This window comes from Oryzias latipes, chromosome 8, assembly GCF_002234675.1.
Source record: "Oryzias latipes chromosome 8, ASM223467v1".
In the NCBI taxonomy this organism is placed as follows: domain Eukaryota; kingdom Metazoa; phylum Chordata; class Actinopteri; order Beloniformes; family Adrianichthyidae; genus Oryzias; species Oryzias latipes.
Genome location: NC_019866.2, coordinates 23,271,447 through 23,333,984, shown reverse-complemented (window position 1 = coordinate 23,333,984; position 62,538 = coordinate 23,271,447). Strand labels below are relative to the sequence as shown.

The 62,538-nt window shown below is 41.9% G+C and overlaps 5 protein-coding genes across 7 annotated transcripts; 1 reads left to right on the top strand and 4 right to left on the bottom strand.

Annotated features, from left to right (window-relative positions):
• Window positions 1–2,356: 2,356 nt before the first annotated feature.
• Window positions 2,357–3,492, bottom strand: LOC101171335 (ferritin, middle subunit). The gene is made up of 4 exons (XM_004071861.4): window positions 3,232–3,492; window positions 2,940–3,086; window positions 2,722–2,847; window positions 2,357–2,650 (listed from the first exon to the last, which is right to left on the bottom strand). The coding sequence occupies exons 1-4, from the start codon at window positions 3,331–3,333 to the stop codon at window positions 2,495–2,497; spliced, it is 531 nt and encodes a 176-aa protein (XP_004071909.1). The 5' UTR covers window positions 3,334–3,492; the 3' UTR covers window positions 2,357–2,494.
• A 4,382-nt stretch (window positions 3,493–7,874) lies between these two features.
• LOC101170845 (ferritin, middle subunit) lies at window positions 7,875–9,167 on the bottom strand. The gene is made up of 4 exons (XM_004071859.3): window positions 8,875–9,167; window positions 8,483–8,629; window positions 8,265–8,390; window positions 7,875–8,190 (listed from the first exon to the last, which is right to left on the bottom strand). Exons 1-4 carry the CDS (start codon window positions 8,974–8,976, stop codon window positions 8,035–8,037), a joined length of 531 nt encoding a protein of 176 aa, XP_004071907.1. The 5' UTR covers window positions 8,977–9,167; the 3' UTR covers window positions 7,875–8,034.
• Window positions 9,168–12,327: 3,160 nt separating this feature from the next.
• On the bottom strand, window positions 12,328–29,442 carry aldh16a1 (aldehyde dehydrogenase 16 family member A1). Its single transcript, XM_020705532.2, has 17 exons — window positions 29,142–29,442; window positions 27,281–27,380; window positions 27,075–27,201; window positions 26,841–26,998; window positions 26,692–26,769; window positions 26,429–26,616; window positions 26,199–26,357; window positions 25,961–26,119; window positions 24,264–24,420; window positions 22,807–22,882; window positions 22,436–22,541; window positions 20,811–20,932; window positions 20,553–20,726; window positions 18,231–18,435; window positions 17,937–18,122; window positions 13,334–13,459; window positions 12,328–13,203 (listed from the first exon to the last, which is right to left on the bottom strand). Exons 1-17 carry the CDS (start codon window positions 29,229–29,231, stop codon window positions 13,033–13,035), a joined length of 2,382 nt encoding a protein of 793 aa, XP_020561191.2. The 5' UTR covers window positions 29,232–29,442; the 3' UTR covers window positions 12,328–13,032.
• Window positions 29,443–32,502: 3,060 nt separating this feature from the next.
• LOC101165809 (histone acetyltransferase KAT7) lies at window positions 32,503–56,903 on the top strand. Of its 3 annotated transcripts, none has more exons than XM_023957777.1 (15): window positions 32,503–32,772; window positions 35,129–35,273; window positions 36,383–36,589; window positions 38,390–38,668; window positions 38,745–38,827; window positions 40,865–40,951; window positions 42,717–42,815; window positions 42,886–42,975; window positions 43,618–43,809; window positions 47,663–47,752; window positions 48,606–48,746; window positions 48,828–48,921; window positions 48,998–49,144; window positions 52,893–52,999; window positions 53,076–56,903. In XM_023957777.1, the coding sequence occupies exons 1-15, from the start codon at window positions 32,716–32,718 to the stop codon at window positions 53,172–53,174; spliced, it is 1,917 nt and encodes a 638-aa protein (XP_023813545.1). In that variant the 5' UTR covers window positions 32,503–32,715; the 3' UTR covers window positions 53,175–56,903. The 3 variants fall into 3 exon arrangements, with proteins under 3 accessions (XP_023813545.1, XP_023813543.1, XP_023813546.1); XM_023957775.1 differs by having other exon boundaries at window positions 42,886–42,996; XM_023957778.1 differs by having other exon boundaries at window positions 32,504–32,730; window positions 42,886–42,996.
• Window positions 56,904–60,026: 3,123 nt separating this feature from the next.
• Window positions 60,027–62,305, bottom strand: LOC110015528. The gene is made up of 5 exons (XM_020705530.2): window positions 62,042–62,305; window positions 60,800–60,896; window positions 60,634–60,666; window positions 60,480–60,548; window positions 60,027–60,404 (listed from the first exon to the last, which is right to left on the bottom strand). Exons 1-5 carry the CDS (start codon window positions 62,162–62,164, stop codon window positions 60,370–60,372), a joined length of 357 nt encoding a protein of 118 aa, XP_020561189.1. The 5' UTR covers window positions 62,165–62,305; the 3' UTR covers window positions 60,027–60,369.
• Window positions 62,306–62,538: the final 233 nt, after the last annotated feature.

The following is a 62,538-nucleotide window of genomic DNA, read 5'->3' as shown; positions in this document are numbered from 1 at the left end:
TACACCCAAGAAAAAGCAACCATAAGTCTTATTTGGAGAATGTCAAAACCCTTCATCAGCACCTACAGGATAAGTACACCTACACATCTACAATGAAAATGGGTGAAAAGAACAAAATATGATTCAACAAAAAAGCTAGAGCAGTTGTAATGATCTAAGTGATGAAGAGGAGCTGTGAGTTGACACATAGAAGTCACATGTTAGCACTAGGGGCCCTTATATTCAGACAGATGTGGCCCCTAACAGCCATGAGACGCTCAGAAATCAACACTCACCTGTACCTGTTCCTGATACATGTGTACTGCAGTCATCTACACACACCATTGACAAAGCTGTTGCAAAAATGCGACATGAAGTCTTGAGACCAAACAATGCAGATGAGGTCACACTTTCTGGCATTGAATGTTGTAATTGGGATTCCAGAACCCAGTTTGGTGTTTGACACAACTGACAAAGAACTCACTCAAACCAATCATTCAGCAGAAAGAGCTGCTATGCCCTACTCGGCTGCTTCTGACGCTGACTCCGTGGGTTTACGGCGGTATGATAGAGAGACGTCCACCTCAAAACTTGACTTATGATGACCTTAAAAAGCCATTAACTTTGGCATCTAGTTCCTTCTTTCAGACATATTTGCCTTCCCAATGTCTCTTGCGTTTTAGAGGGGGAGGTTGTAACCTGTGGCCAGAATCTGTTTTTGCTGATGGTACTCAAACGCACCACACCCCTGCCAGTAGCCTTCCATTGAAGCAGAGAAAGAAAAAGTCGTTGCACGTTTTTTAAGACACCGAGCAGCACACTGTTTAGACCAGCATGATTCCGGAACAGATAGATATCAGATAAGTTGTTCATGAACATTTTGTTTTTCATGAACATCCTGGCTGTTTTTTGCAATGTTGGATCATCCACACAGACTGGATTCAGCCCAACTTTCCCAGAGAGAGCAGTTTGGATTTGGTTGTGATAATTCCCTTTATTATTTCTATTTTATTTTATTCTGGGATCTCAGAGACCTGGGTTTTATTCTGGTCAGGCCTGACACAAGACGAGGCAAAAAGAGAACTTATTTACAATACAATACCGACAGAGAGACGATTTTTATGTAAACACAAGTTGTCAAAATAAGTGTATTTATACCATGGTCCGGGCGAATACTCGATTCTGATTGGGTGCTGGGTGTCCGTTAAAACCTGATAACTGCACGGTGAAAAAAGAAGTTCCGGTCACCTAGCTTAAATGTTTTGTATCACTACGCCGGCTTCTTTAAAACAACCTTTTGCTTCATCATTTGGACAAAAACAAGGAGTAAGAGGAGAACTTTCTCTCTGAAATGGTGCTTTATTCAACACATCGGAAAGATCAGCATATATATATGGCTGAATCTTTTTTTTGTTTTTTGTTTTTCTCTTTTTTTTCCTCTTTTTTTTCCTTATATATGGCTGAATCTTGACTGCAGCGGTGGTGCGGCGTGACGCGGACTATTTGTTACGCGATGCGACGCATTTTGTTGGAAAAGCGAGCCAAATCGGAAAAAAAACAAGAATTAAGGACTAAAACTGGTTAATATGTATTGCATTTGTAAGTGACCATGGTATAAGCGGGTTAATGGCCTTTGAAGTGTGCGTTATTACTTTTAACGCACCGTCCTCCGCTTCATGTCGGACGGTTCAGGCTTCCATGGCGTGCGTTAAAAAGTAATAACGCACACTTCGTCTGCCATTAACCCTTACGTATTGTTCTTTGAATCAGAATATGAGAGTTGGTGCTCTTATTAAAATTGAAGGAGTTTTTCTCCTACAAATTTACATATTAAACCTAAAATCTTGGATTCCTTTACTGTAAGATCTGTACAGATGTAGACACCGCTGCTTCTTGCAAGTTAAAAGGCTTACACTGGCGCAACTAAAATGGCGAGCAATAGTAAAACTATTCAGTCGTTCAGTTTGAGCCAGCATTGCAGCTCGGAGAAGGAAAACAAAAACGTACGTGGATTGAGTTCTCTGTAAGCAGATGCATCAGAGTATAGTTGATCAGGAAGTTTGTGGTGAGACGATTTTAGATTTTATGTAATAAAGGAAATCTGTCATTAATACGTTTTAAACAGTTTTAAATACAGTTCCTGTTTTACCAAAGGCATGTTCCAGTACCTGCGTGTCAGCGTTCAGATGTAATTGTTTGGCATGCTGGTCTAAGAAAACAATTTCAGAAGCAAGCCCTCTGTCTGCAGCCATGGGGAGATGATTGAAGGTGTTCCACGTACCTTCAAATAATCGGAATAACAGCTTCAATGGTTACTTTAAGGGTTCCGGTTCAACAGGATTGTGTGGACTTAAAAAAAAATCAAACAGGACAAGAATTCAGATGTAGATATTTATTTAGGTTTATTCAGTTTAAATCAGAGTCACATGAGAATCAAACAGACTGAAGACATTTTTCAGCAGGCAGAGCAGGACGGTTTGAGGCCTGCATCTGGAAGGTTTCTCCAGTTCTTCCTTTAGCTTTTGCTGCCCAGGGTGTGCTTGTCAAACAGATACTCTGCCATCTTGTTGGTGTGAGCATCCATGCGGGTGAGGTTGGTGATGTGGTCACCAATCTTCTTGATGGATTCCACCTGTTCGTTCAGGTAGTGGGTCTCCAGGAAGTCACACATCTGGAAGCAAAAACAGAATATTTCATGAAAATGTCTAAAATGAAATGTTAGTGACTCCAAATGTAACCTACATGAGGGTCTTTGTGGTCGGACGCCACCTTGTGCAGGTCCAGCAGAGCCTGGTTGACGTTCTTCTCCAGCTGCAGGGCACACTGCATGGCTTCCAGCCCACTGCCCCACTCATTGCGATCAGGTTTCTGTTGGGACCGGATAGCAAAACACTGCCTTCATGTGGATGTAGGGTACTTTTTAAAGAACCCATTTATTTTTTCAGAGTCCGTTTTCAGACCTTGACGTCCTGCAGGAAGATGCGTCCTCCTCTCTTGTTCTGGAAGGACAGCAGTTTGTCCGCGTGCTCCTTCTCCTCGTGGCTGTTCTCCTTGAAGAAATGGGAGAACCCTGGAAGGGCCACATCGTCACGGTCGAAGTAGAAGGCCTGAGGGAGAGACGGGACACAACCAGACGTTGGACCATTCAGTCATTGATTTCTGACTAAAACACAGCTGCATAGTCACAAAGTAATAACCAATAACTAAACTGCCTGTAACTAGTAAACATTTTAAGACAGCTGGAAGTCTTACCATAGAGGTGTAGGTGTAAGAAGCAAACAGCTCCATGTTGACCATCCTGTTGATAGCGGCCTCACAGTCGCGGTGGTAGTTCTGGCGCACCTGGGACTCCATTTTAGCTGGTTGGTTTTTCTCGCTTTATTAACAAAAGGCGGTAGGAAAATAAAATGAAGTTTGGAATGTAAAACACAAGGAGTGATCGAGAAAGTGAAGTTCTGTTCAATCACTGTTGAAGCAAAAACTCCTTTCAGCTTTCTCCCCTAGTGTGAAGGAGGAGGAGAGCTGCTCCCTGTATTTATACGGAGCTCCGATGGTGTGGCTGACGTTACGGCTCTCTCACCTTATGACCAATCAGTGAGCTCAGATGTGAAGATGTTGAAACAGCAACCTCTGTGGCAGCAGCAGCCTCATCTCCAATTACCCTTTTTCCCCTTAGGTTAGAATGACGCAGGGATTTTTTTTAACACCTGGCCACCTTTGGGAGAAAATAATGTTGATGCACATTTGGTTTTTCCAAGAACCAGTTGACGGAGAGACAACATCTTACTGTTAAAAAAATGTTTGTGAGGTGAGTTAAAGCAGTGTGCGATCAGGTATGGTAGCTATATTTTCAATCTTTTTGACTTATCATACAAAATTATTTTTCATTCCTTTTTTTGCATTAATAAAGGTACATTTGATATTTGTTTGTATTAAAAACGTCTTTCCCTTTTTGTGGTTTTAGACTTTTGCTGCACAGGTTTGTGTTTTCCAGATGGTTTAGACAAGACATGATTTACAACAAATAGCATGATAAAACTTGTGTTTTCTCTGCCCCTCATGCTGCTCTTATCAGTCATCTTCGCAGCTTAAGGACGGACTGATTAAGGGGTTTTGAGTACAACAAAAATGACCCGTGTCAAATGTGGGTGAGAAGATTTGAGATTTGAAAGTGCTGGAGAAAGAAACACAACTCCAGAGAGCAGATTGTAAAATAAACTTTTCAAAAAAAGAAAAAACAGCAACATGTACAGTTTACTTAAGAGCAATTTTCTAAAAAAATAAATAAATAAATTGTATTTTAATCTAGAAAGTGAAATTTACTGTCAGAAAAATAAAAATTTTTGTTTACATTTTTTTTCCACTTTAGAGTTCCAGTAAAGAATATGTTTTAGTTTTGGCTCTACATTTTCTAAGAGGTTAACCTGATAAATATTTATTTGAATACTGTGAGTCCAATAAAGTTTTCTGACAATTTACATGCTATGGACTTAAACTCAGTCTAACATCTAAAAAATTTCAAAGTGTAAAATTAGACATTTTTTTTGGCCTTTGCACATGCAGTACATCAGAATTCATCTCTCATATCACGGTAAATGAAGAAAGGGCAAATAATAAAAAATAAAGTAAAATTAGACTACAAAAGTATAAAAGATACATATGAGTAAATATGAATATTGCATGAACGTTTCTTTAATCTCTGCAAAGACTCTTGATCTACGTTGCGGCTGCTGAAGCCGATAGTCCTGGTTAGAGATGCTCACAAAGAGGTTTGCGGTGCTTATAAATTATTCCTATTTTTTGGAGAAAGACAAAGAGAAGAGTGCCGGTGCAGTCTTTGTTCATGGACCTGTCTCAGACACCCCTCTCAGGTTTCTCATTTATTATTGCGTGATAGAATTTGTTCATTTCTTTAGTCTGATCCTCCAATCGGAATTTCCTCAAGACAAAAACCCAATCCAGTGTGACTGTTGTCACAGATTATTTTAGAAACTTTTTTTCACCTCAAGAATGACAGAAAAATGAAAGCCATGAGCAGCATTGTATGATGGGGGCCTGAAGGTGCTACCCGCCCTTGACCATCGACTTCTGCTTCTGGCATTTTGGCTGCTGCAATCGGTACTCCTGACAGGTGGCAGTTGTGGGGGGACACTCTTGCCCCCCACAACTGCCACCATTTTTACCTGCTGAATAACCACATTAGGACCTTCACTTTTTTCAAAATGACAGCTTTTCTGTTAGTTTTGTCTCCATAGCAACCATTTTATGCTTTGATCGCCTGGGGGAGACGATCAGGTCTAAGTCATTTTTAGAAGAATCTGCAAATGTAAACATCTTATTTTCCTTGGCAACACAGGTTATTTGTTAACCGCGCCCACAATTCCATTATAGTATTATTGCATGTTATATGGTTTTGTTTCAACTTGAGGCAAGGATCCGTGTTTTAAATTTTCACAATATTCCAGTAAAAAATATGCAAGCAGCAGAGTAAATCCACTTTTGCAAGCTCTGCATGCAAACAGCGTTCAAGATCTACAACTTTAAATTCCAACATTTTTTCCCAAGTAGGCCCACCATATTTTTCTGGAGCAGATGTTGCAGTTTTGCAGAGTTTGGCTGGGGGTATGATTTATATGTGATTATTTCATAAACATAAAGAGGATCACAGAGGTTGTTTCCCTCTAATAACCGCTATAATAACCACTAATAACCACTAATAACCACTATAGATGTGTGTTTCAGTTTTTTTTTTTTTTTTTTTTACTGGTCCTGTCCAGCAGCTGAGCAAACAGATGAGAGCTGTAGGCCTCTTGTGTTGGAGAGATTTTACTGTTATAACATGGGGTCATAAATCTTCTGACACACGAGGTTTATATTTAAATAAACCCCCTGTGGACTTGAGGCTAAACTTTATTTATATTAATAATTTTTGTTTATATTTTGTGTTGGATCAAACAGAATAAGGGAAGAAAGAAGAAGAGGGTGGGATGTTACAGATGGGGGATAAGGGTACAAATAGGGGAGATATAAGGGGGCTAAAGAGGTTGGAGAATTAATAGGAAGTAGGGGAGGGGGGTAGAATCACAGAGCAAGACGTTGCTGGAGGTTCATCATCATTACTGTCACGTGTAAATGTTAGTTCAAAAGGGCGGGGCCTTTCCACACACATTCAAATTTCACAAACATACCTGTGACCTCCAAATTTCTACACATACAAGAATGTGAACATGTACACAATAAAATTCAGTTCACACACACATACTTGTGCATACAAACTAAAACTAATGAATTAAAACTTCAACAGAAAACCCATAAACAATGATCCGTGTAAGAGTCTCACTGCTCATTTGAACAAGAAGGGAGGAGACTCATGTTGAGTTCATCAGAGGACAGAAACTCTACGAGAGCCGACTGAGATCGGCTGAGAGGGGCAGAGCTTTGTGGTGATGTTTAGAGCAGTAATCAGACGCCGTTTTTTTCAGCAGAGTTCTGGATGGGATTGTGGGAAGTCTGCAGATTTGGTTGTTGAAGTGTCCTTAGGCAAGACACTCAACCCGACATTGCTGCTGTGGTTACAGGTTGGTACTAGGGGTCTAACAATTAATCGACTTAACCAATGAATCAATTCGTATTCCTCCTGTCTGAGGCAAACTGATAATCAAATCGACCCAAACCACTATAAAATCCTTTTATGGTGAAATGAATCAAATGTTGTCGATTTTGGAAAATACCATTAATTAAGGTTCAGTAGGTTTATTTTACTATATGACCCAATGCCATCACAGCGGACAACACAGATGTGATGGAAGCAAAACATTATGTCTGTCTGGGTCAACATTACTACGGCAAACACTCTGGCCAATCAGGATGGAGCTTGTTGAAAGTCCACACCCCTACCACTTAAAGCAGGCGACACAAAAATCTGTCAAACGTTTTATGTGGCAGCCAGCAGGCAGTGCATACCTTTATTGATTGGTCAAAAAAGAAGATTGTCAAGAAGATGTTTAAAAAAAAAAAGCCAGCAGGTACTTCCTGTTTGGAACTCCTGAGGGGAGGGGCCACTCTGTCCAGTTCACATCTACAGTCAATGTTTGTCACACTGCTTCTCATCCATCCGCTCTGACTTACACTCAGATTGAGGGAACAGCTGTACTTCTGTTGACCTCCCAAAACAAACCAAAGGGTTCAGGGTCTTGCCCAAGGACACTTGAATGTGTCATTTCACAAAACCAGAAGTCAAACCACTAACATCTCAGCTCGGAGATGACTCGGGGGACTACATGAACCTGGTGCTGCTGACTCTTTCCATCCCAGAGGTGTCGGTTGAAAAGGCTGGCGTTTCCTGAATTCAGCAAGGTTTTTTGTAGGTCGGAGTCAGGCTACTGGTTTTTCAAAATTCCACTGGATTTTTCCACCTAAGCAGCAGTGGCATTTTTATCTCATGACAAATCTTTTCAAAGAACCATTAAAAAAAAAAATCTTGTAAAACCAGTTCCAAAAACTTGGGCGTATTTTCATTTCTGATCTCTTCAGCTGCCCAGGTTTTTTAAATTTCCTAGCTGCCCTGGTGGGGGAAATATTTTAGGTCAAGTTCTTTCAGTGTAAAGACCTTTACAGCTCATTTCATCCTCAAAACCATGACTCCAAATGAGCCAGTTGAAAATTTTCCTTGAGTAATTCTCAACTACATCCTCCAGATGGCCGAACTCGTCTCAAAGAGCTTTTCAGTTCATTTGTCTGCCACACAGGATGATTCAAGTAGAATGTAATCTAGGACCTGTAGCATTTTAACTTAGTTTCAGTTCTTAACAGTCCACTCAGAAAATTGTCAAGTAGACCAACTGGTTTAGAGGAAACTGCTTATAAAATTCAAGCTATAAGAACAATGACAAGAATCCAGCTCAAAATGTTTATTCAGGTTCAAAGACACTTCAGACAAACCCATCAAGATGGGCAAGAGTCACATGACAAAAGCCAACGGATTCAAGACATTTTTCAGCAGGTGGAGCAGGACGGTTTGAGGCCTGCATCTGGAAGGTTCCTCCAGTTGTTCCTTTAGCTTTGGCTGCCCAGGGTGTGCTTGTCAAACAGGTACTCTGCCATCTTGTTGGTGTGAGCATCCATGCGGGTGAGGTTGGTGATGTGGTCACCAATCTTCTTGATGGACTCTACCTGTTCGTTCAGGTAGTGGGTCTCCAGGAAGTCACACAGCTGAAAACAAAAAATATTTAGTAAAATACTTCAGATATACGTTTAAAGCGGTGGAAGGAGTCAAAATAACCTACATGAGGGTCTTTGTGGTCAGAGGCCACCTTGTGCAGGTCCAGCAGAGCCTGGTTGACGTTCTTCTCCAGCTGCAGGGCGCACTGCATGGCTTCCAGCCCACTGCCCCACTCATCACGCTCTGGTTTCTGTGGGAGCAGACATGATACCAACATGAGTCATTCAGAACTCCAAATGAAGAAACATTTAGTCTGTAGGAAACCAGAGTCCGTGTTCAGACCTTGACGTCCTGCAGGAAGATGCGTCCTCCTCTCTTGTTCTGGAAGGACAGCAGTTTGTCCGCGTGCTCCTTCTCCTCGTGGCTGTTCTCCTTGAAGAAATGGGAGAAACCTGGAAGGGCCACATCGTCACGGTCGAAGTAGAAGGCCTGAGGGAGAGACGGGACACAACCAGACGTCAGGATAAACCAGACAACCTTTTAATTTTACATTAAAAGTTCTTTCAAATAATTTAAAAGAACAGTTATGAACATGTAAACAAGGAAAAGCTAGCATAGCGTACCGAGCGCTTGTGAGCACGCGGGGCCTAACACAACTACTAGCGGTGCAGAAAACCGAATAAAAACCGCAAATACAATTAATTTAAAATTGTTTAATAGCCTTCAAGTCTTACCATAGAGGTGTAGGTGTAAGAAGCAAACAGCTCCATGTTGACCATCCTGTTGATGGCGGCCTCACAGTCGCGGTGGTAGTTCTGGCGCACCTGGGACTCCATCTTAGCTGGTTGGTTTTTCCTCGCTTTTATTAACAAAGGCGGTAGAAAAATAAACTTCCTTTAGGCAGCGTTCAAGTACAGCAGGGTTGAAGCAGCTGGAAGGCAAAATGTTCGAGATAGACGACGCGGAGGAAGTTCCGTTCAAACACTGTTGAAGCAAGAACTTCTTTGAGATTCTCCCCGAGTGTGAAGCGGAAGGAGAGCTGCTCGCTGTATTTATACCCTGAGCTGATCTCGTGACCAACATTACGTCATGTTTAAATCTTGACCAATCACCGAGCTCCAGAGAGAAACGACAAAGAAAACAACAGCTTTGACGCAAATAACTTTTTTTCCCCTTATGACTCAGCGATGTTTAAACTGTTGATACCACGTTACAATGACAAAGCATTTTTACTTAAACTATTTTGCGTTTAGTAACATTGTAACTTTGTGATTTAAAGCTAAAACATCTTTTAGTTTCTTTGTCTTTTCAATTTAAACCAGCTTTACAGTTTTCAACAAAAAAACAACTAAATGTTTAGTCAGTCAGATCTGTCAACTATGAACACTTTATGTCATTTTACTTTTTTAACTTACGCTGCAAAATCTGAATCTTAAGAAAATATAAAGATTCTTGTTCCATGAAAAAAATGTCTTATGATGATTATGTCTTATTATTGCAAGAAAATAATCCAATCAAGAAAGCTAGTAGTGTGATTACTTTGTTTTCTGATTTTTTTTCTTAAAATTACAATTCTGGCTAAGACCATTTTTCTCACCCCATTGGCTAAATAATATTCTTTTTGTCTTATTTCTAGTGGGCCTCTTTTTGCAGTGTGCCTGTAGCTGTTTAGATGCATTTAATTTTAAGCCACATGTATCAATTTTTGGATTATGATTACAATTCTTCTGGTCTTATATCGTGTTTTAATTCTGTTCTTTTTTTTTTTTTTTTACAAAAACAAAGGTACTTTTCTCGTGACATTAAGCCAAAAAGATCTAAAATGACTCCAAAATGTTAAAATATGGCAGCTTCAATGTTAAAAACAAAATGACTTGGCCTTTTTTTGTCATGCATTGTGTGTAGTTACCAGTAAAGGTTTATTAGCTTCCCAATAACCTTTTAGAAACCTTATTTTCTGTAAAAAGCATTGTTGTGTGCTTTTAAATGTCCTTCACAGCTTAACAGTTGTTGGTGTACACATACTGGGGCAAACAAAACCATATTTTACCCTGAAAGCTGATCTTTTGTTCTTAGGAACCTGATGTGTGATCAGCATTCTTTATGTGATTTTATCTTGATTGCGTGGCAAACATCCTCACATGCTTTTATGATGACAGACTGAAATGGAAAAAGCCGCTCCTTCTGCTGGTGTGAGGTGAAAACATGGGGTCTGTTTGAGGAAGTGATCCCTGAGGAGACACACAGCTCATGTCTGAATCATTTATACACCCGATTCCTCCCCCATGCAGGTCCAATTCCATGTAGTGATGCTCCTCGGTCCAACCGCTTCCAGGTATCGTCTCACTAGGGAGGGTTCACTGCAGTCCTCATCAAAACACATCAGGCTCAGCTTGAAAAACAGGCCCCGCTGTTAAAAAGGTTATGCGAAGCATCTCATTTGTCTGCGTCTGCTTCACTTCCTGTCCGTCTCCTTTTGCACACTTCTCCTTCCAAAAGGCTGCTCACAGAAGAGCAAAACAACAAACTGGAACCTAAGATTTTTCATTTGGTCACATCCCCACATTTGTTTATTTATTTTTGCTTTGTCATACATCACACGGTCACCTTTAAGCTTCAAATGGGTCTCCTGGGTCCCAGCATGACTCAGCGTTTCGTGCATGATTCTGCTCCTCTGTGGAGGAGCAGCAGGGAGGAGGCGTGTGACCGCAGAAATGTTTATCTCAGCAAAGTGCTGGCTGGAACCGGTTTGGACACAAAAAAAGGACACACAAATGAAGCTGAACCACAGAGTCTTTTGTAACGAGTAACCGTTTATTACATTTACAGACATTTTATGTCTCGCTGTATCGAGTAAATGATTCTCACAGTGACACAGCTTTGACACACCTTTAACTAACTCTGGTAAGGCTCTGGTTCCTGTCAAGTTTGTCTGCATGTTCATGTTCAGCTGCATCCCGGTATTTCCTAAAGTTAAACGGTGTTTATGTTTCAGGTGTGTTGACGTTTGTCTGAGCGGCGCTTCCAGCCACACCTAACAGTTTCCTACAGCTTGACCTTTTGTTGTCTTCTTGATCTAAAAAGTCACAGGTGTAGAACTGGCTGCACAGATGGAGGGTACAGTGTTAAATCATCTGATGTACGCTGATGACTTGGTCTTTAGCCCCAGATCAGCTGGACTCCAACAGCTACCTGTGTATTCAGAGTATGGTGAACAACATGATGTAAAATACAATGCATCAAAACGTGTTTAATAATTATCGGCCTTAAAAAAAGACAAAAATACGACATTTTCATACTTTAAACTGTCTGATAATATCTTAAGTGTCTGTCATAACAGGAAATAGGTAGGTGATGTGATCACCGACTGTTTCTCAGGTGATGATATGTATAGTCGGTGCTGAATGTTACATGTCCATGCTAATAAACGCTTAAGGAAATTTGGTTCTTGTTCTGTTGACGTGAGACATCTAGAGAACACTACACACCACTGTACACTGCACATCTTTGGTGAAACTATAAAAAAAAGTTAGCCTTCGGGGACTAAAAGTGGCTCACGATGATACTTTTAGACTTTTGCTAAAAACGCCCAGAGGGACCAGTGATTGTGATCCGTTCGTGTTGTCCCGCATCAGGAAACTGCAGGCTGTTTTAAGAAATACAATGTATAAATGTATGTCGCCTGAATGCTACTGTAAATATTTATTACTTACCAACATTGCATATAGTGCCAGACGATATACATGACAGCTGTGGAAACGTTGATATGACCGTTTACTGAAAGGATAACAATCCGTCTGTTCTTAGTTGTAGGTTTTGTACCATGGACTACAAGTTTATCTATCTATCTATCCATCTATCTATCTAATCTTTGATTGCAGCATCTCTAAGCTGGAGCAGTTTTCCAGCTGAAATATATCTGAGGAAAGCCGTCTGCTCAAATTCAAGATGGTTGTAATCAGATTACATAAAGCTATCTACAGTGTATTTTAATAGAAGCTTAGTGAACGACCTCACTAAATCTTTGGTTTCATCTACTGCACCAAAAATGCAACTGAAGGAACAGAAGGAGAACATTTCAGGCAAAACATTTACTGTTTTTTATGCCACTTTGAGTGAAACAAGAAACTCCGGTCAACTAAACGAATCTTTGAAAACAAGTGATAAACTCTGAGAATTTAAAAAAATGTGGTCCTTCATAAAGTGTTTTTATTCAGGCCCTTGTGATGGAGAAGTGCACAGAATCCGGAACCCGTTGATTAAAAATAAAATTCCCAAAGTGAAGGTAAAGCTTCCGGTTTTCAAGTCATGATAAATCATCAGCACAATAATAAGACATATTTCTGTGCTACAGATGTCAGAGTTTCAGTTGAGTTTATGCAAATCTTTTTTGTGGTCATTCACACAGTTCTACTGGACTAGTATATCTGTGCACAACAGATCAAAGAAAACACTGATAATCCAGATATCCATAACACCAGGACAAGTATTTTAGATTAAAAATGGATCAAAACAACTCAGTTCTGAGTGAACTGAACAGAAAATCTTAACACTGGAAGATTCAATGCATCAAGAGGCAAAAGGTAAACAAAAAGGAATGAATACTGAAAGAAAACCTAAAAATGGAAGCTTTCCATCTACAGTAAGTGGACTGCAGCACTTTAAACTGAATCTGTAAAAAGGTCAAAGTCATTTGGGTTTTCACAACTTCTTGTGTGGACAGAGAAGGCATCCCTGCTTTGTTTGCCATATATATATATAAATATATATATGGATAGAAAAATCACTTATTCTGTGGATTTTGTTCATCTTTCCTAAACGTTATCACGCTTCTTCGTCTACAGTTGCCGTCTTGTGGCTTCTTGACCTTTGACCTCTTTTCGACTGTCACATTATGCAGTGGGGATCCACACGCTCTTCCACTGGACGGCGTTCCTCCACAGGTCCTCCAAGAACGATGGACTGGCCTGAGTCCAGTCCACACCTTCGTCCTGGCCTTCCTGGCTCACCAGCCTCAGGGTTTTCAGGGGGCGGGTGCACGTGTACTGAAGGTACCGGCATCCCTGTGGCAGGAACGCAGACAGGAGTGACAATTAGAAACGAGAGAACGCTCTGGATTTGTCGAGAAGAGAACTCGATCCAGGAAGGCCTTTCCGGCTCTCTTTAATTATCCAGCAGGTGTCCTGTTCTCACCTCAGCGCTCCCCCAGTACCAGATAGACCTGATGACGCTGTGATTAGCAAGAGCCACCGTCAGCTGGTCTCGCCTTCCTGTCACGACGTTAACAAGCCCTGCTGGTAGGTCAGAGGACTGCAGTACCTGAGGGGACGAGCAGAGGCGTGTGTTTCTGATCAAAACTAACCTAACTAGAAGGAGCTGCATCTCCAGAAGAAAACGCAGAATAACGAGAATAAAACTTAAAGGTTAATAATTGAAAATAAAGAAATGATCAAAGTTGATCATAAAGTGAAAGCAGCACAATAACAAAAAAGATGTTTGTGAAAAATGCCAGCGCCGGGTATCGAACCAGCGAGTTTCTGCACCAAGGATTCCTCATGGATTTCAATGGAGGCAGAAATCCTGGAAATCCTGGAATATCTTGAAAAGTTCAGGGATTTGAAGGACCAAAAGTCATAGCTGGAAAAAGCTGAAAGAACTGAACATTTTGATAGTTATATGGTTAAAATAGCTGAAATATTGTAAGAGTTAAGCGCCGAAAAAATGGCAAAAGATGCTATAATCAGTGATGAAAGTCAGGCAAGGAAAAAATCCCTGAACTTTTCTTTGAGCGATATGGCGACGCAGAGAGAAATTTTTGAAAAATACATAGTCTTAGATGCATTCTGGTGCATTCTGGCAGCTCGTTATTCACTTCTTAATCAAGAAACTAAGACTAATGGGAGCATCATCATTTGTCATTCAAACCCCTAGTTTGACTCTCCATTAAGGACTTGCTGGTCCTAAAAAAGAATTTGGAAAATTGCTCAAAGTAACACAATCCTACAATCTACGCTTTTCCTTAAAGCTGCAAAACATACAATTGCTAAAATATAGTAACATCAAAGCCCCAAATGGCAAAAAGAACACCAGTAACTATGATATTCTATGAAAATACCTCAGTTATTTATACATTATTTCTGCTTTAGAAATGACTGATGTACAACATCCACTTGCACTGTTTTCTCAAACTATAATTACATCAAAATATGGGATCTGCTTTAAACTATAATTCTATAACATAATACATCAATTCTTTAACACCAATACTAAGTAATCTGGGAAATATCAAAACAAACATACAAATTAAGCTAAACATTGTAAACATTATTTTTTAAGGGAGTGCGGGTCCAAACCATCAAATACTTATAATTAATGTCAACTATACTGAACTAAATCATGGTAATTAGGAAATACAAATAAATTAGATAGATAAATGTATTCAAAATAAAAACTGAAACTCAAAACTAAAACTGAAATTATTTCTGGTTTTGAGATTATTTTACACAAAAAGTATTTGACCTACACTACCTTAAAAATCTTTTTTTTCCAGCCAAGACCACTTCAATTTGTTTTTTATCGTCTTCTCACAACTGAGGTCGTGACCACGCTCAATAATGACGATGCCTGCCATTATTTTAACACAAATTTGATCGCAAACTCTTCAGATGTGTTTGTGAAAGTTTAGCGTGGGTCCGCCAGTTTTGGTCTCTAGGGAAGCGAGTCACGCTGACCACGTGGTGCAGACAGAGCCAATCAGACCCGTCGACGCATCCGAAAGCAACTAAAACATCCCGTCATTGGTCAATTAGGCCGGGAAGACGAGAGATGGCCACGACCATAGAGGAAGCGATCCGCGGAGAAATACAGAAAATAAAGCTAAAATTCGCCGATTTCAGACCATTTTCTAATCCGGAAAGCGATTTGTCCGTAAAGATCAGGTCTTTATTTCCCGGAAAATACGTTCGGTTTGCTCAAAAACCCGGATTTCCGGGAATTCCCGGAAGACTTTCATCACTGTATAATAAACAAAAAGAAACAGGAAAACAATGGTTGAAGATTCACTCTGACGAAAATAGTTTTTAACATGTTCCTGTGGCATTTTTCTGATGAAGGAAAACAACAAGTAAAAATTGCATTTCTGAGTATTTCTTTATTAAAATCGTAAGAAAAGCAGAAGAAAAATTGGCGTTTGAAAAAAAAGCACATTTATAGTATAGTAAAAGCTCCTTGCTCCGCTCCATTCTGATCATCCACTTGCAGATAAATAGACGTACGTCTTTGTTTTCTTTAGCTCCACGGCTGCGTGGCTCCAATATTTATTGTTGCACCGCTAATGTTAGGTTGGGGCTGTAAGCTAGCAGGAGAGAATGTAAACAAAGAGCTCTCAACATTAGGGAGGGGAAGGGGGGGCTGGGCCTACTCTACACCTACAGTCCCGCCCACAACTCAGAGGTGACTTTCAAATGAATCCCTGCCGCTCTGCAGAAACTATCTCCTAGAAAACAACAAAGGTTTATTTTGATTTTGGCTAACAACGGCACAGTCATAATTAAAAGACCACTGGAAACACTTTGACTATAAATCAAAGATGACTTGAGTGGGGCTTTAAAACAAAGCAACAGGAAGATGTGGGACCACGGCAGCCTCACACATGCAAAGCAGTCACGGTTTCCTTCTGGCAGACTGTAAGCAGAAACTTTGCAGATGTGCTAGCTCTGGGTTAGCAAAGCGAACACTAGGAATGTCAGTGTTTCCATATTTACCAAGAACAGACCCGCAGAGTCCCGTCACTGACTGAAAACGTTCTCCAAATCAGACCATGGACTTTAAAATGTTGACCAATTTTTTTCACATAGCCAGTTGTACAAATCTGATGACTGAAGATGTCCAGCCTTTGTGGGCACATTGATCAGAGGGCCTGGTAACTGCAGCTGCGTTCGGTTCAACTGTGGGACCAACCAGAAAGTAGCCAATAGTGAAAACAGGCTGGCAGAGGTGCTCAAACTTTTGGAGTCACCAGAGACTGCTATGCAACACCCCATGGCCCTCAAGGCCCATAGGATTGGGTCAGACGCTCGTTGAGGTCTCCATCAACTGAAGCGGGTCTGACAAATGGTGTTCCAGGATGGATAACAAAAGATTCTGTATCAGACTTTGTTGGGTCCACTGAGTCTACAACCCTCCACCAATGAAGTCCCACATCAGTGACTACTGCCCTCACTCCACTGGTGATGAGGAGGTTTGAAAAGCTGGTTCATGCCTTCATGTGTTGAAGCACCAACAGAGGACACAGCCATGCAGGCTGACCTTCCACCTGGATCTCCCACAGAAACTCCAGAACCTGGGTTTCCCACAGTCCATCTGCAGCTTTCGTCAGCGCCAGCTAACCACAGGGCTGCGAGCTCCTGCCCTAACACTAACATTATTTCTAGGTATTCGGGCGCCAGTATTTATTGCTGGGGGGGGGGGGGTCACAATAGAGGGACGAGGTAGAGCAGCTCTTGGGGAACAACCTGCTGCTGCACTCCACAAATACAAAGGATCTAATCACGGACCACAGGAGGATAAAAATAGACATTTTCCATCAACAGGGACTGATGACAGAGAGCAGAAGATTGCAGGTTCTTGGGAATAGTCATATTTATTACTTTTTAGACTGTCACACCAGAACTACTGTTGCATTTTTATTTAGTTATGTTTAAATATTCCTATATCTACCTCATAGTACTTTCTTTTTATTATTAATCCTCTCTTGTCTAACTCCTTTAAACTTTTTTTTATATCTTTCTAGTTTGCACGGGAGCACAAGACACCGAAGCCAAATTCCTTGTACGTGCACTGTACTTGGCCAATAAAGGTGATTCTGATTTTTATTGTTTAAATTGGTTAAATGTCTATGGCTCTGAACTGATTAACACTAACATGTACATGTAGCATGTTTCAGTGACCATGAAAGCATGTTCTATTCCAGGGGTCGTCCACCATCGGCGTGCAGGGAGGAAGACAGCGGCACGCAGAGGTGTGACCAAAAAAAAACAACAAAACAAAAAGAAATCAGACTTAATAAAACTTTATGGTTTCCCAGAACATACATGACTTACCATGTCAGGCTTCATGAACAGGCGATTTAAATTAATGCGCACCGTAAGGGGAAAAAAAAGTTTGCCTCAGTGAAACGAGAACGTAATAATGAGTCGATGAGATGATAGGCGGGACGATATGAGCGAGTGTCTGTGGATGGAACGTGAACGTGAGTGGGAAAACCGCATCTGAGAACTGCACACGTTTATGAATAATGACGCTGTCCAACTGCTGAAAATGTACATTACTATGATTAGCAAACGGAAATAAAGAGGAAAAACATTTAGATTTAAACGCAATTAAAAAAAACGTAAATAAAATTACTCAGGCCCTGTCTCATAATGTAACAAAAGACGAAAAAAGCCAAAATTGGCTCTTTTTTTCCATGGTTGTGAAGTTCTTGCAATGGTATTTTGTTCTGACGTCTCTAATCCTAGTGCTGACATACCGAAAACGTAGTACTTTTTGGTTCAAAGTTGCAATAATATTTCAACTTTGGCCTATTTTTCTTGTGCAATATTGTTATGAAAGCACTTTTTCTAGTTAATGCCAAAATCTGTTTAATAAAGACCAGCTGTTTGTGAATTAAATAAAATTTTAGGTATATTGGAAATACCTTACCCTGCCCTGCCCCTGCCCCTGCCCTGCTCTGCCCCTGCCCTGCCCCTGCCCCTGCCCTGCCCTGCCCTGCCCTGGATAACAGTTGGCCGTTTACCTGAATGAAAGCTATGGTGGGCAGTGGATGCTTCTGGCTGGGAACCATGACGACAGCGTTTCCCGAGGCAATCGCTGCTCCAAGAAGCGTCACCATAGAGAGGAGGGGGCTTTCATCGGGCAGGACAACCCCAACAACCCCCAGGGCTTCTGGGAAGGAGAGGGCGGAGCCCGATTTTGGCATGGGCTGAAAAAGAGGACGGCGAGGGAAATAAGGACCCATGGAGAGGGAACACTGAGATGATTTTATGGTCCCACCTGACAGTCAGCTGAGACCACCTTCACGATTCCTCACCAGAGATCCTCCTTGCACTTTGTCACAGTAAGCCGCCCACAGAGCGAGCCTGGTGATGCTTAGCTCCACCTCCTTTTCAGCCTCGTCCATGGACACACCAGTCTGGGTGTGTAGTGATGTTGCGAGATCTTGCCTCTTTGCCTCCACGCCCTTCACCAGAGCGTGCAGCGACAGCGCACGTGCAGAAGGAGTCTTCTTCTGCCAGCTGGAGGGAGAGTGGAATGTTCAGACAAATGTTTTCCCTCCAGGCGTGAGGAATCCACCTGGATTTTGTTCAGGTTATGAAAGAACAGGTGAGTCAAAACTGACGCTCCACCCTCAGCTGAAGTGATGTGCAAACGTGGCGGTCTGACCCACAGCGATGTCTCACTGTGTGCAACCACCGCCTGACCGACCAGCTGTCAGAGGTCACCGTTACCAAACAGGAGAAATGCCCAAACACAGCAGGACCATCCAAAAACCATCTATAAGGATACAGATCTTTTAAACTGTCGGAAATTTGAACGGATGTTTAAAGCGTGTGGAACTCGAGTTCCACATGGCAAACAGGAAGAATTTTGTGTCGATTGGTAATTTCACACCTGACCCAACATAAATTACATTTGGAGTTCCCCAAGGCTCCCTCCTTAGGCTACTTCTATTCAACAACTACATGCTAAGAACAGCGTCATTGGTTACCATAGCGACGCATGGCTCTCCGTAAACACATCAGAGACAGGGGATTTGTTACTTTTGACACATTGTGGGGGGGGGGGGGGGGGAACTAAACAGTGTTTTTACAGGTCAATAAAAATTCAGAACTCTGCTGCTCGTGTTCTCATATGGACCAAAAAAGTAGAACCACATCAGTCTGGTTCTGAGGTCTTGACACGGTCTGCATGTCTGCCAGAGGAGAGACGTTAAAGTTCTGTTGCTGGTTTATAAACCTTTGAATGGTTTAGCACCAAAATACAAGACTGACCACCTGACCCAGTCTGTATCGGCCAAATGTCTGTGCTCATCTGGATCCGGTCTGCTGTCTGTTCCTAGAGTCAAACCAAACACGGAGAAGCTGCGTTCAGTTTCTATGCTCTACAGATCTGGAACAGACTTCCAGGAAGCTTCAGATGAGCAGAAACAGTTTATTTAAATCCAGGATAAAAAACCACCTGTTCTCCAGCTGCATTTGATTCAATCCAGTTTTTTTTAACTTTATTTTTATCATCACTCCTTTAATATTTCTGTCAAATGTTTCTAGTTTGGTGTAAAGACCTTTGAATTGTCTTTGTACACAAATAAAACACATAAAGCTGCTTTGCTACATGAGGGACCGTCCCAGGAACAGAACTTTATCAGGTCACATCAATAATTTACTGCGTAGCTGAGAAAGAACTCGGCATAACCCTCCCCTCTGAACAGGACTTTGGCACAAGATCCAAAAAAAAAACATTCGAAAACAACAGATATTTTCTAAGAAACTCCAAAGCCTGGGAAAAGCTAAAACGGTGTCACTTCTGAGTTGATTTATTTAGAAATGAGTGACATTTATAGGTTTAAACCTGAGAACCATCAGAGGATCGAAGGACTGTTTGTTCTGTTCTAAAGCTCTGAGAAGGACACGTTTCCATGGAAACCTCAGGTTGCTTCAGATGTCTTTAAACTTGGCCGTATTAAGGTTCATTTTAAGTTTTTTTTTGTTTTGTTTTTTTAAAGATAATTTTGAATTTTTTCATACAAACCGACGTGAGAAATACCAAATCAGTCGGGATTAAACGTTACCAAACCACTTATCTACAGTGATATGGTTGGACCGTCCAGGGTCAAAGGTTAGGCTGGTGTTTGCTGAGCTCAGCGCTCACCTGCCTGAGCACACCTGGTTCAGCTGATCCACCAACACTCAGAAAACAGTTAACAGGCAGCATGGAGGACCCACTCTGAGAAACAGAGCAGCAAAGACTTCAACACTTCTACAAATAAAATCCGACATTTGAAAGTGCAAATTCAGCTAAAAACAAACAGGGGCGTGGCTTTGAGGGAAAACCGCTGACACAAGAAAAAGGTGTTAATCTCGGCAACTTCTGTAGGACTTTTCTGGAAGACCGATGGCAGGACTCTTCATGTTAGCCTTTGAGGACATCGACCAGAAACGCAGAACAACTCAGAACAATTCAGACGTTTTTAGACGTTCAGATCTTCAGCACTGAAACTTTTAGGAAACTGTTTAAATTTAATTGGATCATATTTAGGTTTAAATGCAGATCATCTTTACAGAATAATGAATGTAGCAGCCCTGTCCTCAGAGCAGGATCACGGTAGATCGTCCTGCTGGGAGGTTTCTCTCACCCGGGCTGGACTTTGAGCGCTGCCTCCACGGCGTTTCGGACATCTTTCCGGCCTCCCTCTGGACAGAGCCCCAGCACGCCGCCGCCGCCCCCTGGTGATTGCACAGCAACACTGCAGCCAGACACTGATTTACAGGCTTTGCCCCCAACAAACTGCAGGTAGGACGGAGGAGAGCTAAGACAAACACAAAGCAGAGTCATTTCAACTTGTCCCTGGGCTGTTGTAGGATGAACAGACTGATTAGTAAGAAGCTTTTACCTGGCCGGGTCAGGAATGACTGCTGGTGACTCTTCTGTCCCAAACTTTGAGTAATCCAAGGGGACCGCGGATGAACGAATAGGAAGAGAGGAGACGGACGGACGCAGGAACTGGTACAGACCCTGACGGAAAAGACATGATGTGAATCAAACAGGATCCAGCAGAAAGCAGACGACTGTGTTTTCTACAGAGATCTTACTGTTGAAGTAAACAGAGTTTGAGTAGCTTAGGGCTGTGCAGGGCTGTATGTAGGGCTGAAACGATTCCTCGAGTTACTCGATTACAAAAATTCCTCGAGGCAAAAACTCTGCCTCGAAGCCTCGTTAAATTCCTATGACGCGCACTATACGCGCGGCGCAGGGATTTGATTGAGTCACACGGACCGTTTATTCACACGGACCTTTTAAATTTAGTTGGCGCGATGGCAGAGAATAGATCTATAAATTAACGGCAGAAATTGTCTTAAGTGTGGGATCATTACACACTTCATAAAGAAGAGAACAAGGTGCAGTGTCTCTACTGCAAAATAGAGCTGGCATACCACAACAGCACATCTTCCATGATTCAGCATCTGAACAGAAGACATCTGCGTGACCGCTGGAACCCCGACGCCTTAGGCGCGGGACCGGCGCGTGGCTCCGGCAGCGAGCGAGGGGCGGTGTCAGCCGCTCCGCGGCGACCAGCGCGGGCCGCATCGGCGGGCGGCGAGGGCCCCTAGCTGCGGTATTCAGGCGACCGGGCCTGCTTTGAATACTCTAATTTTTTCAAAGTAAACGCTTCGGACCCCGCGGGACACTCAGCTAAGAGCATGGAGGGGGCGCCGAGAGGCAGGGGCTGGGACAGGCGGTAGCTCGCCTGTCAGCGGACCGCGAGGCTTCTTTAAGCATTGCAAAAATAACAAAAGCATTATTTTTACACAAAATATAAACAATGATAATGATCAAATATGTTTTTCTGATTCTTTTATTTTTAATGGCCTTCCATTTTGGTGTTGTGCCACCCTTTCAAAGTCTTCTGCCCCCCATACAAAATGTTCTAGCTCCGCCACTTCTCAAGACCAACTTAAAAACACCAAAGTAACATTTGCATCAAAGCGGATCTTTAAAATCAAATGCTTGTTCATTTTACAACCACATCATTTTTGTTATGCATTATTTGTTTTGGTCGTTCAAAAACACACACAAGTCGTTTTATCCGATTACTCGCTTAATCGATCGATTAAGTGCTAGATTAATCGATTACAAAAAGAATCGATAGCTGCAGCCCTAGCTGTATGTTAGCGAGACAGCATGTAAACAAAGGGCTCTCAGCAACAGGAAGAGGAAGGGGGTCAACAGTCCCGCCCAAACTCAGACATGAGTTTATAACCAACGTGAGCTGTGCAGAAACTATGCCATGGAAAACGACACATGTTTTTGGATTTTGGCTAAAAACGGTAGACTCATAATTAAAAACCACTGGGAGAGTTTTGGAAGAGCTCAAAAGATGATGGGAGTGCGTCTTTAAAGACTCAAAAGCACATCTTCAGTCTCATTTCATGCATCTCCTCTGCTTTTCAACAACAGTTCAACTCTGAACGTGGGCTTAGCTCACGTCAGAGCTCCGATCCGTCCACCGCGGCTCACCTCCTGTCCTCCGTCTGTGCAGCTGCCGCCGTCTTTGTGAGCGCAGACGGGCAGACACGGATCCACCACCGAGTGGGAATTCACCCACACCGAGCCCACCGACAGACTGAGGAGGACAGCAAAGGTGTGAAGAGCGTGGCAGCTAACACACACACACTTCCCAGCTCCGCCCTGCAGGTTTCTGAGTCAGCCTCTTTCAGGCTCCTTGCAGAGCTGAATTATGGGAGCTGAGAACAACCTTTCAGACAACATCCAAGTAAAAAGCGAGAGCGAGAAACAGAAAAGAACGTTTATAAATTATGAAGCAGAAAAAGGGACAGTTGGACACAAAATGAAGAAAAGAGGGAAAGGAATCAGGGTTTAGCGTTTACTTCTTGGCGGTCTCCAGAGCCAGAGTCAGGTCTTCAGTCCAGATGGAAGCTGCCAGGCCGTGAGGACTGTGGTTCCCTAAACACCACAGAGGTCCACAGGTAAACCCACAGCCTGTTCTGCCTTTTCAATTTAAGCCAAACAGAAGTCAGGCTGCACGACTTTGGATCGCCGCCTTTAAAACTCAGCGTAAAACTGTACTTGGAAAGGGCCGATATCGTGCTAAATCAACTCTATAGAGTATTATCATGTCCCTTCCCCGACCCCAAAGTGGTATTTTGATCCATCCTTTGAGCACCAGCCCCTCCCAATCCATGAAAACATTGTGATGTCATAAAGTGAGTACCCGCCCCTTCCAGGAAGAGTCTGCGCGGCTAGCCCCGCCCCCAGGCTAACACACACACCCACTTTCTCCGTCGAGCTAGCGGTGATCAGCTAAACGCTTTCCTTTTTTAGGCCCAATATCTGAAAAGCTTCAAAGCATGATACAGGGCCCTTTAAAAAATGAATAATGACTCCAGGACATATACTGCCCCCTACAGGTCAATCATTAAATCGTTACAGTAGCTCAGTGTTTTTAAACTGTTTCTAAACAGTTTTTGAGCCCAAGTGTATTTTTCACTTGATTTAAAAAAGAAGAACACAAACCAAAAGTGTACTAAAAAAAACTCTTTATTCTGTATTCATTACTCAGAGTAAAACTTGGTTCTGGTTGGATGAACTCAGAGCTGATATCCAAGCAATGACCATCTTTCACTGGTTTAAAAACACTGCACTGGCTGGATGTGTACCGCCCTTTTGTTTGGGGTTCCTTCCCTTTTTTTGTTTCAATGTGTGGGAAAAGGAGGGGAAAATGCATACATTGTTCCGTATCACTTATTATTCAATATTGCTGCACTAAAATCCAATAAAAACTATTTTGAAAAAAACAAAAAAAAAACACAGCACTGGCTAAGAGGTTCAGATTTTTTGAACCACAAATAGATTTTTTGGGGAAAATTTACTCACAAATCCTAATATGTAAGTACATATACAGTAAAACTTTACAGGTTGAACCACAGTAAGGAAAAATAATGGGGGGGAAAAAGGAATTAAAAAACATCTTTTCAATCGATTTGTGCTTACACAAAAAGATAAAAGGAGAAATCTAGATGGAAAAAACTCAAACAAACTGAAGAGAAATAGACTTAAAAATGAAAAGAATGCTGTATAATTACTTTGAAATATACCACATATATGAAGAACTAAATACTAACCTTGAAATTTGGGGTAATTAACATGTTTAATATATTTTTACAGCATTTATTATTAGATTAAAAGTATCTACACTGATTTCTGAATCTGTCAAAACCGGCACACATTTCTGAGAAGCTGCAATTCTGCGGTTCTGTTTTATGTAACGTTTGGAGCAAAGTCCAGAGCGGCGGTGGCGGCGGTGGCGGCGGTGCGGCGTCCTTACCCACAGCTACTGCCTCTTTGTGACATCTGAAGGTCATGAGCGGCAGCAGAGGTCCAGGGGCCGGGCTGACTACACACGGCGAGGCGGGGGCCGCCCCGCACAGCACCGTGGGAGGATACAGAGGCCCCGACGGGGGGGCGGAGCACGACTGGATTAACTACAAAGAAACAACAAAAGAAGTCAATACAATCATTAAACGTTGCTGATTTGTATAAACAGAGTTTAAAGCAATAGGGGGGGTCCAAAGACAGTCAGATCTGGCAGGGTGAACGCTTGAGAGCCCGGTTTTCAACCGCAGTTCTATAATTTTCATTAACTGAACATCTTGGGGGAAATGGAGAACTATAACAATTTTTTACTTTTTTCTACTTAACATGAATGTTATTTTTCCAAATTGACCGGTGAGCTGCAGATCTGGATTATTAACCCCCCCAAATCCAACCTCTCAATGCTGAGTGCCAACCAGGGAGGCATTGGGTCCCATTTTTAGAGTCTTGGGTATGAGTCCTTGGCCTGGATTTGAACTCACGACCTTCCAGTCACAGGTTGGACACCCTACCACAAGGCCACTGAGCTGGTGCAACTACAGTAAAAGAATACAGGTCCAGGGTAGATTTAAGTTAATCATTGCCCACATGTGGGCATGTAGACGGTACATGAGAACTGGACTGAGTGGCCCCTCCTCCTGTTTGGCGTTCCCAACAGGAAGTACCTGCTGGTTCCAAGAAACCAGAACCCCATAGACTTCTATAGAGAAATAAACAGCAATTGCTCATCCATTCTATTGGTCAGAATAAGTAGATCTGATACCTTTTATTTACATGTTCTTGATTATATGAATATATAAAAAAAATCAGTAACACAAGTTATTCAAATTATAAACTAGCAGATCAGATGCCTCAGTAAAAGTAAGTGGTCTCACGTATGACGTTCGAAACGTTTGATTATCAGATTCTCCCGAGCTTTCATTGGTAGGGTTGTGGACTTCCAACAAGCTCCCTCCTGTTTGTCGAGAATGGTTGCCATAGAAACGGTGACACAGACCGATTCAGATCAATTACTGACGACGTCTGGCTCCAACACGGCGGCATCAGTATCATGAAAAAATGCAGAATGAACCGAGCTGGAAGTAAATCATTTCCCATTGATAGCGCCACACTCACTCACTCACTCCAGTTCCTTTATACAGTCCATGCTTGTGTCCAAATTCATTCCCTGCTCACCACATAGTGCACTATGTAGCGCGTTTGCCGTTCTGCAGTTCTGTGCGAATCTACAATTCCAAAATCGTATGCCCTAGAAATTTCCCAGAAGTCTCTGCCAAAAACCAGTGTGCATCAATGCTCACTAGATCGGTGAATTTAGACCACAATGCATTGCGTCTGAACAAGTTTTGCCCAAAAAATGCATTTAAATGTATTTTTTTTTTAAATAAAACATCAACGTTTTTATCTTCAGAAGACAGTGGACTCATAAATAATCATCATAAAACGCTCATATTAATTAGATTTTAACTTCGTGAAATTGATGACGTCATATCCACCGTTAAAAAGGTATTGATCATTGCTTTTTCAAATTCAGTGCACTACATAGTCCCACACTATATAGTTTTTTAGTAGTTAGGGGTTAGGGTGGGAATCCGGACAGCACCAATGCTTGGGCCGCACCTCGGACATGTCTAAAGGTTCCTGACTCACCGTCGCCCCCTGCTGTTGAGCTTCCTGCACTGCGGTGTCCACCAGGCTGCGGTCAGCCTCACTTTGAAGGGAAACGCACTTTAACCCGGCCAAGCGCAGCTTCAGACGATCCACAACGTTGTCGCACACGCTCTCCTGCACGCACAACACCCAGTGCACCTGAGGGAAGAGCGCAGAGAGGACTCTGGAGCAGACTGCAGCTGGAATCAGGCGAACATCCCATCCTTTGCTGCATCACCTCACTCTTCTTCTTAAAGGCTGCCTCTATCACTTCGTCCACAGCGCTGTTTATGTCCGCCGACTCAAAGATGATGAAGGGACACGTGGCCCCAACGCAGGGGGACACGGAGACGGGAACCCCCATCCCTGCTGAAGCCTGAACCAGCGCCAGCCCGTCCTGGAGCACAGAAACACCCGTTAGACTGTAAAGTCAGCTCCATTACCCCCCGGCTTTGAAATGTCACACACTGGCTTGCTGCCGCTGTAAGTGACGTAGCAGATGCTGGGATTCTGGGCCACGTTGACGCCGAGCGTGACGTCACTTCCTGTTAGAACGTTGAGAACCCCAGCAGGAAGTCCCGCCCCTGAGAAAAGCTGCGCCAAGAGGAGAGCTGGAGGGGCAACGCTCCGCCCAGGAACAACAATCACAGCGTTACCTGGAAATGAGAGAGAGCAGGAGTCTGTAACGCCGAAGGCGAAGGGAGCGGGGCATGTAGGCGCCTGGGACTCACCCATGGCGAGCGCTGGTACGACTTTCAGCATCAGAGAGTAGACAGAAGAGTCATCAGAGGTGACAACGGCCACCACACCTGGAAAAGACGACAACGAAGGTGTGTCAGAGCGCCGTAAACCACGGTAAAAAAAAACCACAAAGACTCACCAAGAGGCGTCCAGCCGGAGAGGAGCGTGTCCCGGAGCTGAGCCCAGCTGCTGTAGAACTGCAGGAGCCTGATCAGGGACGGAGGCGAGCACGCCATCGCACAGAGCTGGGACAGCTCCGACAAGCACTGACCGTGCAGCCCCAGGACGCCCACCAGCCTGACAGCAGAGGACAGGAAGGTCGTGAGACGAGCGGTCCACACGGAGCAGCTCCGTGGAACGGCGTTGGACAGACCTGAGCAGCACTTTGGCTCTCTGGTAGCAGCTCAGGAGGCTCCAGGACTTGAATGCGCTGACAGCAGAGGCGGCGCACTGGGAAACGTCGGCCTCTTCGGCACACAGCACGCCGCACACCTGACCGCCTGGTGGGTTTAGGAGGAGGAGTTTCCTATGGCCGCCAAAAAACCACTAACAGGTTTCTGTTCATCGGTCGGCGCTCACCTTTAGAGTCGAGAACGGAGAGGCTCCTCCTTTCTGCCAAATGAACAAACTTCCCATCAATGAAGAAGCCCAGAGAGCGGGAATGATGATCCAGCCAGGCCTGATCAGGAAGTACAGAGGACAAAAGCTTGTTGGGATCCCTCCTACTGTCTCATTCATCCAAAACATGAACTCAGAGGAGCTGTAATCTGTCCCAATATCTGTCCTCATCTAGGATTATGTTTCTCTGTAATCACACTCAAAACTAAGTCAGCCATTTAGTATTGAAATCGCAAAAGAACGACTCCATATGTTTATGATTATACAGAAAAAATTACATTTAAATACAATTAAACACAATTTTCAAATCAAACCAACCGATGCATTTTTTGTTTGTCACCGTAAAAAGATAACCTCAAATAAAAAAATAAGAAGAAAAAAACACTTAAAAGACCAACATTTTTTTAGTAATGGTCTCATGATGGAGGACTTACATAAAAAAAAAGAAACTTAAAATTGCATGTCTGAGTATTTCTTTACTCAAATCATGGTGAATCAGGAGCAGATGAAAAAAACAGCAACGGGGAGGGGAATGGGGGGGCGGGGTTGCTCCACACCAATGGACCCGCCCTCAAAATTTCTAATCAACTACTGCCGCTCTGCAGAAACTATGTCCTGGAAAGCGACACTAAAAAGATGATCAGATGATCAGAGTGGGCCTTTAATCAAAAGTTTGATGCATTTAACAATACTATAGTTTTACAGTCAGTTCATTTAATATTCATGTTAGAGATGTTATGGAATTACGTCTTTGAATTAGTTTGGTCACATTTACTGTATGTGATATGTTCATATTTCTGCTAACTCTTTAGAATGAAAGTGGCTTCCACATTCTGTATTAAATATGTTTTTGCAGTCGCATCTGAGTCAGCTGAATTAACCATGTTGATGTGTTGAATTCAAGACTATTATTATGAAGGAATGGTGCAACTTTAACTATTATTAGATATTCTACCAGGTGCAAACAAGACAGATCTAATTTTATTTTTTGGATCAAATTGTGTAACATAGAGCAGATGAACAGGCTGATAAGACTATAGAAAGGAGACATAAATCAAAACTCGAGCCCAAATTCATTGGTGGGCTGGATGCTGCCCCCTGCATTGGTGCTTTTTTGGTGGAATCTGTTAAAAATTTACAAGCAAGAAGAGCAAAGTGCAGAACTCAACATTTGCAGTGAAAAACTACAAGTAAAAAAAGACGAACCTGCAATCAGTTGTATTTATCTAACATGAATTTAATAGTAACTGATGAGACTTTATATGCTGGTCGTAATACAAACGACAGACTCATGGTTACAATTATTATATAAAAGTAATGTATAGATAACTATTTGTACAGATACATCTGTAAAAAGCATCAGCAGTGTATCTCAGAGGGATTTTCAAGGATTCCGTTTGGTTTAAAGGGTTTTCCTCACATTGTATAAATTTAAATTTGTGCACTTATTACTTACATGTGTGTACCCATAATGCATCATTCCATACCGATTTCAGGAAAGAAAGAAAAAACACACAAGTCTGCAATAAACGTTAAAACCTCATCTCTGCAACAATCCAAAGCTGTCAAAAAAGGTTCCAGTTCAAACCAATAACTAGAGTGACTTTATTTTACTATGTTGTAAAAAATAAAATAAAAGGACAATAAAAGGGTTCAAAGTTAAAAACTCAATAAATGTTTTAGAAAAACATGAAGTAACGTTAAGTTGAAACACATGCTCCACTCGTGGGTGACTGTCAGCTGAAACGTCGCGTGTTCAGGCGGGTCTAACTTAAGACTCCCGGGAGGAAAACGTACTTTAGCGGGTTGTTTGACACTTTACCTGTGCGGTGGCTGCGGAGGAAGGGGCAGCGGGTCCGCTCTCCATGCTTCGGAAAATGTTGAATACTGTCTCGGTGGTTGGACCGGCCATACTACAGAGGACTAGTCCGAGTGGAGCACGAGGCAACTCGCCGGTTTGAGGTGCTACTCAGATTTTTAAAAATGTCAACAATAAATAAAACTGTTGTCACGTTTGACATACAGATATTTTTTTTAGCAGGAGCACTCCTGAGATGTCACATGGACTACAAGATGCTAGCTTCCCTGCGCCAGATTCTAAGCTCCTCCCACCAACTTCCGGTCCGTCTCACACGCTTCATGCAGTGCGACACCATGGCGTTTGTCGATGCACCCAGCAGTTGGGTTAACACCCACTTAAATGACTTTTTATTTATGTTTATTATTAAATGACGTTTTTAATTCAGTGACTGACCACCGCAAGAAGGTTGATATTCTTCCGGTCGATAATTTAAACAGTAACACTTATTAATGTTAGGACACACGTTATAAATTTTTTTTTACCACAGTGTGAAACATTTCAGCCAATTTTGCTGAATAAACTAACTAACTAACTAGCTACCAAATATGATATACCTAATATATTATAATAAAATATAATTTTAACCTTGCTACTAATATGTACAAGCTTTTTTGGATAGAGTCCTACTGGATCTATGAAAAAATGTATCTTCTGGTTTGAAGTTATTCTCTTTAATTACACAAAGTTTTTATTTTTTATCACTGATATTTTGTATTTAACTTAAGATTTGGGCAGATCATATTCTAATTGGAGCATCGATTAAATTGCACCGGTTAATTATTTGAATGTAATTTTCTATCAGTAATTTCTTTTGGTTCATTTGAAAGACTTTATGAGTTTAAAAGAATGATGATCAGTTGTCACAGTTCATAACATGAAGTCTTTGAGTGTGTCGTATGAACAGGGAAGTGTTCATCTTCTGTTTTTGCTCTGTTTAGTTATGCTCAATCTTCCTTAGTTGCACCTAAAATTTTGTTTAACTTTATTTGTTTTGCCTTTTTGTAATATAATTTTGGAAAACTTCACCCATAACTGTTAAAATGTATCTATCCATCCTCCTCCGCCCATCTGGGACAGGGCCGCGTGGGCAGCAGTTGAAGCAAAGATGCCCCGACTTCCCTCTCCCCAGCCACTTCCTCCATCTCCCCAGGGGGGGACCCTTTAACCCTTGTGCTATCCTATGGGGTCAAGATGACCATTGACGTGTTCTCCCTACCATGACAAAGGTGGATAAAGGTGGAAAGGATTTCATGTAATCCATGGAAACCAGTGAAGATTGCAAATCATAGAAGAAAAAAGGTTCAGCGCACTGTCTAGTGGGTCTAGATGACCCAACTCCCAATGTTACAGTGTCTAGGATAACACAACGGTTAAAATTGGAACCAAAAGGCTGCAGAGAAACCCAAGATGCCCAAGCCCATGAAAGTCAGCGCCTTCTGTGTTTGTGGAAAACGCTAATGTGACATAGTGTTAGTATAAAACCTTCAACATAGAAAAAAATAAATAATAATAATATCAAACTTTTATTTCAGACTCAGGTGGTCCATAGGAAGAAAAGAGAATAAAATAAAACATAAGATACAAATACAGTATTTATAATAAAAAGTAAAAAGATATAACTTAAAAAGAGTATAATCGCTGTATCCAGTGTTTCCTTAGGGCAGAAGTGTAGCGGCATGAGCTTCTTTTGGGATCAGTCAGAGACATGATAATTGAGTTCTTAGATTTGTCCAGGCGTTCCATGAGGCTGTATGTAAGCTTACGCAGTAGAGCTTCACAGGTGGGGATGTGAGCGTCCACAAACAGCTGACTGGCTCTGTACCACCTGGGCACCTGTAGCAGAAGCCTAAAAGCATCATTATAGGCCACTAAGAATTTGTGGAATGTCCCACGTCCATAGTTCCACCAAAGAGGGGCCGTATACAGAGGAGTGCAGTAAGATCTGAACAGCGAACACTTCACTTGAAGAGAACATGCACTGAATTTTCTCATCAGCATATTTGCCTGAGCATAGAGTTTACAGTACTGTCTCTGAATGTCTCTATCAATATATCAATAATATATCAATAATAACCAGGGCCTAATTTTACGTGTTTGTCCTGGTGCCTAATGGTTTGAGCCTTGAGGAAGAACCAGAAAAAACTCACGATGTTAAAAAAATGGCTAAAACTAGATGGAAGTACACCTTATATAACTCAATGAGGCAGCGATGAGGTTAAATGTTCAATGATCCTATAAACTGCATAACAGAAATATCGTTGTTTTTGTTGGAATCTGTTGCTTTAATTCCTATTACCGGTACTTAAAAATGTCTTGTTTATTTCTTCAGTGTTCTTTACAAAGTTATTGGATTAAATCTATCAGTAGGACTTAAAGAATATTGAACAAGCTCAATGGTATTAAGAACTGGCCGAGCACCTTTTTTTTTCAAACCTTCCTGTGGAGAAAGTATATTTCTTCCACCTGTGGTCAGAGGGTCATGTCAGGGTTGCATTTTGTCAACTGCACTGTTAAACCTTTAATAAAATTTAAATTCAGGTGAATAGTTTTTGATACTCTAGTCTTAACTGATGACTTTGTGATCATATCTCCCTCTAGTGCCGCCCCTCATAAACTGCCGAGGATATCTTTAGGTCAATGACTTCCATCGTGTGGTTGGTTCTATTCAAACAAAGAAAGACTAAAGATAAAAGTCTTGAATTTCTTTAAATTTTTGGATTACTTGTTTGTTTGTTTGTTTGTTTGTTTGTTTGTTTGTTTGTTTGTTTGTTTGATCAGGGCTTCAACAATGTGCACAGGACTAAGAACATTTTAAGAGATGTAATGGTGAAACTCAAAGCCATGTTTTAAACGACATTTAATGCATATTAATGTATCATGTTAGATACAATATGTAGTTTTCTACATGCATACATCATTTAATATGTTTCTGTATATGTTATTATTTACAGAAATACACAAAGTGGATGCAAAAACAACTTCTCTACTGGCTTCTGTTAAAGCCATGTTTGTCACTTATACCTATGCTTTACTGACTCCTTGCTTATTTACATTCTCTGAAAATGTCATTTAAGGATCTTGGGAATTCTATAAAGTTGGATTCTTCCCGTGTTTTGGGGAAAATTTCTGAATCATTTTTTGTCCGTCTAAGCTATTTTGTAATTTTCCTACTTTTATTTAATTGTATTGTTTTCTTAACTTGTTTTGTGGGAATATTAAGTCTTAATTATTACAGTTTTTTTTCATTTATGTATTTTTATTTACCCCGGACACATTTTATGTTTTCTAAATTGAAGGGTGGGGAATGAATTAATGGACGGACACGTGCACCCGGAGCTATTTTGACAGCGTACCATCAAGAGGCAGCGGAGATCGCGCCGTGAGCACAGGGAAGTGCAGACATTTATACTTTCCATTGACCAGCGGAAAACCTTTCCAGCCGCGGCTTGTTGCTGAAATAAATGGAACCGTAAACGAAGCGGCCTCAGAGATCTGGATAATAAGCTGCCCTTACAGAGACGCCACATCGTTGAAAATGCCGCGGAGAAAGGTGGGACAGCATCACGTCATAGCTAATGTTAGCCGCGCAGAGGTAAAAATACACGCCTGTCGTGTTCAAGGGCTGGGGGGGCATCTAGCTTTGTGCATTTCAGTTTGCAGATGTTTAAATGATGGTCTGTGGGATTATAAATACTGAACGCTAGCTGGTGTGTTCTTTTTTAGCTTTTCGGGTATTTTTTTTTTCTTATGTGGAACTCAGTTCGATGCTGTTTCAATGCCCTGCTTTTTGAGATTTGACTGAAAAAGGGAGAATAAGGGGGAAGACTGGCAACCGTTGGGAAGCTGCGATAACGGTTGCTTGTCTTAAAACAAGGGAACAGGCTGTCTGGTCCAAAACAACGCTGTGATTGGTCAAAGTCAAACTCTGCTGTGCGCCTATTGGCTGGTTCCTGAGATCCCGCCTTTTTTTGAGTTTAATTGGCGGTATGCAAATGAAGCTCATCAGCTCATGTTTTGAGGCTGTCAGATGTGCACCTGAAGCGCTGCAGCGAGTCCGTTTGAAAAGAAATCACGCAAATTAAGACATTAAAAACCTTTTAATTATGCTGTTTATGTGTGTGTGTGTGTTGGGGGGGGGGGGGGGGGGGGTGACCAAAATGAGAAAATAAAAAGTTCTGTGGCAACTTTTTCTTTTTTTTAAACATACACCTCATTCTTCTTGTTTTCCAGAGGTTAGAATATTTTCTCAGTTGTCAATTTTATTAAAAACAGTAGCTGGGCTCTACTGCATAGTGTTGCCAAAAGTCTCACGATTTCCAATTTTGATTAAAAAAAACTATATATATATATATATATATATATATATATATATATATATATATATATATATATATATATATTTACTGTTCAATAAAATGATGAGTTTAAAGTGGGGGGACTTTTATTATGGATGGAGGGGGTCTTTTCTGTAAGTTACAAGAGAGACGTCATCATCATAATAAGCTGAAGATAACTTTTTTACATGTTTATATTGATGTAAATGTAATTTAAAAAATGTGTGAATGTGGATGTGAAGAAGTACCTTTAATAGTATTTTTTCTACTTCAAAAAAAATATTCATACAGTAAAACGGCTCATTTTCATTTGTTGCCTCGAGTCAACGCTGTGCGTTTCAGGTAACCCAGTGTATTAGCATGTGTGATCATAGTCGATGGTTTTTTAACTTCAAAATCTACTCACCGTCACAGGAAATTGACCTAAAACCCTTTTATGGAAGGAGACCTCTGGAACTTTTAGTGAGGGAGACTCGCTCAGAAAGTGATGACAGCGAAGTTTCATTAAAACGGGGAGGAAGTGGAGATTTATGAATCAGGTTTGAGGGACAGTTATGAGCTCAGGGTTCAGCCAGGGATCAGTTGGAACAGTAAATGTGTGTCCCTGCATGCATACTGGTCATATAGCCATTATTTCTCTCGAATACATTTTTCTTTTTTTTCTTTTTTAGCATAAAAAGCCATTTACACCTCTGTTTTACACGCCGGTTTCAACTGTGTCCTGAAATTCCACACCGCGTTAAGGTGATGAACCCTCAAGAAATTTCATAAATACAGGATTTTGGATATATTTGATTGTTTTGATGTTCTATGAAATATTAACATAATTTATTTGCTGTGTGTTTGGTCCCTAATGTTTGCTGTTTTGTAAAATTCAAGTACAAAACAATTGATGATTGTCTGGTTGAAGCAACAAACCAAAATCTGGTTGGGGGGAGTGATCAGTTTTAGGAGTGATATTATATTAGGGACCCAAAGCTGCCTAAAAATAGGGTGATTTACATTTTGCTCCCAAGATGAGAAGGTCATGCTATAGAGGGATATCCAAGGATTGATTTGAAAGCATCGCACCTGTACTCTGCTTTATTTATTAACAAATGTGTGCTAAACCCTTTTTTTTGTGGCATTAAATAATTTTTAGATGTGAAGGTTTTATTGTGAAGTTCTCACACAGGATGGGTCCATGGGGGCTTTTCTGAGGGGGGGGTGTTAGTGATTGGGTTTGATTTTATAGATCACACAGTTGTGACACGTTGCTGCTGAACTGGAAACAAAAAAAGAGTTAAAGTCAGAGAAAATCGCAGGGAAGGGAGCTAAATGATGCAGGATGAATCGCTTGTCACTTTTAAAAACACATTATTCATCTGTTAGAGTTGTGTTTTTAAGGCCTGTAGGAAGGCATTGCAGTTTAGCGAGACGTTATCATTTCATCATCATCACTGTTCTGTTTTTGTTAAAAATGTTTTTTCTTAACGGAAGTATTTTGAATTTGGGATGGAAAACAAAAATGAGATATTTAATCACGTCTAATCCTGTACTTGTGATCGATCTAGTTATTCTTTTGTTCACACCTGAAAGCAGCCGCGTCAAATGAAAGCTTCTCCCTTTTCCCAGAGAACGGCCGGGAGCAGCTCAGACGGGACCGAGGATTCCGATTTTTCCGCCGACCTTGAGCACGCCGATGCTTCCGATAACGGCCGGAGGCGGAGCAGCGCTCGCCTGACCCGCTCCTCCCTGCGCCTCAGCCAGAGCTCACAAGGTAGTTGTGCACTGATGCTCACAGTGGGACTCACTCATTCCAACTTTAACACTACTAAAAAAAGAACTGAGGAGCAGAAAATCAGGTAGTTGTTACATTTTTGTTGCAGAATAAAAAAAAACTAGAATAAAAAGAAAAATTGTAGATTTAATGAAAAATCCCCTTTTTGAGCTTTTAAATGTATTATCATGTTAATTCCAACCCAACGTGATATTTTTGATCAGTTTCAGACCTGTCAACTTGGCCTACATGGGTCTGACTCCTCCCCCATGAGCGTAAATATACCAGTTCTTTTACCAGCTAATTCAGAATTGACAAAGCCTCTTGGATAAGAGGTGTTACGTCTTCTAACTTTAAAACCAAGTCCAGATGACATCCCTTAAACCTTCTACCATGATGGAACCAACCTGATGAATGAGAGTCTTCATAAACAAACTATTTTTGAAATAAAAGGAAGTCTTAACCTCCATGTTTTGGTATTTTAATCTCTTCTTCACTTGCTTGTCTGGAAACTACAGAGACTTTCCAGACCCCCTCACTTTAGCCAGTCTATTGTATATGGGCAGCCATAAAGCATGAATGGACTGAGACAGCCAAACCTCCCCCCACGCCACACACACACACACACACACACACACCACCACCCCAGGTTTGACCCCCTTCTGCTGCCAGACAGGGATTTGCCGCTGAGGCAGGGAGGCAGCAGCGCTTCATTTTGCTTTTTGTTCCTGAGAGAAGTTTGCTCCGCCGTCAGACTTTAGTCTTATGCAAACGAAGCTGATTGCAGGTTCTGGTTTCCTGCTGGGGCCGGATCGGTTCTTGGTAAGTCCTGCAGCCCTTTGCAACAAGTAGGTCTAGTTTCTTCTCCGGCATCCTGCTCAACTCTGGTGTTTGGTTTTAAAACAGGTTTAAAGAAGCAATTTCCAAAGTAAAAGTACTTTTTTTTTGTAAGTGATCATGCTTCTTCTGGAAAAAATGTTGTGGCTTCAACCTTTAAGCAAAAGGTTTTTGCCAAAAGTTGTTTGTTTTAATTTTTATTCTTCAGACAGTAGACTTTGGTGGAACACATGCAGATTTATTTCTGATTGTCTCATCTTCTGTTTTTCTAGAAAACTGTAGACCAGCTCGCCGCCTGTCCTCTGCTGCGGCGGCTCGAGACGACGGCCCAGACGTGTCCGCAGACTCAGCAGCACCGGCCTCCGTCTTCTCCTCCGGCCGCAGGATCACGCGCAGCCAGCAGGGGGCGAGCAGCACCACGGCCAAAAAGTACCCGCTGCGACAAAGCCGCTCATCAGGCTCGGATACTGAAGCTAACGGTGAGACTGAAGCTGTGGTTCAGCGGCTGTCGTGTGTTCCTTCCCATCGCTGGGGCTGAATGTAGCTGTAAATGACGCCATCAGAGGGAAGAAAGACGCAGAAGAACTAGAAGAGTGAGAAATAAATCTGCAACATCACAGAAGATGCAGAAAAATCTTTGTAGAAAGTGGAAATGAGAGGCTGATGTCATGGAGCCCGTCTGTATCACAGAGTGTTCCTGTTCACTCAGACCTCACAAGCCTCAGGTGGATCCAGCTCCTGTGTGATGTCAGAGGAGTTCAGGAGAAACTTTCAGACTTTTTTTGCTATCCTTAAATGACAGTGAGTTTAAAAACGGCCAGTTTCAGGTCCTTTAAGATGTTTCTGTGAGTTATTAGAGGATTAAGAGAATGTTTTCACATTTTCTATAAAGTTAGTCATCTTTATCTTCTCATTTATGCGTCCTAGCTTAACATGGTGTGACTTAAAAACTGTAAAATGACTGTGACTGAAAGTGAAATTGATCATCAGTATGGATCTTTACATTCCAGTTGAACCGTGGTTCCTCTCAGTCTTTTTATGCAGGAATGTTGCACGCAACACACAAGCTATAGGAGGCAAACAGCTTTTATGTCCTGCAGATCAACAGGCTCTGGGGAAAAGTTGAAAAAAAAAGTGATTTTCTGGATATTTTTTTACTCATTTTGTCTCTCATAGTTACCTTTTATTAAAAAAAATACAGGCCTCTTTCATCTTTTTAAGTGGGTAAACTTGCGGCTCACTGAATACTTTTTGCCCCACTATAATACAAAGTATATAATTGTTGCTACCAGCACCAAAATCCCTGTGGTTCACGTCCAGTGAGTTCCGTTTCTCCCTTATGTCCCCTTTGTTCCATATGCCCCACATATCCTTTATGTTCCATATGTCTCGTATGTCTTATTTGTTCCGAATGTTTGATATATGTTGTATGTTTTGTATGTCCTATATGTTCCGGATGTAGGAAATGTCGGCATGCTTAGTCTGTCCAATGTGTTCCTGATGTCTCAATGTTCCGAATGTCCTGAATCTTCTGCATGTCTCTGTTGTTTTAACTGTCCTGTATATCCCCTATGTTTCACATGTTCTGTATGTCCCATATGTCTCCTATACCTTAATTGATCCGACTGTTTGGTTTGTTCCGTATGTTCCTTACATCCGTTGTGTCCCATATGTCTGTGATGTTCGATGTGTCCTGAATGATCCGGATGTTCCGTCTGTCATCCTTATGTTCAGCATGTATTGTTTCTTCCCTTATTTCTTAATTGTTCCCAGTGTTTAACATATTATCCCAAATGCTCCGTATATCCTGTATGTTCCTTATGTTCCATATGTGCCAGATGAGTGAATTGTTATGTAAATCTTACTCAATTTTTTCCCCTTCATGTCCCAAGAAAGATTTTGAAAAAGGTGTCTACCTGAAGAACAAAGTGAAGAAAGATTTCAAGTTTTTTATTGTTCAATCTATTAAGAACAGAATTTCTTTGTTTTTTCTTTTTTTTTCTTTTGCATGAACGGCTCAACATTAAAAACCAGAAACAGCACTTTCGCATGTTTATGACTTCTAAGTGGAATAAACCAGTTTGAAGGTCAAAGCGCCGGGATAAAATCCAACCTTTGGTTTGTCCGAGTTCCCTTTTCCGCTTCATCACCATTTTTCACTTGTGGATTGATCTGCTTCATCCGTTACCGTGACACTCAGGGGGCTAAAAGTCAATGACAGTCCATCAAAGGCTGGATTTTATGTTTACTTTTATCCTTTGCCTCATTTGACCACACAGACGGGAAGCACGGGGCGGACCGGGACGAGACTCCTCCCCGGACCCCGACAGGCAACGCCTCTTCTTCAGAGTCGGACCTCGAGGTCTCCAGCTCAAACAACGAGACGGTGACGTCCAACGACATCATCGTTTCTCAGGAGGAGGACGAGAGGCTGGCCAAAGAGCTGTCGCTGAAGGAGGCGGCTGCCCACGACCTCTCCCACCGCCCCAAACGACGCCGATTCCACGAAAGTTACAACTTCAACATGAAGTGTCCCACACCTGGATGCAACTCACTGGGTGAGCGCCCAAACGCGGATGCCCTGGTCTGAGGCTGACTGTGTACAAACATTTATTCCCTTTATTTCTGTCTCAGGACATCTGACAGGAAGACACGAGAGACACTTCTCCATTTCTGGATGCCCGCTCTACCACAACCTCTCTGCAGACGAATGCAAGGTAAAACACAGAAACGCTGCAGGGCATAGAATGTTAGGGAAGCAACAACAGACAGAAAGCAGAATGTGATCCTATTGGTCTAAAATAGCAAACAACAAAACATAAAATGCTAAACTTTGTCCTCCGGTCTGTAGTGGACTTGTTTCTCCATAATGTCCCTCGCCATATTTTGAAATAAAAGCAGAGACTGTCGGACATATTGGTGGAGCGATGAACATTTCATTTGACTTCAATAACCTTTATTTAACCAGAATGCTTGATACGAGAAATCTACTTTTCAAGGGAGTGCTGGCCCAGACAGCCGTACAAGCATTCAAAAACAACAACACGTTTCAAAAACCATTTAAAGCATTTATAAGTTACAGCTGTCATGTTCCAAGCATTTGAGCAAAAGGGGGGGGGGGTTTACACTCACTAACTGTAGAAACTATAGACAATGTGAGGCGTGACGTCACCCATAGACAATCAGGCCAAATCAGTCACTGTTGTTTTCTGATACTTGCGCCGCCATTTTGGAACCATTTTGAAAAAAAGTCACGTGTGAGCTCGTTGGAAGACCGTACCCCTTCAACCGAAATCAGGCCCAGGAGAAGCTGTCAATCAAACGCTCGCAGTGGGACCAGCGGTGGTCAGTTAACCACTTGAATAACTTGAGATAAAGACAAAAATATCCGTCCAAAAGCCGTCCATTGTGTCAGTCAATCCCCAAAGGGCAGACGCCCTGGTTCTGTCCAAACCATTGACTGTATAAGAGAACTGGACCGAGCGAGCGTGACGTCACCCATAGAAATATGACATTGCCATTTTTTTGCGATGTTGCCATGTTGGAACCAGATATTGTCAGTAAGCAGTGATTGGTCCGACTAGGTTTTCTATGGCAACCACTCGCCAATCAGGAGGGATCTTGTTGGAAGTCCACACCTCTACCAATAGAAAGCAGGCTTGGGAGAATCTGTCAATCAAACCCTTCAACCGTTCACTATGAAACTCCTTACTTATATTGAGGCATCTGATTGGTGAGTTTATAACTTGAACTACTTTGAGAATTATTAAGAAGACGATAAATAAATGTATCAGGTCCAGAATGATTCTTCTGACCAATAGAATGACTGAGTAACAGCTGGTTATTTCTCTTCACAAGTCTATGGGATTTTGGCTTTTTGGAGCCGGCGGGTACTTCCTGTTTGAGGGGTCACCCAGTCCAGTTCTCATATATAGTCAATGGTTCAAACCGTGGTCAATGGTCCCTGACCCTGGGACACACCCTGATCCAGAAACTGAGGGGCAAACAGGGGGTAGTTCCTTCACGATCTGCTAATCTAGCACAATAATCCTAAATCCAACAGCAGAAAAGTGACAGAAGTCTCCTGTCAGACCGGTTCTGTCGTGACGGCAAACGCCTGCAAACCTTCACAACAACCAAAAACTGACGAGAAGGATTTGATGGTTATTTCTGCCAGTATGACATGTTGTAAAAGACCATGTGTTGTTGTGTCTGGGGTTTCCTTAAATTGAAGTTCTGCTTATGACAAAAATCTTCATTTAAAAAATCTTTCATTTAAACTGATCATCATTGATACCAAATCAATCTTTTTTTCATTAAATCCATGAATCGAATGTGATTTTTATGTATTATTTCGGGCAAACTTGCAGCTTTCAGTACGTTTTTAATGTTAGAATTCATAAATGTAGGGAGGAAAGTTCCACCTTTGTTGAGTTTAAACCACAATTTCTATGAACCATGTTCTTATATTAAAAAAAGGATTTGAAAAGAAACGTAAACAATAAAAAGATTCTGCTTCTTTAGCAGTAATTGTTAAATGAGTGTAAAAACAGAGCAGGGAAGGAAGCTGCCTGCGGTTCCTATTGTTTCAGCCTTTTCCTCAGTCATCACGTTTCTGCTCGTCCCTCACGACTGTGTGAATGTGAACCAAATGGATTCTGTCAGGGTGCTAAGAGACGGAGGTGTTGCAGCCAGCGGGGGCTGCGGGGCTGGCTGGGAGTTGTTGACTGCAGACAGCGCTGATGTTTCTTCAGGGCAAAGCATCAACGCGCGACAAGCTGGCTGAGGAGAGGACGCTGTCGCACCGGCACGACGAGAACAGACACTCCACCAGAAACCAGGTGACGTCTGACGGGGGGAAAGCGCCGCGCCGCAGGACGCACACGCCGCACGCCGCCCTTCTGATTCCGTCTGTCAGCTGAGGAAAGCAGGTGAAGCCGGGGAAGCGGCCACCCTTCTGCAGCTTCACCTGCTCTCCTCAGAGTCACTCTGAAGCAGCAGTTTTGGAGTTTGGAGTTCATCAACATGTGGAAATGTTAAAGAGACGGTCAGAAATCTACGATTCTGGAGATTTGTGACGGCTCTGCTGGGATCCTGTGTGCAGCCCAGAGCATCAATTTGATCCGGAAGAGGAGACTTAACCTCCTGCAGCTCAAGTCTGAGGGTTTAGTTGTTATCGGGGTTTTAATCACTTCAGGTTTTCAAAATGACAAACATTTTATTTTAGCGTTCCAACTGCTTCAGGGTGGTATGATTGGAATCCCGGGTGCAAAAATGTCACTATTTCCTGTTTTTTTATTTGTATCAATGACCAATGAGATAAAATGATGAAGAAAAGACCGCAAATGATGGAAGTTTGTATCCCTTTGCTCCCTTTTCATGAGTTCTTTTTCTTTATTTTCTACTCTGAAAAACAGAGGTGGCCTGAAGCTAGGAACAGAAAACTAGTCTTATGTAGAAAATCCAAAATCACTAGAAAGTAGTAAAACCATCGGTTGGTTCAGAAAGTAACCGTCACTTCACAAGAAATCAAAATGTAGAAAAACAGAGACTTCCACACAAGCATTCAAAAAGAGGAAAAAAAGTCAACTGTTAGCTAGAATTTCCTCAAATTGAATGTTATACTGCCCAATAATACATATTTTTTGCTAGTTCTAAGCAAATGGTTTGTATTTTTGAGCTTTTATGAACCAAATTGTGATTCATTTTGATTACAGTGACAGAAAACTAGTGTAATAATGGGAAGTGACTCATTATAGAACAAAATGAGAGTATGATAAATCCTTGTAAAACTGGGTTGAGCACACTTTTAGACGGAAAAGTTGACAGAGGCGCTGGACAAAGAGCGTGGGCCGTTTTTTTTATTTTAAAGATACATTTAAATATCTTTAAACTGAGTTTTTATTTTTCATAACTGTGTTTAAATGAGAGAAATGTTGCATTCATGTGCTTTTGGAACGGTTGAAACGATTACCGTCCGACTCATTTTCTGCACCTAAAGAGCTTTGCAGTAAACCATCCATGGAGACGCACCAGAAAATAAACCACTGTTGAGGTTTTTCGATGTAATTCAGTCCAGTTTGGCCGCCTGTGGCCCCCCCCCAGACCACAGTCTGCCCACCCTGTCATGAAAATAAAAAACTAGCCCGTATTCTTTAAACTTAAATGTAAAATTTAGTTTCCAACATGATGACAATCAATGCCAGTCCAACTTGTCAACATTTAGTGAACTTTTAAAAGACGTCCTAAAAATTGAACCAAAAAGCTTCTTCAAAATATAAATAAAATGTCCCCATTTCAAAATGTTAATAATTCTCATAATCATTTCCTAAAACTAGGTTTTTCTAGTGTCAAGAGTTTGGAGCAAACGGATTTTGACTCTGATTTTGATAAGAGCGTCTTTATTTCTAGATTCTAGCTGTTATTGAGACAAAAGAATGTGTTGATTTAGAGAAAAGCTTGTAAAGGTGTAGAGCAAAGAGAGATTAAAACGGCTTCCAACCCGGTAAAATCTCTAGAATGTGTAAAATCATGGTCTGAAATCTGAGCTAGATTTGAAAGACGTGTTCCTGTTTGGACTAAATGACTGAAGCAACAATCTGTCAGGCGCCGAGCGATCGTCAGCTGCGCTACAAGGAGAAGGTGACGGACCTGAGGAGGAAGAGGGACTCCGGCCTGAATAAAGAGCAGAAGGACAAGTACATGGTGGGAAAAAGGATGGCAGAGGCCATGTGGATGTGAGCGACATGTTTCACTGGTGACGTTTTTCCCTCAGGAGCACCGGCAAAGCCACGGGACGAGCCGGGAGCCCCTGTTGGAGAACATCACCAGCGACTACGACCTGGAGCTGTTCAGGAAAGCGCAGGCACGTGCCTCGGACGACCTTGTAAGAGAGAAAATTCATCCTCATCTCCACCTCTTTTGCCCCTTATCTCTCTGTGTTATCCCCCCTTGTGCCTCTTTTTCTCTGTTTCAGTCTGCGGACGCTCCTCCACAGCCACAGGAGGCGTCTCAGACTCTGATTTTTGGCAGTTCTGACTCCCTCTGTGAACCAGAGTGAACTTACTCACAAACCTTAATCTGCATATTTTCAAGTCCTCTTTTATTTTCATTTTTATTTATTAGCAGATATTTATTTCTGCAGAGGTCAGATTACTTGTGTCATTTTTCCCCCACAGCTAAAATATTTAAACTCAACCAGAACAGCAAACGCTTTCACAGGTTTTTCCAAATGTGGCGAAGCAGCTGCTTTTTTGAATCAAAGAGTTCTGCTTTACATTGATTATTGATTTGTTAGAATATAATCTTATCAGCTTAAAGACAGTCTGTCAATCCGTCAAACTTCACTCATTTCATGTCCGTTTTTCTTTTCTGGGTTTTTCTTTTCTGTTCTGCAGCTGGTTTTTCCTCAGATCTTCAGAAATCTCTTTCCTGATTGGTTGTCCTGCTCTCCACCCCCCCTCCCCTCCCTCCCCGGCCTCCCCCCCTCCCCCTCATGGTCGTGCAGGAGAAGCTCCGTCTGGCGGGTCAGGTGTCGGAGGGCAGCAACATGATCAAAACCATCGTGTTCGGCCGCTACGAGCTGGACACCTGGTACCACTCCCCGTACCCGGAGGAGTACGCCCGCCTGGGGAGGCTGTACATGTGCGAGTTCTGCCTCAAGTACATGAAGAGTCAGACCATCCTGCGCAGACACATGGTGCGTTTCGAGCGTCCTCTGACACGTCTGCACCGGGAGAATGATTTAAGGAACATCCTGCAAATGGGTTCCTTCAGAGCTCACACATCCTCTCATCGAGGAAAATGACGTTATTTAGAAAATGGAGAAGAAGAATACCAGATTATGACTTCAGTGTAACACACATGCATTAATAAATAGACTTTAAAAGGACAAAAAAACTGCTTATGTATGGAGGAACACGTGAAACTAAGCATTGGATTAATGGCTCTTTGCAGGGAGCCGAATCTTCTGGATCAGTTCATTTTTAAAGTGCCGTTCAAAAGATATAATAATCACAGGGAGGATTGATGGGAGGAGATCTGGATCAGAATATTTGAAATTCAGATTTTCCACCAAATTGAGTTGAAGTTATTTCTGAAATATAGATTTTAGCTTCATTTGACATGTGTGGACAAGATGTTAGTCTGATCTGGATTCATCATGGGTACTTTGATTTATATTATTAATTATTATTAATTATTAATGTTATGTTATTAATACTAAACCAGGGTCTGCAACCTGTAAAAGAACCTTGGGTCCAGTTTTTACTAACAAAACTGAGTTAGAGAAGCAAAATCTCAATACAAAAATACACTTTTTGTGGCCATTTATTTACAACATGTAGCTTTACATGTTTACAATATTTCAACTATAGCAGTATTAAATTTTTCAATAGGCTATAAAACAATTTTGATTAATTTGAATCTGACTGCAGCACATTCACGTTCCGTTCAGAATTCAGAAGATTTTCCTGAAGCAGTGCATTTCCTTGCATTTATTATTATGCAGTTCTCTCTTTTAAGAACAGAAACCAGGCGCTGCTGTGCGGCAGAAGATAAGGACGTGTTTTTCAAACCTAATCTAATAATAAACACTTCTGACAATAGATTGAATCATCGTTATTTATCTGACGTCAGTGTTTTGGAGGATCGATAAAACACATAAGGCCTCTTCATTTGGTGTCATGTCAGGAGTGGTTAAAAAACAATTTTTTTTTTACTCTTATAAGATCACTTCATTGAAAAAACGAAGCCTAAATGACAAAATGGAACTAATAAACCCATAATTGATGCCCAATAAGAAACAAATCAGGCTACTTTATGGCCCCATGCAAAGAACGTCCGGTGAAACATTTTAACACAAGAACATTTTTAAAAAACCAAACAACTTCTCCTCATGATGAGAAGTCTTCCCATGAATGGGGCGTTCACATTCACGTGATGTTTGTTTCTGAAGTGAGAGGATGAGCTCGTTTTATTGTATAAAACTCATAGAACGGAGGAAAGAAAACGAAATAAAGAACAGTTCCTAGCCGACCACGAGTCGATTCCCATCATTCCCGTTCAAAAGATTCTATTTGTTCGCTAACATCACTTTACTACATGAAACACACATTGACTGTACATGAAAACTGGACTGAGTGACTCCTCCCCCCTCCACCAACCTACCTTGGAAAAATCCCATGAAATAAACAGCTGTTAGACGTTTTATTGGTCAGAAGAACCATCTTCTTGACAATCCTCATTTGTTTATATTTGGTACACGTTATAAACTGACCAATCAGGCGCCTGAATATAAGTCAGTGGTTTTAACGTAAACGTTTGAAATGTTTGATTGACAGATTTGGTGTAGCGTGCTTTCAGTGGTAGGGGTGTGGCCTTCCAACAAGCTCATTCCTGATTGGCGCTAGTGGTGGCCATAGAAGCAATGACTTAAACCGGCTCAGACCGGTCACTGCGTACTGACGATGTCTGGTTCTATCATCCACTTCACATTCAGTCAGTCCAGTTCTCATATACAGTCTATGGGAACACGGCATTTATTTTCCAAACCTAATGAAAACAGAAATCTTCTTTTTTTCCTTTACAATTTTTGGTATTTTCAGAAATGTAAAATTTGTAAACAAATTTTAAAAAAATCCATTTATTTACAATATTCGTGGCAGCAACTTGGATTTCACTGATGGTCGAAACGAACTGAGGTTTCACAATTTTGAATTAAGCACATATCCAATATCTTCAAGCACATGTTGACTCAATCTTTGACTTCATTAATTTATCATTTACTTAATATACACATTGATTTCTTCCTCCACATTCGTGCATTGGACCAATAATTTCTGACGTTTCCTGTACATCAACATGTCAATCAGACGTCACAGTTCCAAAGTTGAAGCCCTGTTGGTTCACCCACCTGCCAATCAAAAACTCACACCCCCGAGTATCCCAAAATGTGATTGCAACTAAAACGGCTGTTTTTTTTAAAAACCTTAACAATTCTTCATAAACCAAACTGTACTTGGTTTTATTTTTTTTAATGTAAAATCTGACGCATGGGACATTGCTCCCGCTCTGCACCCTCTAGTGGTCTGTGGAGGAACTGCAGCTTTGGTTTCTTCCTTGTGTCAAATTTGGAACAGAAAGGTCTGCCTTCTGAGCAAACATCTGTTTTATTGTTAGTCTCTTAGATTCATTACATTTTACCATCCTGACATGACGCTGTCATCAAGGTAAAAAAAAGAAAGACAAAAGTACAGTGACCTTGGGTGTTTTGAAAGGCGCTTTTAAATAAAATGTATTATTATTATTATAAAAGTTGAACAATTTATTCTAGCAGATAAAGTGAAAGTCCCATCAGTTGTTCTCCACATTTGACCCCTGCCATGGGGGAGCAGTGAACAATCTGGTGGTTTAAACCCCTCAACCTCGTAGTGCTGAGTGTCAAGCAGGGAGGAATTGGGCCCTATTTTTAGAGTTTTTGGTATAACCCAACCATGGATTTGAACCTGCAACCTCCCAGTCTGTGTGCAGCTATTATTCCGCTTCAGAACAAACTGAGTCAAACAAAGAAACGAAATGGATGGATACTGAACTACTCCTACTATTACCATTCGGACAAAAAGTTACTCGAGTAAATGTAACCCTGATGTTGCATCACCTCTGATTGCCATCTCTTCAAAACCTAAGGCAGAATTTTCAGAATCTTTGAAAAAAAAAGTGAGATTTCACTCGTCTGAAGACATAATGAGCGTTTTCACAGAGGTTAAAGCTCCTCCAATCGCCATAGAAACACAGATTTATGTAAAAAGTCATGCATAGGTTCATAAAACCTGCAATGTACAGCAAAGACCTTCTCTGATCTCCTTTTTGATCAAAGCGTTCCCAGTGGTCTTTTAATTACGAAATTACGCCAAAATAAAAAAACCTGTTGTTTTTAGGACGTAGTTTCTGCAGAGCGGCCCGCAAGCTTACGGCCCCCCACACCCCCAACCGCCCGACAAAAAGGCGGAGCAATATTTGCGCGTTCCAGCCGTACAGCAACGTCAAAGACGTTCGTGGATCTACTTAAGTGGATGCGTCAGAATGGGGCGGAGCAGGAAGACTGTGGCCCCGCCCAAAAGGACATTTTTTCATCTGCTCCTGATTCACAACGATTTGAAAAAATTCTATTTTGAGCCTAATTTTCTTCATGAACATGTTGACAGATGTTATCAGAGTGGCTCTTTAACGATGAAGATGATGTTTTTCAAAACACCAGGAAACAGAACTAAATCCCTTGATTTGCAATCAAACGTGCCGCTGTCCCTGCAAGCTTTTGTGATTGCATAAATATTAAACGCTGAATCTGTAGCATGACTCAGCAAATCATCAAATCATAATCGCTGAAGGATCTTCAACACATCACGTTTTGTCTGCAGGACCCGTTCTGTTACAGGTGGCCTTTCATTTAATGTCAATTTCTGCTCCTCCGATTCTTTTTTTTTTTGTTAAGTTTTGCTGTCTAGTGTGATTAGAAACGAGGCTTTGATTCTCCCTCTTGTTTGTGACGGAAGGCCAAATGTGTGTGGAAGCATCCGCCAGGAGATGAGATCTACAGGAAGACCAACATCTCTGTCTTCGAAGTGGATGGAAAGAAGAACAAGGTGAGTCCACCACGCGTCACTGACCAGAATAAGTCAAATCGGTGGACATCTGCAGTTCTCTAAAACCCCTCAGCTGTTGATTCTGGGGGGGATTTCAAAAACACGGCCTCCTTCCCATCCGGGGGTTTATTCCTTTTTGTCCTCATTTTGGCAGAAAATTTGAATAATTTAGTTCAGCTAAGTACAACACGGCCAGTAGGGCCACCCTGTCAGTCATGAGGCCACGCCCACATTTGAGTGCAATTTCAGTCTCAAATATAAAAAACTAATTTGGTAAATAAAACCGTTTTCCTGGACCTGAACACTTTTTTGTTTCAGAACTGAAGTGCTTCAGTGTGACCGTGGAACTGACTCCAGTTTTCTTTGTTTATCCCTTGTCCTATCTTGTGGGGTCTAGACGACCCCACTCCCAATGCACGTTAACATTGGGAGTGGCGTCATCTAGACCCACTAGACAGTGCGCTGAACCTTTTTTCTTCAATGATTTGTGATCTTCACTGGTGTCCATGAAATCTTTCCACCTCTATCCACCTTTGTCATGGTAGGGAGAACACGTCAATGTAAGGGTGGGGTCATCTGGACCCCACAAGACAGCACAAGGGTTATGAAAGAGGAGGTGGGAGTGCTGCTTCTCTAGTCACATAAATTAACCCACATTGTTAGTTTTCTGAAACCATTTAGACAAAATAGAGCCTCTTCGTGCATTTCTCATCATAAAATAAATACAAGATTTTGCATTTCTTGATATTTGGGAGGGAAAAGAACAGTCAGAAAACATGACTGGAGTCTTTTTTCCAACATTTGTGCTTCAATCTAAATGTTTCTGAACGTCTGAGCTGGCGACTTCTTTCAGATCTACTGTCAGAATCTGTGCCTGCTGGCCAAACTCTTTCTGGACCACAAGACTCTGTACTACGACGTCGAACCCTTCCTCTTTTACGTCATGGCCGAAGCCGACAACACGGGCTGTCACTTGGTTGGCTACTTCTCTAAGGTAAAGTGTTGGCGGGGAAACTTTGGGCGGGGTTTGACGCAGGCAGCGGCGTCTTTGAACGCAGCTTTTCTCTCTGCGCAGGAGAAGAACTCCTTCCTGAACTACAACGTGTCCTGCATTCTCACCATGCCTCAGTACATGCGGCAGGGTTACGGCAAGATGCTCATCGACTTCAGTGAGTGCACGCGCCCGCCCGCCCGCTCAACTGCCCGCCCCCAGAAAGAGAGCAAACCCGATATTTGTCCCACCAGGTTACCTGTTATCCAAGGTGGAGGAGAAGGTGGGCTCTCCAGAGCGCCCCCTGTCGGACCTGGGCCTGATCAGCTACAGGAGTTACTGGAAAGACGTTCTGCTGCGCTACATGAACAACTTTCAGGGCAAGGAGATCTCCATTAAAGGTCTGACTCTCCACAGACGGCGGTCATGACGGAAGTCTGTAATGTGAGAAAAAGACTCGACTAGAATTTATTGTTTCAGTAAAGGAAAACTTGAGTAAAAATAACATAAAAGCTGCTGTTTTTATTTTATTTTACTCCTCTTGCCTTTTGGTGCTGAATTCACAGTTTCAGTTCTGGATTTTCATTTTCAGAGTTCCTACTAAATTTACAAGGGGGGGGGGGGGGGGGGCTTTGAGCCCATGATTGACAGGTTGCCGTGGCGTCATTTACGCTCCAGAACAGTGTCTGATGTCGCTCTTCTGATGTACGAACAGCAGTGATAATGTTTTCCCAAAGTTTGGTACAAATAAACATTTGTTTCCCTTTGGTAACAGTTCATAGTTTTTACTCAAGTTTTCTTCCAAATTTTAATTTATTTTTCAAATTTTCTATATTTCTTACAAGTTTACTACGTGTACTTTTACGTTTAAGCTTTTCTTTTAATTTACAATCTGTTTTTTTATCACATAGAATTCACTCACATGCCGCTCCACACAGATTACTAAATACTAAACATTATCCTGAATTTTTTCTCTTCTTCTGGCACGTCATAACTTTTTTAACGCTGACGTTTTAGAATAAAAATGAAAGTCTGTCATTAAAAACCTCCAAATATTGTGTTGAGGATCCAGATTCCAGATAAATGTGCTTTTTATTCGCTCCTCTCTGTTTCAAACGTTTGTCCCACTGAAAAAGACACAACAAAGGCATCAAACCCGGATCAGACTGAATGAAAGAGTCTCTGTCTTTTGTCTCTGTGAGTTTTCATTTGTGTCGATGGTTTTAGCCGGCTAAAAAAGGGAAAATGTCTCGTCCTGCTCTCTGTGACTCAGCAGCTCTGTATCGTCCGCTGGAACTGGACCACATTGTGTTTTCTCCTTTTCACATAAAGCTTACCATGTCACGGACTGCTTTGCAAACAAAGGAGCTGCTTTTTAAAACTCTTTGTGGACTTTCTTCAGTGTTTTCTGAGCCAATTGTTCATCACGTTTCTGCTGGGACGTCATTTCTGTTTTTCATCCTGAACCTCTTGTCGTTTGTCGTTCAGGTTCAGGTTTAGTCGATCCGCCTGTTAAAATGTCGTCTTTTGTTTCCACTTTTTTTAGACCCCAGAGGAATTTTTGGGATTCGTGTCAACTAAAATTGCTGCTTTTTGAACTAATTTTTCTTGTTTTGAAGCTTTGTATTGAAAGACTTGAATCTGTAGGAACATTGATGCCACCCGTCTAAGAATGGAGCAGCTTTCTCTTCTGTTTTTGTCCCATTTTACACTAAATTTGTAAGGAGTGTCCGCTCTTGGGTAAAACCTGAAACACATTTGGGAGATTGGCATGTGAAATCTAATCATCCATCCATCAATGCACAAAGTTAAAGACCCACGTTGATGAAAATTCTGTTTTTGGTGTTTTTATCGCGTTCTTGAGACGTTTTTTTTGATAAAGGAGGACATTTATGAAGAAAATTACGCCTAAAATGGTATTTCTGAGTATTTCTTTATTGAAACATTTGTGAATCTGGAGCAGACGAAGCAAAAAGATGACATGGTAACGATGCTGGGCGGGGCCACAGTCTCGCTGCTCCGCTCCATTCTGATCATCCACCTGCAGACAAACGGATCCGTGAGCGTCTTTGTTTTCCTCGTCTGAGCTGGAATCTGGATCAGAACTGGACGGATGGTCAGCTCTGATACGGCTGCCATGTTTGTTGCACCGGTAATGTTAGGTTGGGGGGTGTGAGGGCTGTACGTGACAGGAGAGAGAGTAAACACATGGATGATGGGATCCAACCGATAACCGATGTTTCCCCTGCAACTCTGGCCGATACTTAAGTGTCTACAGCAGGGGTCGGGAACCTTTTTGGCCAAGAGAGCCATAAACGCCACATATTTTGAAATGTAATTTTGAAAGAGCCATACAATAATGTAGTGTCCCTTCCCCACACTGAGGCACGGAGACTTAACCTCTTTTAAAGTTCTTTATTCCGATTACTGCAGACCGCAACAAACGCCGTTCAATTCATTCAGCAACTCCTGAATCTCTCCCGCCGACACGAGAGCGCTTCTCCCAACTTTATATTCCCCTGCTCCCGCTGCAGCCCTCCCATTTCCCTTATTCGGCCCATAGCTGAACCCCATTGGTCCAAACTACCTAACAACAGGCTGAGCGACAGAACTGAGAGCCAATCAGATCTCTGCTTGACGCGTTCAATGAACTCCAGAACTTTTAACGCGGCCCAACAGCCATCCAACTCAGTCCGCGACAATTTGTTTAAAACTAAATATACAAATGAATGTGTGCATTTGATTTAATTTCAACATTTTTAAAGTACAATAAGTCTGTGGATTCTTTTTTAATAACATTGTTATTCTGTTGCTAATAAATGATGAGTATTTCTCGTGGTAGTTTTGCTGATGGTCTAGTCTGGTTGATACGTGGTGAGTTTCTGCTTCGTTCAGGCGTTGAGACTTTAAACGTGATCGTAGGTCTGAATGTTCTGTAGATGTGACAAAGACTGCTCACATGCAGACGGGGAGCCAAACACACACTCACACGCCACAGTGAGAGTGACAGGCAGCGGGTTTTACGTTTTTACAATCCCTGCGCGATTCACCTGCTGCCTGTCCCCACAACCCCTCACCCCCACCCTCTGCTTTCTCCCTCACACATCCCGTCCCCGCATCTGCGCGCTCTTTCTCAGAGACGGGAGCGTGCAGTTTTAGGTACGTCAATTCACAAGTTTCCAGCTGGTACAAACTCTGTGAAATAATAGATAATAGTAACTGATAGCGCTGGCGCAGATTTCTCTCTCTAAGCACCGCTACTACTGCGCGCCTCTGGCATCGCATCGCGCCCGACAAGGACTGGTCTAATGAAAAAAAAAAACTATAATTAAAGATTTGTCTGCGAGCCACATGTGACCATCAAAAGAGCCATATATGGCTCGCGAGCCATAGGTTCCCGACCCCTGGTCTACAGTAACACAAAGTTGAGATTTTTCCTTTTTGTCTCTTTATCAGAAATGCACAACTTTTCCTTTACTAAACAATCAGATTGACCTTTTTAACATCCAGTAAAGGATCTCAAAGGAACAAGTATCACTTTAAAACGTTCATAACAACATATCTGAAAGCCCTCAGACCATAATTTAAACTGAAATTATGCAAAAATAGGCTGTTATCGATACTTGGGAGGTGAATCTCTACAGAACTCACGCTGCTCTGCAGAAACTATGTTTTAGAAAAATGAGGTCATTTTTGATTTGGACATAAAACGGCACAAGTAAAAGACCACAGACGCTGCAATAGACCAAAGGATGAGTGGAGTGAGACTTCAGGCCGAAACAGCATCTGCACTGTGGTGGAATCTGCATGAATGCTTGAGAAGCTTAAGTGATAGTTTCTTATTTTCCTGGAACAATGGCTGAAATGCAAAAAAAAGTCTACAACAGTGCAGCGATCCCGCACCATAATGTTTCTCATCCATGCACAAAGTTATGCTTTGATGGAGTCTGACTTTCCTCAGTGTTCAACACTCCGTCTCCTGCAGACCCGCAGAAAAAAAAGCCACAACTGGGATTCAAAATGTGTTTCATTATCGCCAGCGGCGGCTCCTTAGCAGGATGGGGGGGGGGGGAGTGAAACGTTTCACGTTCACAGTTTAGTGGGGTGTGATGAGTTTCTGCTCACCTTCAGCTCTGGCTGCTCCTGCAGAGATCAGCCAGGAGACGGCGGTGAACCCGGTGGACATCGTCAGCACGCTGCAGGCGCTCCAGATGCTGAAATACTGGAAGGGGAAGCACCTGGTCCTGAAACGACAGGTGGGACCAAGAAAAACAATACTTTTTATTTTGATTTACTCTTATCGGCTGTTAACTGTTTTCTTTCTTCCTGAAGGACCTAATCGATGACTGGAAGGCGAAGGAGACCAAACGGGGTAACGGCAAGACCATAGACCCCACAGCCTTAAAATGGACCCCCCCTAAAGGGACATAAAAGCCCCCTGTCTTTCACTGGCATGCTCCTTTGCCCCGAGCTTCAATCTTTGCAGCTGCAGCACTTAAAACTACTGAGGTCTGGGTTTCTGATGGTTCAAACAGGCGCTAGGCTTTATTCAGCACTAACCCCACCCCCACCCCCCTCCGGACGCCTTCTTGAGAGATTTATGGATGTAGGACGTTAAAACAACTAAATATTTATGTAGCAGAGGTTTCTTTATTGTTTTTAAGGCTGAGCTGTGCTGCACACTTCCTGTTTAGACATCATTTCTCATATCAGTGGCCTCTGACCTTTTAGCCACGCCCCCTTTACAAAGACACTTTGTCCCTGAACTGTATTTAGGAGAGTTAGATTTATTTATATAAAAATACTGTAAGTTTTCCTTTTAAAATTGAACTCTACTATTTATTCTGAGGTTGAGGGAGGAGCCACATCTGCGGCTGATGTTTCTCCATCCATCTCTCCAGTAGAGTGAAACTGCGTTAGTAACGGGCGGCAGGCGCCCGCTCATCCTGTCCCCGCATCGAACCGGCGCGGAGGCGTTGGACGGAGCGCAGCCCGCCGGCGTGCTCCTCACAGCTGTCATGCTGACAAAAACCAGCGCAGCTCCAACAGGAAAATAAACAAATAAATAAAAAAAGCCAACTCCCCTGTCCTCGCTGCTCCTGTCAGACGCCACAGCGGCTTCAGCGCACTTTGTGGAGGGGGGCCAGGTCTGATTGTTATGAAACAGGAACATCTGTTTGAACCCCTGGAAACCTGCAGCCGTGGATGAGTGAGGCAGACAAACTATAGCTGCCCCTGGGAGGGGGCGACCTGCATTTATGCCTCACATTTGAGCTTCTTCTGTGTGTTTGGGTTGTCTTTTCTCATCTTCTCCATTGTGGGAAAACTGGTCACTTTGGTTTTGTTGGAGTTCCGTTTGATGCTCTTCTACCTCTGAGGTTTTACCACTGATATAACACAAAGCTGGAGCAGCCTGGGAGAAGCTTTTCCTTTTCCTCTCTGTGTTTAGTTGCTCTTCTTCTTTTTCTTCTTGGAGTGGTTCTTTTGTTGTTTTTTTTAAACATTTTTAAAGCCTACTATTTATATTCTTTAAAATGTGTTGAGCATGTAAAGGTCTTCCTTTGGAAATGTATTTATCTTAAACAGGGTTTGTGGATGTAAATGTGTCAAAGTTGTAGAAAAGGTACAGGAAGCTTCATTTCAGAGCATCGATGGCGCCTGAAACGTGCTAAAGCACCGTCTGTTTCTGCACATTTAGAGCGGCTTTTCTTTGTTTAAGCTGTTTGGCTTTAAGTCGTGACGAGTCATTAGAAACGCACTCGGATAAAAATAATGTTTTAGACATTCTGATGATGGAGGAACTATGTCTATAAAGAAAAGGAAGAGTAAAATGGTATTTCTGAGTGTTTCTTTATTGAAATGGTGGTGAGTCTGGAGCAGACGGACCTATGACAGACGAGCTCCCTGCTCCGCTCCATTCTGATGCGTCCGCTTGCAGACGAACAGATCCGTGTTTTCCTCGTCTAAAATGCACGGCTCCGACATCGCTCACCGTCTTTTCTGCACCGGTGGTGTTAGGTTGGGGTTGTGAGGGAAGAGCATGTCAACACATGGATGACGGGAAGTGGGGGCGGGGTTGCTCTGCATCATCAGTCGCGCTCACAACTCAAAAGTGAAGTTAAGATGAACTCCTGCCGATCTGCAGAAACTATGTCCTAGAAAACGACACAGGTTTTATGAATTTGACTTAAAACGACATAATTCCCATTATGAGACCAGTGGGAACGCTTTTAGAAAACATAAAAAGATGATCGGAGGGGGGGTTAAAGATGTTGGGAAAGATGCCTCCAAGTATCTGTGATGGAATACGTATGTTTTCTAAAACAAACGGGTCTTTATTCAAACTGAAATGACCTTAAAGAGGACTTTTGAATCATGGAGAAGTAACACATGAGGACAGTTTGGTTTAGTTTGGTAACGCTAAAGTGAACTGAAATCCGTCACCAGGACTAAACTACGGAGAAGACGCTCATTAAAGTCGCGCTCCCATCATCTTTTGTTCCCGGTTTTAATCATGATGATACTGTTTTTTAGTTTTTAGCCAAAATCAAAAACCTGGTGTCATTTTCTAGGACATAGTTTCTGCAGAGCCGCATCTGAAATTCACCTCTGAGTCGTGGGCGGGGCTGACGATGCAGAACAACCCTCCTGACATCACTGCAATCCGATCATATAGTTTTGATCCGGATTCCAGTTTAGAAGCACACGGATCTATTCGTCTGCAAGTGAACGCATCAGAATGGGGCGGAGCAGGGAGCTTGTGGCCCCGCCCACCATATTTTGTACATAACAAACACGATCCTCGTCGAACTTCTTTTTTTTTTTTGTCTGTTCCTGATTTACATTGATTTGAATAAAGAAATACCCAGAAATTCTATTTAAGCTTCATTTTCTTTATGTCTTCCAGAATCAGAAAATGTATCACAAAAACATGTTAAAAATATCTTTTTTTTTTTTCGAGAGGGTCTTTCAGGCGTTCAGGTTAATCTTTTTTGCAATCTTCCCAAAAGGTCCAATCCAGTAACTTGTTAACCATCTGGTTAAACAAACCGCAGCTTCACCGGACTAACCTCCCGTCTGGAGTCTGCAGAGTTTGAGTCTCAGCGCAGTCCCGCCTTTTTCCAGAACCGCTGCTGAAACCTGACTGAAGGACTGATCAATCAAAGCAGCAGAAACACTTTTTCACATTTATTGTTAGAAGTTCTGTGTGAAAATGCAGTCAGTCAATCAAAGGGACCCATGCTTTTGTTTTTTTCCGATTTCCTCTATAAATGGATGTTTTTCCCCGTCCAGACTGTTATTTTTTTTCCTTTTGTGCCATGTGTTGCAGCCTTTGCAGTATGTCGGGGTGGAAGTTGCTTTTTACTGGAGGGGGGGCGGGTTGTTGCTATGATTCCCCCCAGCTTTCCCTCTGCGTCGTTCTGTGGAGCTGTTGATGGGGCTCACTGTAGTTTTAGTTATTGCCAAATTTCACATAAACGGGAAAGTGCACTTAGTTTTTGGAAAAACCTTAAAGAGGCAAAGATCCATCCCAACGTGCACTCCTGGCTTTTTTTTTTTTTAAACAAAACAGCCTCTTTTTTTTTTTCTTTTCATTTGAGTTTTTTCATGCCAGTATGTCGTCTGCCACTCCAGTGTGAGGATGAGTACATCTTCATCTTTCCTTTTAGTTTTTAACAATGTTTAGAAGCCATTTAGACTGCAGTGCATCATAAGTAGATTATGTCCCTCAAGTTAAAATAATCCAGTATTTAATGTTCTTATTTGTTAAAAATGCTCAATCAAACCAGAAATAACTAACTCTATGTTGGAAAGCATTAATCATGTCTTTTTTTTGTTCAAGCATCCACTTAAGTGTGTTTCTTTTAATACGTCATACCTTATTTTTTTGTCTTTCCTGTCATTGTGGTTCTCGGTTGCGTCTTTCCTTCTTTCCTGTGCCGATGGCAGCCATAGACCGACACTACCAGAGCAGCTGCTGGTTCCTCGCCCTCCTCCGTTGGATGACTTACTAAGCTTTGCCTTCCTTTAGCCACCTGCTGTACTGCTGCCTTGCTCAAGCAGAGACGCACAACCGCGGCGTGGCGTCCACATGTAGCTCGACTGAGTGTTTGCTTCTTCTCCTGCCCTCCTCTACAATAAATACTGAGTGACATGGGAGTTTGGCTGCTGTGGTTCTTGAGATGAACAGGTCCACCAAATGTGGTTAACGTTAATACACAACAACTTATTTTCTTTTAGACCAACTTCTTACATTTTGTCTGTGTGTTTGCATGCATGTGTGTATCTAGATGTGTTTTTGCATGCGTGAGTTTTTATGTGTGCCTTTACACTTTATATCTGTGTTTGAATAAAACAATTTCCATCTGTGCTGTAGCATGCAAGTGTCTGAATCTGTGTTTTTATTCTTGTTTTTTTATGCATGTGTGCATCATTGACTGTATATGAGGACTGGACTGAGTGACCCCTCCCCCCTGGCGTTCCAAACAGGAAGTACCTGCAGAATCCCAGAGACGTCTACGGAGAAATAAACAGCTGTTACGTAGTCATTCTATGGGTCAGAACAACCATTCTGGCTCTGTTACCTTTTTCTAAGATCTTCTTGACATTCTTTTTTTTTAATATATATATTTTATTGCAAATTATTGAAGTTATAAACTGGCCAATCAGATGTCTCAATGAAAGTAGGCGGAGCTTGCTGACCCCCAAACGTCCAACATTCAAAATGATTGACAGATTCTTCTAAGCGTGCTTTCAGGTGGTATGGCCTTCCAACAAGCTTACTCCCTATTGACCAGAGTAGTTGGCATAGAAACCTCGACTCAGACCAATCGCTGCTTATTGACGTTGTCTGGTTCCAATATGGCGGCGTCCGTATCCTGAATAAACGGCGTCTGAATTGACTTCATTTGGTTGGAGCTGGAAGTGAACCATTTTCTATTAATGACGTCACGCTCACTCAGTAAAGTTTTCATATATAGTCAAAGGTTTGTTTGCATCCATTATGCCTGTCTTTGTGTTGTTACGCATAAGTGTTTGTGTTTTAGCCTGCATGTGCGCATACATGTGTGCGTGCATGCGTGCCTATACTTGCATGTATGCCTGATTCTGCGTTTGCATGTTTTCATGTGTTTGTGTATGCGTTTGTGTTCATGCGTGTCTTTACATTTGCGTTAGCATGTGTGTTTTGTCTGTTTCCATGCGTGTGCTTTGCTTGCTTGTGTTTTTATGTGTGTGCATGGTTATGTATGTGTGTTTTTCATGCGTGTCTTAACATCTATGCTGTTTTCAGAGGTTTGTTTACGTGACATGTTGTGTTTACAGTTATTTGCAAAAGTTAAATTGCTTTCATTTAGTTTGGACTTTTATTGCAATAAAATAAAAAATGTTAATTATAGCAAAAGCCAAAATGCATAAAATAACCAACCCGCAGGCTTCCTGTCATTTTTAATACACGCTTTGCAGAAAGTACCTGAATAAATTGTTCAGTATCCGTTTATTACTTGTGTGTGGAGAAATGTTGCCTTATAGTATCGTTTTCTTTACAATATCGTAAACAGCTCTATACGTTTGCTGCCATTTTTTGATTTTTATTTCAAAGCACTCGCTGTTGATTTGAGCCTTAAAAATCAACCTGGATTTTGACAAGACAATTGGAAAAAAAATCACAAAAACACTTTTTATCCATTATTATGTCAATTTTCTTTCTAATTTAACTTTTTCAGATTTTGGTAAAAGTATTTTCTCCCTGGATTCACTCACGTTCTCACTGGAAAATATCTTTTTACACAACTTTTATGTTTTTCTGTTTAACTTTTTTAATTAAATAGTTTCCAATCTGAAACAAAAATAACCAAACAAACAGCATCTTGGACTTGACAACTATGAACACAACATTGGAAATGTCAATGTCAATGTTTTGACCCATGTGGTCATGATGTCTGTGAACGCCTCAGGGCTCCCGCCACAGACCGTGTTTAACAATCTCAGCTTATTTGTCCTTTTCTCCACAAAGACGCCTCCTTTGTTGTTTTTACAGACGACCAGACGTTTATCCTTAGGACGACCAACCTGTGGGGGGGGGCTCAGCTGCCTTTTTTTGAAGAGGTCTTCAGCCTGACGTCACTCTGAAGTTAATGGCTCCATTCGTTCAGAATTGGTCCCACACCATCACAGTTCCTCCACTGTGTTTGATCCATCATATTACACCATATGTGGATGATGTGGACTTGATGATGTGGAAGTTTTTGAATTTACATTTGACTCCAAAAGTTAGTGCTCAATTTTTAGATTTACTATACGATTAACAGAAAAAAATCACGAAAGAAATTGAATTAACCATAACTTTTTAAGAATTCTGTCCTTTCCAACAGCCGAGCAAACAGATGAGAGCTAAAGGCCTTTTGTGTTAGACAGACTTTACTGTCACAATGGTGTCTTTCTTTGGATACACAAGGGGGTTTATTCATATAAACCCCCTTGTGTAATTAACTATATTTTTATGTGCATTTCTAAGTATTTAAATAGTCTAAGAAAGTAAAAAAAAAGTGGGTAAAAGAGTTGGAGAAGGATTAAAGAAACACAAAGGAGGGAGTAGGATCACAAACAAGAAGGCAACAAGTTGCTGGAGGTTTATCAGAATCCTCCCATACGTATGCAGACATGCATCTGACCAAACACATGTTCAGTATTAAACATTTCTGCACACGTGTAAATGTCCTGTCTGCACAAGGGTGAGGGTTGTGAGGTTCTAATGTGGACCACGTGTCTTTTCAGTACTTTGAATCGTCATATGTTTTAAAAACCTGGTTTAAGTCGTAGAAATCCATATTCAAGAATGTCTTATTTTGAAAATGCCAACTTTCTGGCCGAATTCTAAAAGGTTTGTGGGGTTCTATTGTTTTATTCACAGTCTTTGATTACTTTGGTTAGTGCCTGCTTAAATACATTTGTGTTAGCATGTTCATATGAATGATTGAATCGATAACTAAAGCATTCAAGCTTTTTATTTCACATTCAAAAATGGAAAATAAAGTTTCTGTTTCTTCAAAGAATATATAAATGTGTTAACACAGAACAAAAAGGTGGGATTTATTTGGTTTTCGGGCTTTTCTTGTGGCAAAAACTCAGTGTCTCCCAATAAGAACTTGAAAGCTTAACATCATGGGTCACTGAACTGCATTTTGGGTAGATTTGGGGGAATCAAACCTTATCTGTTTTTTAACCAATTAGCTCTCAGCGTAGAGAGGAACAGACAGCTCTTCATGTGTGTGACATTTCACATACGTGTGACCAAAAGAAGATTTTATTCATGAACAACATCACATCATCACTGCGTGTTATGACCAGACTGGAGCTTCGGAAAAAGCTGATTCTCCAGAAGCAACCCAACGTGTCTTACAATGACAACTCCCAGAGCCTAAAATTCAAAATTCTAGCAAACACACAGTTTCAATGTGAGCAAATGACAGTAACAACATGCAGAGGCTTAGGATTTACAGTGATTCAGTTCATGTCAAACATCTCTGCCGGCCTCCATCCTGATGAACAACGCTGGACCAAATGGAAGGATTTTTCTGACGTGGAGCTCTGAAGAGGGTTTTTGAGGCGTTTGTTTGGTTTATCTTCAGTAGGAGTCAGAGTTCCACTCATCCTCCACGCCTGAGTAAGACAAAGCACAGCGTTAATTCATTTAAGGAGGCGCTGACAATTTTATCAATATCAATGACGTGTTACCTCCTCCTGAACTCCTTCTGCCCATCAGTCCAACAAACATTTCCCCTTTGTTGTTATTATTATTATTTCCTGATAAAGCAAAGAATACAAAATGTCTTTTTTTAAGATAACAAGGAGGTATGGATAACAAAAAATACCAAGAAGAATATCTCACTTTTCCTGCCCAGTCTCACCGGCAGACGAGCACCTGAGGCAGAGACAACAGAATAAAATCTGCAGAGTATCGAGTTCCTTGACTGTTTTGTAACCGTGAAGAACAGTTTAAACACAGAACCGTGAGCTCTGCATAAAGAACAGGTTCACTTTGTTGGTGGATTTACCTGAACTTCTTCCCATCAGCCCGTGGAACTGCTGAGATTTGGAGCGCTTGATCAGATCTGCCAGCCGGAGGGTCACTCCTCTTTCTATGGGGTAACCCTAAACACACACACACACACACACACACACACACACACACACACACACACACACACACACACACACACACATGGCAGACATGTAAACAGGCATCCCTCCTTGCTGCTGTGCTGTCCGTGGTGCTGAAACCGAAAGGCTTTGCTCTTAAAAACAAACATTAAAACATCTGGAGCAGATTCCAGCCCATCTCAGTATCATTCCTCACTCGGATCCCTTCATCACCACTCTGGGCATCTGGAACCAACTCTACTTATGTTACTTTTTTCCATTTAAGACTGTTTTCAGTGCTGTTCAGCTGCCTAATTAAGTCAATTCATCAAGCAGATTTGCCTCTATGCAGACCCCAGCGCCTGTATAGGAAGGGGGGGGGGGGGGTATCTGGATGCTGCACTTGAAACTCATCTCTGAACATGAAGCACTACAGGCGCTGTTTGTGCCAAGCAGGTTTATTAGAGCAGGAAGCAGAAAAGAAAGGAGCTGAGGATGAAGAAGCCTGATGTCTTCATCACCAACAGAAAAACACACTTTGGTGAGAATTGGGTTTAATTATGAAGCCATTTGATGATGAAAGGCTTTTTTTTTAATTTAGTGGGTCTTATATCTGCACACGATGCAGCACACTATCACTTAAAGAGTTTCAATAGATCATTTATGCATAAACAAACACAAAATCAACGTTACAAACGGACTTTATGACCTTTCGGAATTTATGGCAAAAATTAACTGGACTGGCGGACCTTTCAAAGTAAAAGGTTTGCGCTACAATATAGGAAAAGAGTTTATAAAAAAAACGGGGGAAATATTTTTTTGACAAAATCAATTAAAAAAATTATTAGTTTGCGCGGATTAATACCTTTTTCTCCTCATGTTTCTGTTTTTTTGTCTGATTTCGTTTCTCGAAAAACGACAATTTTGTTTTGTTCTTCTGATGAAAAAAAAAAGATTTCTGGACTCAGCTCTGCGTCGCTCGCAAACTCCCTCACCTGTTCGGAGAAACCGAAATCTGATTCATTCTGCAGTTTGGTCAGAATTTTTTTACTTTGTTCTTTCTGTCTGCACTGACAAAAGCAGCTCCAGATGATAAAAGAAGAGAAAACAGATCATTTTCTTTTCCTGTTGCATGTTTCATCTAAAGTCCTGTTTACCTGCCAGGTGGGCTCCGTCCACAGGTCCCCGTCGTCCTCGCTGGAAAACGGAGAGCCGAGCGCGCAGACGATGTGCGCAAACGCAACCAGCAGCAGCAGCAGCGCAAACTTGACGGGCTCCATGATCAGATCAGCAGTGAAAGCCTCCGAGGTGTGGGTGCATGCAGGGGCAGCTCAAAAGAAAAGGAAAAGACGAAACTTGTGACTTTTATTGACTTTGCTCCTGCAGTGAGGCTCCCTCCTGGCGCTTATAAACTCCTCCTGCAGCTCCTCCTCTTCTCCCTTCAGCCCTCCATGAATCTCCTGATGAGACCAGGTTTTTTCATTCTCTCTCTCTCTTTCTCTCTCTGACTCATGACAGAAAGTAAATCTGTCAAACTGTGAAGGAGAGGTGCGTTTGCTGACATGATGGAGGCGACTCCACTTCACTGTCTCTGCACTGGTGCTGTTTGACTTTCAAGTTTTGCCTCCAAACTTTGCAGCAGAAGATGCTGTGG

What these genes read in the sequence shown, in the direction of transcription:
- LOC101165809 (XM_023957775.1), top strand. Translation starts at nt 32,716, where the DNA reads ATGCCGCGGAGAAAGGTGGGACAGCATCACGTCATAGCTAATGTTAGC. An exon ending in ACCTGGATGCAACTCACTGG is followed by an intron (nt 38,669 to 38,744) that starts GTGAGCGCCCAA and finishes TTTCTGTCTCAG; the next exon opens with GACATCTGACAGGAAGACAC. An exon ending in GACACTCCACCAGAAACCAG is followed by an intron (nt 40,952 to 42,716) that starts GTGACGTCTGAC and finishes ACAATCTGTCAG; the next exon opens with GCGCCGAGCGATCGTCAGCT.
- LOC101170845 (XM_004071859.3), bottom strand. Translation starts at nt 8,976, where the DNA reads ATGGAGTCCCAGGTGCGCCAGAACTACCACCGCGACTGTGAGGCCGCC. An exon ending in TCTTCCTGCAGGACGTCAAG is followed by an intron (nt 8,391 to 8,482) that starts GTCTGAACACGG and finishes CTGCTCCCACAG; the next exon opens with AAACCAGAGCGTGATGAGTG. An exon ending in CTGACCACAAAGACCCTCAT is followed by an intron (nt 8,191 to 8,264) that starts GTAGGTTATTTT and finishes TTTTGTTTTCAG; the next exon opens with CTGTGTGACTTCCTGGAGAC.
- aldh16a1 (XM_020705532.2), bottom strand. Translation starts at nt 29,231, where the DNA reads ATGGCCGGTCCAACCACCGAGACAGTATTCAACATTTTCCGAAGCATG. An exon ending in CCTCCGCAGCCACCGCACAG is followed by an intron (nt 27,381 to 29,141) that starts GTAAAGTGTCAA and finishes CTTCCTGATCAG; the next exon opens with GCCTGGCTGGATCATCATTC. An exon ending in CAAAGAGGCAGTAGCTGTGG is followed by an intron (nt 22,883 to 24,263) that starts GTAAGGACGCCG and finishes TGTGGTGTTTAG; the next exon opens with GGAACCACAGTCCTCACGGC.
- LOC101171335 (XM_004071861.4), bottom strand. Translation starts at nt 3,333, where the DNA reads ATGGAGTCCCAGGTGCGCCAGAACTACCACCGCGACTGTGAGGCCGCT. An exon ending in TCTTCCTGCAGGACGTCAAG is followed by an intron (nt 2,848 to 2,939) that starts GTCTGAAAACGG and finishes CGGTCCCAACAG; the next exon opens with AAACCTGATCGCAATGAGTG. An exon ending in CCGACCACAAAGACCCTCAT is followed by an intron (nt 2,651 to 2,721) that starts GTAGGTTACATT and finishes TTTTGCTTCCAG; the next exon opens with ATGTGTGACTTCCTGGAGAC.
- LOC110015528 (XM_020705530.2), bottom strand. Translation starts at nt 62,164, where the DNA reads ATGGAGCCCGTCAAGTTTGCGCTGCTGCTGCTGCTGGTTGCGTTTGCG. An exon ending in GGACGGAGCCCACCTGGCAG is followed by an intron (nt 60,897 to 62,041) that starts GTAAACAGGACT and finishes GTGTGTGTTTAG; the next exon opens with GGTTACCCCATAGAAAGAGG. An exon ending in GCTGATGGGAAGAAGTTCAG is followed by an intron (nt 60,667 to 60,799) that starts GTAAATCCACCA and finishes TCTCTGCCTCAG; the next exon opens with GTGCTCGTCTGCCGGTGAGA.